The sequence below is a fragment of the Podarcis vaucheri genome (genome assembly GCF_965113315.1).
Source record: "Podarcis vaucheri genome assembly, chromosome: 5".
In the NCBI taxonomy this organism is placed as follows: domain Eukaryota; kingdom Metazoa; phylum Chordata; class Lepidosauria; order Squamata; family Lacertidae; genus Podarcis; species Podarcis vaucheri.
Window position 1 is genome coordinate 95178723 of NC_138763.1, and position 71533 is coordinate 95250255.

General features: G+C 46.3%; 1 protein-coding gene across 3 annotated transcripts; it reads right to left on the minus strand.

The window, feature by feature from the left end:
- Positions 1–17453: 17453 nt before the first annotated feature.
- On the minus strand, positions 17454–37164 carry CXCL12 (C-X-C motif chemokine ligand 12). Of its 3 annotated transcripts, none has more exons than XM_082223363.1 (4): positions 36966–37164; positions 31225–31342; positions 25572–25658; positions 17454–19588 (listed from the first exon to the last, which is right to left on the minus strand). In XM_082223363.1, the coding sequence occupies exons 1-4, from the start codon at positions 37027–37029 to the stop codon at positions 19573–19575; spliced, it is 285 nt and encodes a 94-aa protein (XP_082079489.1). In that variant the 5' UTR covers positions 37030–37164; the 3' UTR covers positions 17454–19572. The 3 variants fall into 3 exon arrangements, 2 of the variants coding, with proteins under 2 accessions (XP_082079489.1, XP_082079490.1); XR_014219960.1 differs by lacking the exon at positions 17454–19588 and adding an exon at positions 23933–24586 and having other exon boundaries at positions 24618–25658; positions 36966–37156; XM_082223364.1 differs by lacking the exon at positions 17454–19588 and having other exon boundaries at positions 23933–25658; positions 36966–37156.
- Positions 37165–71533: the final 34369 nt, after the last annotated feature.

Consider the following 71533-nt stretch of genomic DNA (forward strand, 5'->3'; position numbering starts at 1 on the left):
CTGCAGTCACCATTGCTGAGGCTGCAGTGTGCTTGTGGAGCCTCCGGGGACACTCTTTCGCCATATGCCCTGGATCTTCGCAGATATAACACTTCCTGTTCCCTCTAGGAGGCTTCGCTTTCACTGCTGCCGGTGCTAGGGCTCTGGCTGCTGACTGAGCCCTTGCACTCCCAACCTCCATCGGTTCCACCCCTCCCCCTGTTGGAGGCGTGGATTGCGCATGCGCTGCTTCTCTGGGAAGGAAGGAGGAGCCCCTGGCTGGTTCGCGCCCGCTGCGCCCTTCGTCCCTGCTCCACGGACGTTCTTCCAGCCGCACCCCCACCGCCAGCGCCCTCTGAACGATCTCCTGCGTGGTCCGGGGTCTCTCCCCCCTCGCAATCTCATCTTTAACCGAGTTGTGCAAGCCCTCCCAAAAAAGGTCTCTGACAGGAGCCGAATCTCTGTCCCATTCCAGGGCACTGACCAAAGCGAAAAAGCGGGCATGATACTGCCTTACGCTGGCCCTCCCTTGCCTTAGTCCATGCACCTCCTTTCGGGCAATATCCACGTCAATGCTTGATAAAAAACAGCCATCCATCGCTTTAATAAAGGCGTCCGCATTTTGGAGCGCAGTATCCTTATCTCTCCACAAATTGCGCAGCCATGCTTTAGCGTCTCCATGCAAATGGGACATGACGAACCCCACTTTCTCTTGTTCATCTCTAAAGTCTTTGTGCAGCAGTTGCAGTGCACACATTACGTCTGCTCTAAAGTTGGGGTACTGTTGCAAATTCCCATCGAAGTGAGAGACCAGACCGCCTGTGCGTCTCCCCAACCCAATCCCCTCTGATTTGGGTGTCTGTTGCCCTTGCTTCGTAAGCACGTCCAACCTGACCTGGAGATCCCTGTAGGCGGCAGCTGCTTCCTCCTCTCTCTTCCTGGACGCCAGCGCCTCGGCATTCAGTCGTGAAACTGCTTCTCTGAGTTCCGTTATTTGCTGTTCGGCCGTCATATTGTCTGCCGTTCGTGAGCTCTCTTGTAGGCACCCGCTTTCTCTCCTCTCCGCGAGGCCGTGGATGCCCACAATTTGATGAGATGGAGCTTACTGTCATGGTTACTTCCAGATCCTAGCTCACAGAGGATCACGCTAGCCAGCGATCGTTAAATAAAAGTCTTTATTGAGTTACAGTCTCCATTCTCGAGCTGCTGCGTGCAACCCTACGTCTTATGCTTAGATCGGCGAAGCTCCGTCTGAGTCTCCGCCCCTTGCGCACCAACTTAATATCCTAGCCCTGCTCCACCTTTTCCGCCTGACAGTTCTCCTCTGGGTCCCTCTGCCCCCCTGGGTCTCTTCCTTCCGGGATTCTTCTGACGCTGACCCCCCTGACTCTCCTGTCTCCTTGCGCCGGGCTTTAGGACCTGGCTCCCTTTCCGGGCTGCCTACTGCGCCACCTTCCTGTGCATTTGAACTTGGCGCGCGCGCCCAACCTTCCACTTTCCGTCTAACCGTCACTTCGCTCCCCGATGAAGGTGTGGCCACTCCTGACTCGTGCCCTCCCTCCTGTTGCGAGCTGCCAGCGCTTGATCCCTGGCGCTCTTCCTCTTTCCTACTCTCTGGCGGTGACGCTGGTCCCGATTTCCAACTGCTCCCCTCTGAGTCCCCTCTGGCTCTATTTTCCTGGGGTGTCCCCCTAGTCTCCCCCCTTGCCCTGGCCACTGGTGCTCCTTTTTGTGAATCTTCTGATTCACTGGAAAGACTCGGAGATCTCGGGTCGTCGTCATCACTCATCCTTTCTTCTGCCTCCTCCCCCTCGCTCTCTGTTTCCTCCCTTGCCCTCGCCTCTGCTCCTGAACCCCTGACATCACCCCTCTTTTTTTGTCCATTCCGGGTCGCCCAACCACTGCCACAGTGTCCTTTCTCTTGGCAGATGAGCAGGTGACAGCAAAGGTTGCAAGGTTTTTAGCTGGGGCAATCAGAAAACAATCCACTATTTGACTATTGAGTCAAACCCCTAAAATGTATTTTATATAATTGACTTTTTATTTCTGTTCTTTGCATATCGTATTGTTGTTTTATTGCTATGGCCGATGGCTGATGCAAATAAAGATTCAGTCATTCATTCAACCTGGAGCTGAATGTGGGGCATAAATAACTAGATGTAAGTGCCTTTCTATGCAGAACTTTGTTTGGGTTCCTGGGGCTGTTTGGCAGCTTTCTTTCTTGCTGGCAAACGAAGATACTGGATATTTTCAGGGGGCACAGGGGATTCCTGTAGAGAAGTGCTTCCTTGTTGGGAAAGAGGATCAAAGTTGGGGCTAGAATGAGAGGTCTCTGTCTTTATCTTCCCACATAAGAAGCCTGGTATGTCCCCTCCCCCTTAACATGCAAAGGGGTCTTTGTCCCCTCAGGCCAAATGTAAACTAAGAACTGTAGGCAGGTGCCATCAACAGCTTGTGGAGGCTCAGGTTTCAGTAGATATTTTTCCCTCTGGATTTTGCAAGTTTGTAATTCTAGATTCAATCGGTTCTAAATCAGTACAAATAAATCCTTTCCAGCCCGGCCTGATTTGAAGCCAACACACACAATTTATATGAGACAATCAGATCTGTGAGAGAATCTCAAGAATCATCCACATTCCTCACAAACTCACATCAGGGCCATGGCACATATTTTGGGAGCTTCCAGATGGGATGGGATTGTGGATTTGGCGCTGCCCGTGTACACATTTTCCTCGGCAAACACACAGCATTGTGGTCAACAAAATGCTAATCGATACTTCTTTCTTCCCAGAGGTGCCACCTTCTGAAGAAGAATGGCAGGACTGGAAGAGGTATCGTTTGGGGGAAAATATGATGGCAATATTATAATGATGGGAGATGACAATGGAGTCATCTCACGTGAACAAGAGAAGACAACTTCGGAGCACTGACAGATTACCAGAAGGTATGCTTCCTAAGACCCTTTTACTTATGGTAAGAAACACGGACTTAGGAGATGTGTGGAGGTTTAAATAAAAACTATTTTTTAACAAGACTGGTGTACTGTTGTTTGGGAATCCTTGTGAACTGCGAGACAGGGTTAACTTAAAGGGGAATGTATGTGCTTTAGCAACGCTCTTCGGCACATCACTTTCTTTGAGTACAGTGGTACTTTGGTTTACAAACTTAATCCCTTCCAGAAGTCCGTTCTTAAACCAAGGCATGCTTTCCCATAGCAGCAGGGGACTCAATTTACAAATGGAACACACTCAACAGGAAGCGAAACATGTTCTTCTTCCAAGGCAAACTTCACAAACCAAAACACCTACTTCCGCGTTGCAGTGTTCTTAATCCAGGTTGTTCATAAACTAAGCTGTTCTTAAACCAAGGTACCACTGTACTCAAGTGGAGGCAATGGCCAGAAGATTCTTTTACCAGCTTCTCCCCAGCTCCTTGTAGTCAGCCACAGTTATTCATGTGGGTCTGCCTTCAAAAAACAGGTCAGGAACAATAGTGGGTCCAAAATGTGGCAGCCAGGCTTTTGTCTGCTGCCTGTGAAAATAATTTCAATTCCATATCTATTTCATTGGCCACCTGTTTTCATAGAGCCATAGAACTGATGAGTTGGAAGGGACCCACCAGGGTCATCTAGTCCAACCCCCTGCAGTGCAAGAACATGCATCTGACCCATATGGGAATTGAACCTTGGTGTTATCAGAACCACGCTCTAAACCAGCTGAGCTAACCTGTTTCCTTATGGTCAGCTGTGGAGATCTCCATATCCATTTCATCATCCTAGGCCATTAGGCAAATCCAGGGCCTTCTTGGGGGCAGTTCCATGGCTTGGAAATATTCTCCTAGGGGAGATCAGCCAGCCTCTCTCCCCCCCCCAATAATGTTTATTAATTCTTTCCAAATATCTTAACCACAACACAGCTTAACAATAATATTCTCCTTTCAATCTATATCTTATCTGAATTAACTCCCCTCCACCCCTCTTCTGGCTTCTCTACATTGCTCTTACTTAAGCGTGATTACTATATATACATTCTATAAATGTCTATAATTCCTTAATAAATGTTTGTATTATACTTTAGACATGCATTCCTTATTGTATTACATCATTACATCTTGTGGTCTAACCAAATGTTTACAATAAACGTTATGAGTTTTATTTCAGTCCTGTGAGTGTCTTTATTTATGTACAGTTTTCTCTAAGTATGCCATAGATTTGGACCATTCTTTTTGGAATTTCTCACCATCCTGCTGTCGGATTCTTCCAGTTAGCCTTGCTATTTCCACATACTCCAACACTTTCTGTTGCCATTCTTCAATTGTCGGAATATCCTGTTGTTTCCATCTCTTTGTGAGGAGTAGTCTTCCTACTGTTGCGGCATACAGGAAGAATTTCTGATCTTCCTTTTTAATGTCCTCTCCAACCATTCCTAGCAAAAATGCCTCTGGTTTTTTTATAAAAGGTGTACCTAAATATCTTTTTTAACTCATTATACGCACTATCCCAAAAAGTCTTCACCTTGTCACACAACCACCACATATGGAGAAAATTTCCCTCTTTTACAGTGCATTTCCAACAGTTCTTATTTTTCATTATTTACATCTTCGCTAGCAAAGATCAGCCAGCCTCTCTGGGTTCTTTTTGCTCTAAACTGGGTGGGGGGGTTTTCTTTTCTTCCAACAGGTTTCTATTTAAAGTTTTACGCGTGCTGAATTGGATACTACATTACAAACCGCTTCTCTTCAGTTTGCATTTGGTTGAGTTTTTAATGCGTGGTTTTGCTCCGTGATAGATACCGTATTTTTCGCTCTATAAGAGGCACTTTTTCCCCTCCAAAAATTAAGGGGAAATGTGTGTGCATCTTATGGAGCAAATGCAGGCTCCATGGCTTCAGCAAAAGCAATGCGAAGCCTCCGAAGCGCAGTGGGAGTCCTCCTGCTGCGCTCCAGAGGCTTTGCATTGCTTTCGCTGAAGCCTGGAGAGCGAGACGGGTCGGTGCGCACTGACCCCTCTCGCTCTCCAGGCTTCAGGGATAGCCACCTGAAACCAGGAGAGCAAGAGGGTTTGGTCACTCCGATCCCTCTCGCTCTCCTGGCTTCGCTTCGCTGGAGAGGCGCTGTGCAGCTTTCCCTCTCTGCACAGCACCCCTTCAGCGAAGCAGGAGGAGAAATGGAAGGGGCTCCGTTTCTCCTGCCGCTTCGCTGAAGGGGCGCTGCACAGAGAGGGAGAGATTTTTTCCCCCTTGTTCTCCCCCTCTAAAACTAGGTGCGTCCTATGGTCGGGTGCGTCCTATAGAGCGAAAAATACGGTATTTTCTGCTTTGCTCCGTTTGGCACAGTCATACAGTGGTTCCGCTCCTTCCTCCTGGGCCGTGTTCAGAAAGTGGTGGTGGGGGATGAGTGTTCAGACCCCTGGGCTCTCACTTGTGGGGTGCCTCAGGGTTCTGTCCTCTCCCCCATGCTTTTCAACATCTACATGCGGCCGCTGGGAGAGATCATCAGGAGGTTTGGGCTGGGTGTTCATCAGTATGCGGATGATACCCAGCTCTACCTCTCTTTTAAATCAGAACCAGTGAAGGCGGTGAAGGTCCTGTGTGAGTGTCTGGAGGCAGTTGGAGGATGGATGGCGGCTAACAGATTGAGGTTGAATCCTGACAAGACAGAAGTACTGTTTTTGGGGGACAGGAGGCGGGCAGGTGTGGAGGATTCCCTGGTCCTGAATGGGGTAACTGTGCCCCCTGAAGGACCAGGTGCACAGCCTGGGAGTCATTCTGGACTCACAGCTGTCCATGGAGGCACAGGTCAAATCTGTGTCCAGGGCAGCTGTTTACCAGCTCCATCTGGTACGTAGGCTGAGACCCTATCTGCCTGCGGACTGTCTCGCCAGAGTGGTGCATGCTCTGGTTATCTCCCGCTTGGACTACTGCAATGCACTCTACGTGGGGCTACCTTTGAAGGTGACTCGGAAACTACAACTAATCCAGAATGCGGCAGCTAGACTGGTGACTGGGAGCGGCCGCCGAGACCATATAACACCGGTCTTGAAAGACCTGCATTGGCTCCCAGTACGTTTCCGAGCACAATTCAAAGTGTTGGTGCTGACCTTTAAAGCCCTAAACGGCCTCGGTCCAGTATACCTGAAGGAGCATCTCCACCCCCATCATTCTGCCCGGACGCTGAGGTCCAGCGCCGAGGGCCTTCTGGCGGTTCCCTCATTGTGAGAAGCAAAGCTACAGGGAACCAGGCAGAGGGCCTTCTCGGTAGTGGCGCCCGCCCTGTGGAACACCCTTCCAGCAGATGTCAAGGCGATAAACAACTACCTGACATTCAGGAGACATCTTAAGGCAGGCCTGTTCAGGGAAGTTTTTAACGTGTGATATTTTATTGTATTTTTGGTTTTTATGGAAGCCGCCCAGAGTGGCTGGGGAGGCCCAGCCAGATGGGCGGGGTATAAATAATAAATTATTATTATTATTATTATTATTATTATTATTATTATTATTAGCAGAAGAGCTCACTATACTTTACTTACTCAGCCAACCTGCCATGAAGGCAAAGCAGGACTTGGGAAAAGAGGACCCTTCTTCGAACGATGTGCCTTCGTAATGAATTGCGCTTGGTTGCTGAGAAAGGTCAAGCGTCCCAGCTGTGTGGTGTTTACAGCACTGGCTAAAGACTCTCCCACTGCCATACCAGCACATGTTCGCTGTCACTTAATGATTTACTGAGTTTCCAGTGGGAAGGAATCAAAATTAGAAATTTAGCTTTGGTTGAATTGTCATCCTCCCCGCAGAGGTTCTGCCACTGAGTGCTAGACACAATTGCTCCTGTAGTTTTAATTAATGGAGTAAATTTGCAGTGACTCAGGTTTTTATATCTTTTATTACTTACTCGTTATTTTCATTCCCTTATTTCTAATGACAGCTATAATGGCTATCTTGTACTTCCAGGAACCTTTTAATGAGGGTGAAAGAGGAGATCGCAAAATATGGTTTGAAGCTCAACAGCAAAAAAATGAAGATCGTGGCCACTGGTCCCATCACCTCCTGGCAAATAGAAAGGGAAGAAATGGAGGCAGTGAGAGATTTTACTTTCTTGGGCTCCATGATCACTGCAGATGGTGACAGCAGCCATGAAATTAAAAGACGCCTGCTTCTTGGGACAAAAGCAATGACAGACCTAGACAGCATCTTAAAAAGCAGAGACATCACCTGGCCAACAAAGGTCCATATAGTTAAAGCTATGGTTTTCCCAGTAGTGATGTGTGGAAGTGAGAGCTGGACCATCAAGAAGGCTGATCGCTGAAGAATTGATGCTTTTGAATTATGGTGCTGGAGGAGACTCTTGAGAGTCCCATGGACTGCAAGAAGATCAAACCTCTCCATTCTGAAGGAAATCAGCCCTGAGTGCTCACTGGAAGGACAGATCGTGAAGCTGAGCCTCCAATACTTTGGCCACCTCATGAGAAGAGAAGACTCCCTGGAAAAGACCCTGATGTTGGGAAAGATGGAGGGCACAAGGAGAAGGGGACGACAGAGGACGAGATGGTCGGACAGTGTTCTCGACGCTACCAGTATGAGTTTGACTAAACTGCGGGAGGCAGTGGGAGACAGGAGTGCCTGGCGTGCTCTGGTCCATGGGGTCATGAAGAGTCGGACTCGACTAAATGACTAAACAACAACAACAACTTCCAGGATTGGAGGCAGTATGTTTCTGAATGCCAGTGGATAAGGAACGCGAGTGGGAAAGGGTGCTATTCTGCTCACGTCCTGCCTGCGAGTTGCCCAGGGGCATCTAGTGGATGGCTGAGAGAACAGGATACTGAATTAGATGGCCCTTTGCTCTGATCCAGAAAGGCTCTTCTTACATTTCGATTGGTTTGTTTTTTCCACACATATCATAGAATCGTAGACTTTGAAATTCATAACACTTTAACTTTGTCACTGGCTTCTTCATGGAAACATGGAATTATAGAGTTGGAAGGGACCACAAGGGTCATCTAGTAGTAGTAGAAGAAGAGGAGGAGGGGGAGGAGGTGGTGTGGTGGAGGAGGAGGAGTTTGGACTTGATATCCCACCTTTCAATCCCCTTAAGGAGTCTCAAAGCGAAGATGATGGATTTTTCGGAGTTAGCCTACCGAACCGGAAGAGTCCGTGACCAGAAGGAGGAGGAGTATCAGGAAGATTGGATTAAATTTAATTATTATTTAGAATCATAGAATAGAATCATAGAATCATAGAGTTGGAAGAGACCACAAGGGCCATCGAGTCCAACCCCCTGCCAAGCAGGAAACAAGTTAAATATGTTAAGTTAAATTAATTGGAAACAGCTTGTAGATACTTAATTGGCTTAGGATTTTACTTAAGTTAAGTGATGAATTAATATGTTTAATTTCAAAAGGAAAAGATCTAAGGATGTTAAGGTTCAAGTTAAACTTTATAAGAACTGTGATTTGGAAAACCGTTAAAAGGACATGCAATGAAATTCAACCAAGGGGAAGCGAGGAAGTCACTTAACAATGTTAATAAATGTAATTTTTTAATAAGGTTATGAATTGTGTTTGTTTGTTTTATGTGTTTGTTTGTTTGTTTGTTTGTTTATAATTTTGTGAAAACCAATAAAAAAATGGGGGGGATAAGGAGTCTCAAAGCGGCTAATAATCTCCTTTTCCCTTCCACCCCCACAACAAGCACTCTGTGAGGTGAGTGAGGCTGCAAGACTTCAGGGAAGTGTGACTAGCCCAAGGTCACCCAGCAGCTGCATGTGGAGGAGCAGGGAAGCGAACCCTGTTCACCAGATTATGAGTCCACCGCTCTTAACCACTACACCACACTGGCTCTAATCCAACCAACTGCAAGGCAGGAATCTTTTGCTCAGTGTGGGGCTCGAACCCACAACCCTGAAATTAAGAGTCTCATACTCTACCAACTGAGCTATCAGGGTTCTTGTTTATTATATGAGACTTTTCTGTTATTAAGGGACATGGGTGGCACTGTGGGTTAAACCACAGAGCCTAGGACTTGCCGATCAGAAGGTCAGCGGTTCGAATCCCTGTGACGGGGTGAGCTCCCGTTGCTCAGTCCCTGCTCCTGCCAACATAGCAGTTCAAATGCACGTCACAGTGCAAGTAGATAAATAGGTACCACTCCGGCGGGAAGGTTAATGGCGCTGCTCTGGTTCGCCAGAAGCGGCTTAGTCATGCTGGCCACATGACCCAGTAGCTGTACGCCGGCTCCCTCGGCCAATAAAGAGAGATGAGCGCTGCAACCCCAGAGCCGGCCACGACTGGACCTAATGGTCAGGGGTCCCTTTACCTTTATCTTTTATTATGTGTGCTATTAGTTATATTGATGCCTGATTATTTAACATAATTAAATATAAATATAACACAGGAAAACATCAAATATTAAAAGCTTCCCTATACAGGGCGGCCTTCAGATGTCTTCTAAAAGTCAGGTACTGTAGCTGTTTATTTCCTTGACATCTGACGGGAGGGCATTCCACAAGGTGGGTGCCACTGCCAAGAAGGCCCTCTGCCTAGTTCCCTATAACTTCACGTCTCTCAATGAGGGAACCACCAGAAGGCCCTCAGAGCTGGATCTCAGTGTCTGGGCTGAACGATGGGGGTATACTCCTTCAGATATACAGTCGTACCTTGGAAGTCGAACGGATTCTGTTCCAGAAGTCTGTTCGACTTACAAAGCGCGCCTTCCGATTGGCTGCAGGAACTTTCTGCAGCCAATCGGAAGCTGCAGAAACCCCATTGGACTTTCGGCTTCCAAAACTAGTTTGCAAACTGGAACAGTCACTTCCGGGTTTCAATCGTTTGGGAGCCAAAACGTTCGAGAACAAGGCTGTTCAACTTCCAAGGTACGACTGTACTGGACTGAGGCTGTTTAGAGCTTTAATGATCAGCACCGACACTTTGAATTGTGCTTGGAAACGTACTAGAAGCCAAAGTAGGTCTCTCAGGACTGGTGTTATGTGGTCCCAGCGGCCGCTCCCAGTCACCAATCTGGCAGCCGCATTCTGGAATAGTTGTGGTTTACGAGTCACCTTCAAAGGCAGCCCCGCATAAAGTGCATTGCAGTAGTCCAAGCAGGAGATAACTAGAGCATGCACCACTCTGGAGAGACAGTGAACAAGCAGGTAGGGTCTTGGCTGGTGTACCAGATGGAGCCGGTCAACAGCTGCGCTGGACACAAACTTCTCAAGCAAGGCATTTCATTAGTGGCTTTAAAAGCAGTTGGTCTCTCATCCTTCTGCAAGGAAGTGTCCAGTCTCATGTGACCATTCCACCCATGGCTGCTTTCATCAGAGAGGATGGGCAAGACTCTTGCAATTGAAGAATGACTATTAAAACTAACAGACTTGGCTGAGATGGCGAAACCGACATGTGTAATCAGAGAAAAGTCATTTGTTAAAGATTGGAAACCTCTCATAGACCTTTGGCACGAGAAAGAAAATGAAATAATGACATTTGGATTTGCGGATTGAAGATAATGTTTGTCTATATAAAGTGGTTTTGTGGGGTTTTATATGGGATTGGACGAAGTGAATACTGTGTTGTTTTTATATAGCAGACAGATGAAGAATCAAAAGTTCTTTACTTTCCGAATCTTAATTTTCTATCTTTCTCTTTTAATCTCTTTTCTATTGTTTTCATTACAGTCAAACCTTGGTTCCCGAATGCCTCCGTTTTGGAACGTTTCGGCTCCCGAACGCTGAAAACACCTGGAAGTACCGTATTTTTCGCTCTATAGGATGCACCGGACCATAGGACGCACCTTGTTTTAGAGGGGGAGAACAAGGGGAAAAAAATCTCCCCCTCTCTGCTCAGCGCCCCTTCAGCGAAGCGGCAGGAGAAACGGAGCCCCTTCCATTTCTCTTCCCGCTTGGCTGAAGGGGCGCTGGGCAGCTCTCCCTCTCTGCTGAAGCCAGGAGAGTCTTGTTCTCCTGGCTTCAGCAAAAGGAACCTGAAGCCTACAGAGCGCAGCGGGAACTTGCGCTGCGCTCTGAAGGCTTCAGGCGGCTATCCCTGAAGCCTGGAGAGGGAGAAGGGTCGGTGCACTCCAGGCTTCAACAAAAGCAACGCGAAGCCTCCGGAGCGCGGAGGGAGCAGTCCCTCTGCGCTTCGGAGGCTTCGCGTTGCTATCGCTGAAGCCAAGGAGCCTGCATTCGCTCCATAGGACGCACACACATTTCCCCTTAATTTTTGGAGGGGGAAAAGTGCGTCCTATGGAGCGAAAAATACGGTGTCTTCCGGAATGGATTAAGTTCAAAAACCGAGGTACCACTATATTATTATTTTTTCTTTCTTTCTTTCTTTCTTTCTTTCTTTCTTTCTTTCTTTCTTTCTTTCTTTCCTCTCCCCTTTTTGGGTTACTATAGTATCTATATAAAAGTCTTGGTTTGGTTAAAAAACAGGAAAAGATATCAAGTTTTGTATTTTTCTCTATAATCCTTAATAAAATTTATTTTTTAACAAAGAAAGTATCCGTAACAGAACAAGCAGGCCCCTCAGGCACATAAACTGGCTCCAGAAATCATCCTGAACTAGAATGTATGGGAAGTGATTTTATCTGCATTGTGTTTTGCAAAGCTGTCACACTGGAACTTCAAGAGCTCCTCTGCACCTCCATGAACACTAAGAGGTGACCAGTTATGTCTAGGTGGTCTTAGCTGTTTTGCTATAGGCATCTGCTGTGTTAACTGCAGGTGTTGGCAGGTGAGCTGGGCTTGCCCAGATGCTGATTTGTGGAGCTATGCAAGTTTCACTGCAGCAACACAATTAGGCCCTGGCAGGCTGGCCAAGTCTATTGGATTAGTTCCCAGCAGATTTGTTCCTGAAACAACAAGCCACATGCACGGAAGGCGCTCGCTTATGGAACAGATGTTTGGTTCTGTGGGGAGGCAGAAAAGCAGAGGAGGTTGAGGAAGGGAGACCTTAGCCCAAAAGGCTGAGAAGCAACGGTCTAAGCTTATCTTGGTTTCAATCCCACTACAAATCAACATTATTCTCTGTTTACATTTACACTGGGAAGCTGAGAAAGGCCTCTCTCCACCCCACGGTCAGTTTGCATTTCTTAGTGCAGAAAGTACTGCTCTGATGTGTAGAGATCTTTCCTATTCTAATTAATTCAAGAGGGTTCTGGAACCTTCTCTGTGTGAAAGAAGCAAGCAGAAGGTTTGTGATGTTTGGGTTATTCCTTCAGAGAAGCTGAGTACAGCTGGCTTAACCTGGTTCTGTTATTTCATCTGTCAAGGTCATGCTGACTACAAGAAGAAGCCAGAAGGAGCCTGAGTTTCACACTTTCTCTTTGTATCTCTTCTCCTTCTAGTGTGGTGTTTTGCTTAGTGTTAAGGTTTTAGACCACCTAGCAGTTCAAAGGACACGGGTGGAGCTGTGCGTTAAACCACAGAGCCTAGAACTTGCCAGTCAGAAGGTGTGAGCTCCCGTTGCTCAGTCCCTGCTCTTGCCAACCTAGCAGTTCAAAAGCACGTCAAAGTGCAAGTAGATAAATAGCTACCGCTCCGGTGGAAAGGTAAATGGCATTTCCGTGTGCTGCTCTGGTTCGCCAGAAGTGGCTTAGTCATGCTGGCCACATGACCCGGAAGCTGTACGCCTGCACCCTCGGCCAATAAAGCGAGATGAGCGCCGCAACCCCAGAGTCAGCCACGACTGAAGGAAAGTTGGATAGATCCTCTTATGCAGGGATGCTCTGGCCTTTGGGATCTGGATTTGGGTCAGGGGGAGATTGGCGCTCTGAAATATCTTTTGGACTTTAGTTCTGACTATGGAGAATGGGCTGACCTGTCGAGAAGGAATAAAGACATTGTTAGGTTGGAGTTTCCCCGAGATCTACTCCTCAATGCCAAAGGAAACAAATTAAGAACAAGATCAGCAGAAGATAAAGTAAAGTGCATGAAGAAAATCTGCAGAAGGGACATGGAAGAGAGTTAAGAGCCTCGGACAGAAGGTCACCAGGTTGATGGACTATATGGTATTGATAGAAAGGACTGACAGAATCCGAGACCAGAGAGAAGAGACGGTGGAAGAAGATTGGGGGGAAAAAGTTTTTAAAAAATTATTTAGAGAAATGTTGCAAAATTAATGAGTGTTAGAAAAATGTTGGAATGAAATTATATGGCTTTAGTAGAAATGTTATAAGGAGTTAAGTATAAATAAGATTTAGGGTTTTAATGGTAAGATAAGGTTAAAAAAAATAAGATAATTAAATGACAGAAAACAGTGAAAGATGGAAGGGATTTGCTGAAATAATTAATAACTAGAACACAAAAAGGGAGGTGTGAGGAGGTTGATGAAACAAGTTAATGAAAGATAAAGATATGGAAATATTGGATGTGTTTTTAACTGTTTTTGCTTTTGTTTTTGTTTTGATGTATTGTGTTTTTTGCTTTTTTATATGTATTGTAATGTATTGATTTGTATTGTTTATTTTTTCTCTTTCTTTTTTGCTGCTTTCTTTAATTCTTAAACTTTGAATAGATATTTTTTTAAAAAAAAAACAGAGTCAGCCACGACTGGACCTAATGGTCAGGGGTCCCTTTACCTTTAGCAGTTCGAAAGCATGTCAAGTGCAAGTTCCGGCGGGAAGGTAAACAGCATTTCCGTGCGCTGCTCTGGTTCGCCAGAAGCGGCTTAGTCATGCTGGCCACATGACCCGGAAGCTGTCTGCGGACAAACGCCAGCTCCCTCGGCCTATAGAGTGTGATGAGCACGCAACCCCAGAGTCATCTGCAACTGGACCTAACGGTCAGGGGTACCTTTACCTTTAAGGTTTTAGACTTATTATAAGATATTGTAAATTTAAGTTAAATCTGATGTAACTGGGTTCCTTATGGACAGTGCCAATCCTGAATGTTACCATTATGCTCATTTGCCTTCAGTAGCAGTAAAACTCTGCTGGATGAAATATTGCCTCCGGTCTATTTTTTTGAAATCCTGCCACGTTTTTAAGTTGTTACTCTGCTAACTATACGCTGGATTCTGTTTTGGATCAATACTGAGTAGAATTTCATGATACCCACTTCACACAATCTTGTCTCATGCCCTCCAACATTACTCTGATGGAAATGGGGACATCCTATTCCATACATTTCTCTGATGAAAGCAGAGACGTCCCTTCCAACATTTCTCCGATGAAAATAGAGATATCCTATGGAAAAGCGGGACATTCCAGGATGAAATCAGAAACCGGGAAGACTTCTGTAAATCTGGGACTGTCCCTGGAAAAATCAGAACACTTGGAGGGTTTGCAAGTGTGTGTTGATTATCAATCTTGCCCCTTTTGTCCATGTTCCTTTGTGTTCATATGCACAAGCCCCATTGAAATCCAGTTAAATAATATTTTGAATGTGGCTCTGTCGGAACCCCATACACGCCACAGAACGGTAAGTAAAGGCTCTTCAGGGATAGACACTTTTGGTGAGATTTAGCTTCCTTTCTGTACTTTATAAATGAGACAGGAGATACTTTTATTCCACGCACAAAACAAGAATCTTTATGGAGAGGATGCTTGAATTGATGATGCATAAATAAACATATTACTTGTGCACTGGACAAGTTACGGTAGTTATCTGTTGTTCTTGTATTTACATGAAAACCAATAAAAATTATTTGCGGAGGAGAGACGTGATGGTGTTCACTACATGGCTACACAATAGCTTTTTTTAATCATGAGAGGAAAGTCCTGTATGTCAGATGTGGCAGTGGGTTGTTGGACCTACTGAGTTTCTGCATTTGTTAAAGGTGCAGAGCCTATCTCAAGAGCAGTGCCTTTTTTCTGGGGGGAAGCATACCCGTAAACATTTTGTGAATCTTTGTACTTTGTCCATCTACTGTATTTTTTTTCCCCGATTTGAACTATAAAATGGTGATTTTCTTGAGTCAAAATGAGAGTACCCCTAAACATTTTGTGAATCTTTGTACTTTTGTCCATCTACTGTACTTATTTTTCCCGATTTGAACTATAAAAGAGTGATTTTCTTGAGTCAAAATGAGAGTAATTCACTGTACCATCTTGGAGGCTAACAATGGATGGAAAAGTGCTGCAGCCTAATGTGTTGTGCCCGGTTACATTTCCCACTCTGGAATAGAACATTCCCTCTCAAAACACGGTGCATGTTTTGATACGGAGTGCTGCTCTGCAAGACGTTTCCCGCACCCCAACAGAGTGCTGCTTCTTTCCACTACAATCCAAATTCCGGCACACCTGGTGCATAGTTTTCGCAACTAATTCTAGGTCCAAAGGAGAGGGATGATCTGGTGTTACTTAGAATGGCCTCTGCCTGCAGGACCTTGACAGTAAACAGGTTTGGCAAAGGCTTGTTGTCCTCCAGATATCATTGGATTACAACTCCCATCAGCACCAACCAGCATAACCAAGGGTCAGGGATGATGGGAGCTGTAGTCCAACAACTTCTGAAAGGCACCACATTGACTACCCTTGGCACAGACAGCCCAAGCTCCCTCCTTAATGGACCCAAGTTATCTTCAGCTTGGGTTGTTCGCCTAGATTTTTTTGGTGGAGACAGTAGCCAGGTCTCACATACCGGAGCTTGACTTAGTGTAATATGGCAGCCTTTTGCTGAGGTCTGGAGAGGCAAGGAGCTGGGGTGAGAGAGACCAGGTCCAAGTTTTATATCCTCTGCATGGCTGAGGGAAACCAGGTCCCTTAAAATTGTGCCTAGAAGCAGTAACGAGAAGTAATGAATTGTTTAACGAAAGCTGAATGGTTCGTTCACCTCAGAAAAGGCATCTTTGCTGCATGATGGACCGTTTTGCTCTTACAGGCCTTCTGGAAATAGTCTCTTCCATCCCAACAGCTTCCCATGGAACATACCCAGCCATACAGGCCTGAGAACCACAGTGAGGGGGGAAACGGAAAGGAGACACTCTTCCACACCATATTTGTTTGCGCCAAAGGAAAAAGAGACGTACACTACTTACTGGGAAAAGAGCTGGAATTTGGAATACATTTTTTTATTATGGAAATTACAAGTGCTAACATAATTTGCAAAGACATATAGCAGTTCTCAAAAAAAATATATTATTATTAAAAAAAGCACTGCATGAAATATTGTTATAAAGCTGCCTTTCGGAAGATAAAAGTCTTTTTCACATTATTTGGGAAGGTTTGTGGGCATTTGTGTGCAAATACCACACACAAGTGGGGAAGTCAGTATAAATTGCATCCAAACCACCCTGAAAAACCAAGAAATATCATTAAGCCGCTTCCACAAGCAGCTGCTTCCAGTCCAGCCGCATTGCAGCTGCTCTGGGTGGAAAAGGTAGCTGTAAGTAGTAGACATTTCTCTATATACCACCTTAAGAGGCATAGTGATAATTGGATTCTATGTGATAGAAGTGCCTTCGTAGTGTTTCTTAAGCCACATTGGCAGGCCCTAAATAGATGCTGCTGGTCAAGGGGAACTGTTTTCTTCTGCTACCTTTACATCGCCTGGGGTTTAAGTTCTCCATGGTGGTATTTCTACATGTCACCATTCAAGAGGATGTTGGGAGCTGAGAAGCCATAATGAAGAGAGTAGGTACATTCGCTTCTCTGACCTACAGGTTATCAGCTCCAAATGCCCTCCTGAGGCTTTCCACACACCCCAAGGGGTAAAAAAAGTGGGGTAACTATTTGTTTTGAACCATCTGGAGAGAAGGACATAACCCCCAACTTTTCTCCGGTGAAAATAGAGACTACCCCTCTTACATTTCTCTGATGAAAATAGGGACATTCTAAGGAAAACCAGGACATTCAGGGATTAAATCAGAAACTGGGTCAGCTTCTGTAAAATGAGGACTGTCCCTGGAAAATAGGGACACTTGGAGGGTCCAGAAACACCTTCAGAGGGTGCTACGTGGAGTAAAAAAGATAAATGTTCCGTTTCTCTCAGTCCAACATTTCAGGGTTCTTAATAACAAAACCTACAGGGAGCTGGCCTTTCGCTTTACTCAATGACTACAGAATTTTTCCTGTCATTCAACAGCTTCCCTGAGGAACAGAAAGACTGGTTTTGACAAACGCTAATGGCCAAAGATGGGTTCCTTGAGTCAAAGTACGACTCTCTCTTTCAGTGTTCTGCTTCCAAATATATCAATGAGGGGTACCTAGACCAGGTATGATGAATCTTTGGCCCTCCAAGGTGTTGCTGAAGAGCAACTCCCATCCACCCCAGCTAGCACGACCAACAATCAGGATTATGGGATTTGTAGTCCAGAAATATGTGGAGGGGCAATGGTTCACTATCCCTGGTCGAGACTCTTGGGTCCATTCCTGCAGATTCTGAGGTGTCTTTTGAATTCATTTCTCCCCTGATAAATGCATTATCAGCAACAGCAAGAAAGGCAAATTAGTGCAGATAATAACTGACACAGGCTCCACCTGGACTCGTTATCCATCACTTTCTTATGTTTTAAAGGACTTATTGAACATTCATTCATCTTTAAAAAAACAAGAAACATTTGGACTACAGAGGCACATTTTGCAGAAACATAATTTGTCATTTTGCAGTTCCTTAAATACCATGCATTGCTGCCATCTACTTCTAGCTAAAGCCCAGTGTAAAAAAATTCTCCTGTGATTTCCTCCCCACATTTATGGGAACCTAATCGTTTCAATGCTACTTTCCATTTCCCCGTGTGGTGTTTTTGTTTTCTTTCTCTTCCCTCTGAATTTCATTTTCATCCGTAATTAGCTTCAGTGTGGGAAAGCTTGTCATTTTACTCCTCCTCTCACTTACAGGACAGCCATGTGAGCTAGGGCCTCCATAAGTCACCATAACAGGAGGAGCCCATTTGTGCACTGTTTTGCCACATGGAGGGCATTTCAAGGGCATCCCCGAAGTCTCTGAGCCCTGGCAGCATCAGCTGAAGAACTGCGCTCTGTGTTGACAGATGGGCTTGAGTGTCAAATGAGGGATTTGACACAGTAAAATTCAGCTTTCAACCTCTGTCTAAACTGGGTCGTGCTCAGATCAACGCAACTACATGAATGTGCTAAGCAAGATTCTTTAAACCAATCTGTCAGGAGAAAATTCACAGGCAGATAAAAGAACAGGTTGGAGGATCAGGAACCTTGTACGCATGCAGGGGCTTAGTTGGAAACTTTTGTGCTCATCATTGCTCCCTTTGGCAGTGCATAAATACCAGCCGAACCCCCTCATCCGTACAGATTCCCATGTGCAAGACAGCTTCTAGCATCCATCTATGCCCCAGTTTCACAAGCAACATCGTTCATGTGGCTTCACCTTTGGCACTTTACTCCAAGTAATGGACGAGCAGAATAGCTAACAGACTCCGGGACTAGCCGGAGCTTCTCTTTGGCATCACACATTCAATGAGAAAGGGAGACGCGAGGTCAATCCCAACACTCTTTTGGCATATCAGGTAAGTCTCTGGTGCAAATTCGGCTCACAGTGAATCGTGCTCTGGAGCGATTCACTAAAAGCAGAGTCTGGAGCTGAGCCCATGTTGAACTGGGTTCAGAAACCAATGCACCCAAGAGATTTCAGACTTTCAGGCGCACCAGCAATCTGTGATCCCAACAAATTATCCAGATAATTTTGACACCTGATTGCACATTCATCAGCACATACACACCCCAATCAGTCTCTAATCTATATGCATAAGCACCCTCAAAAAGATATCTCCTCACAGTGCACATAACTCCCCTCTGTATGTTCTCTGATATTTAGTACATTCTTTTTCCTTTTTACCACTTTAATTCACAGGGGGGAGTGGCCTGCTATTCTGAGCACGCGTGAGCCAAAAGCACACAGAAATTTAAACTGTGGCAACTTCTGCAATTGCAGGTTCCCCAAAAGTGACACAAACACATCAGTTGCCACACGTGAAATCAACTTGTGGCTCGCGCATTACGAAGCTCGCGAACGCTGGCCATTTTCCCCTGCGGAAGAAAGATCCAAAAGTCCTATATGTGCTAGTTCAACATTTCTGAAAGAGGAAATTCCTGGGTAAGGTCACGATGCCTGTCACACCATCAAAACCATCCTTTTTAGACCCTCGTTCATTGGGCCCACAGGAATAGAACTTGTTCACCTGCATGTACATGGAATGCATCCATCACTTTTTGTGCAAACTCTGGTGGCCGCAGGATGTCTCAACTTCCACCATAGGTCTGCAGGGGGAAAAGAGTGTTCTCTACAAATGTCAGTGGGACAGACACACACACACACACACCCTCATTCCTTTCCATACAAATGAACCACAGTAGATTGTTAACCTGCATGGAAACTTCTGGTAAGTGCCAGGCTTCTGCGCAGCAGAAAGGAATCGCCATATACGAAGCAACGTTTTTAATCTGCTGCTGGCGTCAGTGCTACTACGTGATAAACCAAACTTCACGGAGAGTTCCTGCTACAATCGGCTAGTATTGGCAAAAGGCAAAGGCATTCTGTGCAAACAAGAGGCTCTGGGAAGTGCATGAAGCGCCGCTTTGTGCTGCGTGATAAAAAGAGATGCCCTCATCGCTCCCTAATAGCGGGACCTCTGCTTTCTGGCTTCCACAGTGAGGCATCCTGTGGACAGCTACAATGCTGGCCTCTTTCTTACATCTTGAATCTCCTGTTGATAAAGAACAGAGTGAGAGTCTGTTAAGGGAAGGGTCTGAGGGAAGATGGTAGGCCTGTAAGGAAGCAACTGCCAGCTGATCTGGACGCACAGGGCAGCGTATGAGGCCTGCAGAGGACATGGGCACGCAGCTGCTATTTACAAAACTTGAAGAAAAAGGCTTTTATGGGGAGACTGCTGTTCTCCAGTTCCAGGGCTTGCTGTGCTCATCTGAAGTCACATAATGAAGGGAACAGTAAAACCAGGACCTTTTTTCAGCCAGCCAGAACTCACTGGAACTCAGTGCCGGCACCCCTCAGGTGGGCGCTGTTGCCATTACAGTGGTACCTCGGGTTACATACGCTTCAGGTTACAGACTCCGCTAAACCAGAAATAGTGCTTCAGGCTAAGAACTTTTCTTCAGGATGAGAAGAGAAATCGTGCTCCGGTGGCGCGGCAGCAGCAGGAGGCCCCATTAGCTAAAGTGGTGCTTCAGGTTAAGAACAGTTTCAGGTTAAGTACGGACCTCCAGAACAAATTAAGTACTTAACTCGAGGTACCACTGTATAAGAGAGTTCTAGCACCTCTTTTTCTGGAAGAACAGCACTGAGTAGAAGGCATACCAAACACACCGCCAAAGGTATTTCTGTGAGGAGGGAAGCATCAATCCATGGTGTTCTGGAGAGTGTGATTCATCTCGGCACTGTAAGTGGGCCTGCGCAGCAGAAAGCAAAGTGGACACTTCAGGATAGAGCTGGATATGTTACTGAATTAGGAGTGAGATGCTCCTTAACCTTTATCCCATAAACTAGCGACGTTCCCGTTGTACTGTTGAGGCAGGAGATATATGGGTGTTTCTGGCCACAGCACCATCTCTTTCTCTTATCTGCATCTCTAGAAGTCTGGTTTTAAGACGCCCCCCACTCTGAGCATCTTCCAAGGCCAGAATTGGATTTGTGGCCCGGTCCACACCTGGAGCAGGTCAACAGTTGTGCGCAAGGTCTGTGAGGGGGTGTGTGGAAGGGAGCAGCTGCCCATGGGCTTGGGTTGAAGCATGAGCTTAGAAAGGGCCCCAAAAGCTGGAGAAAAACACCAAATGAGCAAAAAACGCTACCGCTAAGCAGGTTCTCGAGGAAGGCACATCCCTGCCTCTCGCCTCCATTGGTGCAGTAAGGAATGGCTAGGCAAGTAGGCCTTTGTGACTTACCTGGTTCTTTATGCATGTCTTTCTCTGGAGATAAAAATCATTGTGAGCAGCAAAACAAGCACTCCTTTGAAGCAAGCTGACCACAAACCCTTTCTAGGCAGCCTCTTCTTCATTATATGGGTGCAGAACAAGGCAAACTTTAGGAAGCTGGTGTAATTTGCACCTGGGCAAATTATGCTTGGTGTGCCTTGTCACTGTTCAAAACTCAACTATTGCTGGCTGAGCTGCCCTGAGTCTGGCAGAGGGGAAACTAAGATATCATTTGACGACCCATCTTGCCAGGACAGTGGTACCTTGGTTCTTGAAATTAATCCGTTCCGGGAGTTTGTTCGACTTCCGAAATAGTTCAAAAACCAAGGTGCGGCTTCTGATTGGCTGCAGGAGCTTCCTGCAGCCAATCAGAAGCCGCGTCGAACATTTGGCTTCCGATAAATGTCCGCAAACCGGAACACTAATTTCTGAGTTTGCAGTGTTCAGGAGTCAATTTGTTTGGGAGCTAAGCCATTTTACTACCAAAGTACCACTTTCACAGCCTTCCTCGGCCACATAACTGAGCTGAAAAAAGGGGTTAGTCTCCTCCTGCCTTGTCCAGTCACCACCACACTCCCACAAACTGCCACCTTTTCGGGACTTACTGCCATATTGGCTGAGCCCCATCTGAGCCGAGATGGAAGACTTATGGCAACTATCTCCAGATGAGCTGAGATGAGACCCACCGATTCCAAACTCTGGTCAACCTGGCAGATCTTGGGAGTTAATCACTTTCTAAAAAGACTGACATGGGGTTTTCCCTGGTGCAATCCATGCTGACAACAGTGCTGTTCCTCCGAAGATACTCTGCGCTGTTGCTTCTTATTTAACCAGTTTTGTAAACAGCGATGAACAAGAGAGGTACCTTCTTAGGTGAAATCCTTGCTCATTTTTTCTGCCTTACTTTGAACCCAGGAATATGCATTCTCAGAACCAAGTCAAATTGATGAGGGTAGAAGTATCTTGACAGTTTGGGGGAGTTTTGTTTTTTACTTCAGTGCAGCCACACAGTCTATGAATTTAGGGGCAGGGAGGAAAAAACCACGTAGGGGATATTATTTTGATGGAGATAGCAGCCCATGGGGGAAAGGGTTAAGCATCCCTCTCCCCCGGCTGCCCCTCCCCATCCTCTGGAATAGCTGGAAGGCTGTTCACGTCTCCCCCATGTCACATCAAGTTTGGTGGTGGTCCTCAGAATCTGGTTCACGGATTGACTAAGGCAAAACTGAGGCACTTCAGGACAGCACCTGAAACTAAAGTCCCTCATGACAGATGTCGCTTCAAAGACTCCCTCAAACCCACACCTTTTCTGCGAAACTTCTGGCTTCAACCCAAACAAAGCAATCTCTGGTTACCTGGGGCTCTTTTCCTTACCTTCGCCATCTCTCTAATTCTTGAAATTTAGAAGATAGGCTTAGTAGAGTGAAAGGCCATCGTTGGGTTTGGGGGTTAAAGCAGCATGTACATTAATAGTGTAGTAGTAGTGGTGATGGTATATTATTATTATTATTATTATTATTATTATTATTATTATTATTTCCATAAAAGGTATCCACAGGTTAGTAAGTTTTAAGTGAGGACCTGATACAGCCATACCTTGGAAGTCGAACGGAATCCATTCCGGAAGTCCGTTCCACTTCCAAAACGTTCAAAAACCAAAGCGCAGCTTCTGACTGGCTGCTGGAAGTTCCTGCGGCCAATCGGAAGCAACGGAATCCCCGTCGGATGTTTGGCTTCCAAAAGAACATTCGAAAACTGGAACAGTCACTTCCGGGTTTCAGTTGCTCCTGAGCCAAAACGTTCTGAGAACTAGGCTGTTTGACTTCCAAGGTATAATGAATTGCAGTACTGGCATGGAACATAACAGCATAAAAATTGCGCACAGCAGCCGACCAGAAGCCAACCCCCTGGGTTTTACATGAAATTTGCCAGGATGATTTTTACATGAATGAAATCAGAAAATGTTGTTACCCAACCTGCACCTTAGGGATGGGGTCTTAAATCAGTGGCGTGCGGTGACATTTTTCGTAGGGGGACGGTTAGGGACAGAGGTGCCAGCTTGCGAGGACGATGTGGGGGCTGACATCAAGACATCACGCCCCATGAGTGAGCAACGTGTCTCCCTCCCTAAGCCAGGCAGAAGCTACCCAGGCTTTGGGAGGGGGTGTCAGGCCTCTTGTAGGATACTGGAGCCCTGCTGCCCCCTTCCCAAAGCTGGGTGGAGTTTGGGAAGGTGGCGGGAGGGCAGGAACATTTAGGGAACTAGCCTAGTCCCCCTCATCCACTGACCGCACGCCACTGTCTTAAACGGCAACAACAACAATGAAATAAAACTGCCAAGACAGGCAAATTAAGACAATTTCCATACGGAAAAGAGATCCTGGGCGGACCAATTCCTTGGTTTGCATACTAAGAATGGCTTAATTTTGTCCTACGTTGTAAATATAAGTACAGTGGAACCTTGGTTCTCAAACTGAATCCATTCTGGGAGTCTGTTCAACTTGGTTTGCATACTAAGCATGGCTTAATTTTGTCCTACATTGTAAATTTAAGTACAGTGGAACCTTGGTTCTCAAACTTAATCCATTCCAGAAGTCCATTTGACTCCCAAAACCATTTGAAAACCAAGGTGTGGCTTCCGATTGGCTGCAGGCACTTCCTGAACTCAAGCGGAAGCCACATTGGACGTTCGGCTTCCGAAAAACGTTCCAAAACCGGAACACTTACTTCCAGGTTTTTGGCGTTTGGGAGACAATTTGTTCATCAACTAAGCCCTTCGAGAACCAAGGTTCCACTGTACTAGTGAGGAGAACCATGACACAACCAAGAAATGCTCTCTTTGCACGGCTCTGCATTTATTTTATTTATTTTATGGTTTTGGACATTGTCATTGCTGCCTTTCATCCCTAGTAGTGCATGGGAGAGCAGTAAGGAAAAGGTAAGCAGTTAGTGAGCAACAAAAGTTATTTCCTGGCAAGACGCTTTCACTTCACATTGTAACTACATGTCCTTAGTTCACCACACATTCAACAAGCAATCTCTGCCTAAGAGATCTTCAGATGTTCTCACGCACACATTCAGACACATACGGACGTGAAATTTAAGCAACTTACAACAGCCCGTCTAAAAAAAGTATTTTATTTCAGAAAAATAAACTTCCAAATACAACTGGGCTTTTGTAATATAAAAAATAGCCGCTTTTATTGCTAGAGTGTGTTTATATATAATATATATATATATTTATATATATAGTATGATATGCAATACAATGTTAGTACATGTGAAAAATAGAAACTATTGATAAACCACATTAATATAACTGTAGATATTCATTTAACACTCCTTGACGGGCAAGGCAGCCTTTAAGCTGCCCATAAACTCGTGGCTGCAATTCAGAGATTATAAACTGATTGACAGATAACAAGTGTGCTCTGAAATAAGCTTCTTTGGAATGCAGGGGGAATTCAGTACTGTACAGATGGGCAAAACGGGTGTTCAAAACAGGAGCTCAAAAGGGCACCATCCTCTAGGGACTTCTTTTGTGCAAGCCCTTTTGAAATTGAGCTTCTGCAAGGGCTCCTGGTGGATTGCACTAAACCTTTCCAACAGGCCACATTCACACGAGACAATTTCTCCGGAGCCTGTCTTGCCCACAGGTACAACCTGGGCCCAAACATTACTGGTAAAAATGGAAATCTTTCAGGTGTCCCTTAAATCAGAAATCAACTGGTCACGGGAGCAGTTGAGGGCGGAATCCCAGGAAAGCTCAGTAAAAGCTTCCATCCTTAGTCCAGGGGCAAGCTGGACCAGAGACTATGCAAAGGATTCGAGAAAGCTTGTCTGAGGTTGACAGCACTGCAGCCACGATCTCAAACTCTTAGTTGATTGGCTGAAGGCTGCAGTAACAATTTATCAAGGGCCAAGAATCTAATCCTGATCCATAACTGATAGATCACATTTGCAGTATGCATTCTAATTCGAAGAGAGTATTCTAATTGTTGATAGTGGTTTGCGGGGACTCAGTGGCCCAATCATCCCTGCATTATCCGGACCCAATCCCAGAGAAGAGAGGAGACGAAAAGAGAAGCAATGTAAATAAACCTCAAGCAGAGCACTATGAGCTTGTGAGTATGGTTTAATGAAAAGCTGTGATGTTACAATAAAGCAGGAAAAGATTTGGCTTGCCCTGAACCTAGTGGCTGCCTCAAACATTCCCCCTAGATTTACCTCACTGAGAATATTTGTCAAACGCCAAAGGAGCCCCTTTAATTCCCTTTTGCCTGTAGGGTTTGGTCTGCAGTGGAAACAAGCAGTTCAGATCCGTTGCAAAGGTGACGAATGCCGCAACCTGGGCTGCTGCCCAAGCCCACCATGGCACCCCTCTCTGCAACACATGGCTCATGGATCAGTTTAGGAGTAGTGCTTATCTAATGTGCAATCAATCATCAGCGTTCGGATACCACAGGCTGGGTCAATCAACGTGTTCAAACCGGGTAGCGAAGTGAAGGAATTAATGTTGATTGTCAGAATTGCCTGAGGGACACGGAACAAACGTGGTCTCGTTGGGACCCAATCAGCAAGCATCTCTCTGGCCCCAAATACCGAAATCTCTTAAAACGCCCCAAATGAGAGCAAGGCCTGTTTTCAATGAAAACGCAATCCATCTTGGTTAGACCTAGCCATCAGCACGTGTTTTTGTTTTGCTTTTTTTGTTTTGTTTTACCCAGGGTGCGTTTAGGTTTAAGTCCTTTCTCGGCTTACTTGTGCAGGTATTTCTCCAGGTACTCTTGAATCCACCTTAACTTGGGATCGACACAGATCTGTTTGCTGCTGTTTTTCAGTCTTGCGCTGTTTAAAAAACGGGGGGGGGGCGGAGAGGGAGGAATTTCAGAATAAGTAAGAGAATTAAAACCCTGAGCAAGAGAAGGCACTGTTGAATTTTGTTCGGTTCAACTCCTGGATGAGACCCAATGAAGTACCGGATTTTTTGCTCTATAAGACTCACTTTTTCCCTCCTAAAAAGTAAGGGGAAATGTGTGTGCGTCTTATGGAGTGAATGCCGGCTGCGCAGCTATCACAGAAGCCAGAACAGCAAGAGGGATTGCTGCTTTCACTGCGCAGCGATCCCTCTTGCTGTTCTGGCTTCTGAGATTCAGAATATTTCTTTTCTTGTTTTCCTCATCCAAAAACTAGGTGCGTCTTGTGGTCTGGTGTGTCTTATAGGGCGAAAAATACGGTACATTATCCTTTTTACATTACGCAGTAGGCAGCTAGTGAAAGAAAATTTCAGTGGTGGTGAAATCAGCCAGTACAATGACAAAAAAGCACCACACTGAATATTTCTACAGAAAACCTTTAAGCATTTTCACAGACCACAAGGAAAAGGCCCTCTGCTGTGCTCATACCAGTTAGGCCTAGAAGAGAGCTAGAAATCTAAACCATTCCATCTTTAATTGGGATGGTTTCCTTTCAGAAAGCTGCAGAATCATATTGATTTCCATAGGCTTGATTCCGATAACTGCTTGTTTTGAAGCAATCTCAATTCTTACATTGTCCGATTGGCGGTTTTTCACTTTTTCGGGGGAAATAAGAGCTGACTTTTATTTCCAAGTAAAATGTTTCTTCACAAAGCCATTCAAATAAATGGCAATTTTCTTAAAGAGTTGCTACTAAAGGACCAGAGAATGGCTCTGGGAACAAGAGGAACATGTCCACGATCCAGCTAATATTCTCTCTTGCCAAGCCTTGTAATATTTTAAATAAAGAGTTTTGTGATTTGATTTGCATTTAGAGCATGGATGTTTGTCATCATTGTACATTTTTATGCAAAATTTGAATTTCAGGTTCGCACAGATGGTTAAATACCGATCACCACACCAACTGCTGTACATGATGGAGACATCAACCCTGTTTCAAATATCTGTATGCTTTTAACACATGTTTTGTAATAGTATGAAATTACTCCTTCTTTCAAGAAATGTGTAGCTTTTCTCCTCTTAATAGGAGACTAAAGTCTTTTTTAATATTAAGGATGGAATATCTTATTCATAGATATTTTCATTAAATGTGAAAGGACTGGTTAACAGCTGGTTTGGCAGCAGCATAAATTTTGGAGTTGACAGCACATATATGTTTTGTTTTGTGAGTACCAGGTCCTCATTCCGGGGACAGAACTGCTTTTTGATCAATCCACACGTAACTCTGGGACCCCTCTTTCAATTCACACCTACCCTGACTCTTTGAAGGCCTGAAGTTTCATCGTTACGCCTTTCAAATGAAGGGATCCCAAGGAGTTATGTATGTGTGTGTGTGTGTATATATATATATAGACATCCTTTGAAACACCAGATTGTGTTTACTTGCACAGTGATTTGGGATGGAGTGTTTTAAAAACGGTTATACGTAAAACTTTTAAAAATGAAAATATGCCCCAAATTCCCCATCCAACTGTGCGAAGCACAACGCCATAAAGAAGGTCCTATTGTTTTGATTTTCATGAACAAACGGTGCCAGATAGAAGGAAATCTGTACTTGATAAATAAACAGGTGTCAGAATCCATCGCCAGGCTCCTTGTGCTGCCCAGACCACCAACCCACAATGCAATTAGCTGGCTGAAGTAAAACCAATAAATAGTTTCCTTTCATTGGAGAGGAGAAACTTCTGTTATGACAAGCTTAATTGGGTGTGTCCCCTTAAGCTGCGGGAAACAGTAGATTCACCAAGATAAATAGTGCCGGCAACCTGGTGTGAACCAACCACGACTCTGAAGCAACAACTATCTTTCTCTCCCAATGGAGGTAATCTCTTAGGCCAGGCTTCCTCAACCTCGGTCCTCCAGATGTTTTTGGCCTACAACTCCCATGATTCCTAGATAGCAGGACCAGTGTCAGGGATGATGGGAATTGTAGTCCTAAAACATCTGGAGGGCTGAGGTTGAGGAAGCCTGTCTTAAGCTGTTTTCGGTGTAAAAGTCACGCATGGGTGTAGCTCATATCATCCCTGACCACATTGACCAAGCTGGCTGGAATTGATGGAAGTTGGGAGTCCAACATGATCTTGAGATCACCAGATTGATTACCCCTGGTCTACCTCATCAGTTGTATCCAGCTGCCACTCGCTCGAGCCAGCTGCTGAATTAGGGGAAATTTGTAACTAGATGGGAGTGGAACACTCTGGTTCCAAATAGGTTTACCGAAGGAGATGTCAGTCTACCACGTCCTACAAGGCAGCCAGGACCAACCCTCTCTCAAAGAGACCTTATTATCTCCCGGAGGATGTAACTAGCCATGATGGGCAAGAATCACACACAAGTGGCTGGGCAAATCTCTTCAAGCATCTTGTCTACGCCCTCAGGCTGCCAAAACTGAAACATCCAAGAAACCTGGACCAGTCAGTGCTTTGGGCACACCTGTACTGGCAAGGATGGAGTGGGTGGAAACAAGACTTCATCTCTCCCGATGGGTTTAACGGAAGCAGGTTCCAAAATACCTGGAAGAGCTCTGCCGGACAACTTTGAAGATGCAATGGTAGCAAAAAGTGTTGCTTTCTTGTTACCATCACCACAACAGAGTACACTTGAGCTCATACCTATGTTTGGCTCGTCTCCAGGCACCTAGAAGTGTCTTTAACTGGTGGGGTGGGGCTCAAGGAAGTCCAGTATTTAGAAAAGGCCCTAGCTGTACTGAATATAATTGTAAAACAACCAGAAGCTCTTCTCCCAAGGCCCAGCAAGTCAGGGGTTACAGCCCTGGAGCTACATTTCTTCCTCTCCTCTGTCAAACAACCTTGAGTGCAATGGGAGGTTTGTTTCATTGTTTTACCTGCCCCCCCCCTCCAGCTCTTCCTTCCCGCTGCCCTGGTTAAACTTAAAGGGGGGGACAGGCAGTCTTTCCAGGAGTCATGCAAAACATCTGAGATGTTTCTTCACTCTTTTCACCTGCTTAAGGCATGGCCATCCTTGGCCCTCCAGCTGCTTTGGGACTACAGTTCCCATCATCCCTGACCAGTGGCCCTGTTAGCGAGGGATGATGGGAGTTGTAGTCCCAAAACATCTGGAGGGCCAAGTTTGGCCATGCCTGGCTTAAGGGGACACACCCAAAATCTAAAAAGAACCACCTTCTTCTACAAGGCTGACAGTTTCTGTTTAAAACTAGCAAAATCCAACCCATGTTTGGTGCCTTGGAGTGTAACAGCTTACTAGCCCATCTCCGACACTGGATAAATTCATCGTTATTGTTCGAATAAAATTTAGACGTTCCTGCTTTACAGGTAATAAATAATCTTAGCAGATAATACATTGGATGCAATGTATTACCTTTTCTTTTCTTTTAATTAAATCAAATTTAATACAGATTCCGCCAAAAATCCCCCACATAGCATTAAGATTATAACATCATTTTACATAATCTGATGGCGTTAACGGTCTACATAGGCTTTCCACAGACATGCTTGCACAACTGGTGGGATAAATTTGCTAACTGCTTCCCTTAGGTATGAAAAGAAGGGGGGACCAGGTTCCATCAAAGGTGTTTCTCTTTTTAACAGTTTCCCCTGCCCTTTCTGGCGATTTTAAGTGGGGAGCGCAGCCCTTAAAACCAAAAATAATGAACTTATATAGTTTGGTGCATTGCCTGAAGTGGCCACAGGGAGGCAGGCAAGCAGGCCCCGTATCAGAACTTCTCAGCCCCTTCTCTCCCTGGTTGTGTAGATCTCATTTTAGTTAAAAGAAAAATAGGCAAATGATTGTTCTTTTTTTAAAAAAGGGGAGGGCATAGTCTTCTGTTTCTGCTCACCCTTTCCCAGCTGCCATTCAAGTTTCCTCTTAATTTCCACTTAAGCACAAAGAGCTTCTTAGACCTAAGCCCACTCTCTGCGGCTGGGCTAGACAAAGAAGCCAAGAGTCATGTTTCACTGAGAATGTTTCTCAAATTGGACTCTTTATCATGCAAAACAAGCAATACAATTGGTTTAACATGTTTTCCCTGCTTAAAGTGAGTGGCATGTGCCCAAGGCCAAGATAAATATCTCAGGAGAAGGAATGCAACTACCGGTAAATAAATTTATTTATTTTCAGCATTTGCATCTAGCCACAACTGCAGTGCAATATACCAGCTGTGGGGAACCTTTGACTTTCCCTGTCCATTAGCCATGTTGCCGGGAGTTGTAGATCAGCAATACCTAGCGGGACTAAGGTTTCCCACACCTGAATTATACCAAACAGTTTTTCATCCAGTACAAAATTATCTTTCCCATCTGAAAAATCGCAGGATAGGCATATTCTCCCTGTCACATATTAACCCAATTATGAATTAATTAACTAGGCTAATAACAACAACAAAACCTATTTTTGGTTCTAACCTTTACAAAATATTTTCAGAAGGTACAGCAAATCTATGTTTGCACACAAATTTAACAATACAGTGGTACCTCGGTTTTTTAACGTTAGCCGTTCTGGAAGACCATTCAAGTCCCGAAACGTTTGAAAACCAAGGGGCAGTCGGCAAATTTAATAGAGAAAATTTAGGAAAAATAACATATAAACTCAGCAGAAACCGTTCGACTTCCGAGGTGTGTTCGAAAACGGAAGCATTTACTCCCGGGTTTACGGCGTTCGAAGACCAAAATGTTCGTCAATGGAGACGTTCGAAAACTGAGGTACCACTGTATTTGGAAATTGTTTCTATAAGTACCCTATTAGATTGAGGTCCGGTTAACTACAATAACAATTCCCCCCCCCACCCTCTCTTTTTGTAATGTACACAATATATTTTTATGTTGTCATTGTTGTTCTGTTTTGTTTTCTCAAAAGGTAAAGGGACCCCTGACCATTAGGTCTAGTCATGCCTGACTCTGGGGTTGCAGCACTCATCTCACTTTATTGGCCAAGGGAGCCGATGTACAGCTTCCGGGTCATGTGGCCAGCATGACCAAGCCGCTTCTGGCGAACCAGAGCAGCGCACGGAAATGCCGTTTACCTTCCCACCAGAGCGGTACCTATTTATCTACTTGCACTTTGAGGTGCTTTTGAACTGCTAGGTTGGCAGGAGCAGGAACTGAGCAATGGGAGCTCACCCATCATGGGGATTCGAACCGCCGACCTTCTGATCGGCAAGTCCTAGGCTCTGTGGTTTAACCCACAGCGCCACCCGCGTCCCGTTTTGTTTTCCACATTGGTACTATTTCTTGTTTCCCATTCTTTCCTGTGTTTTGTCTTACTCTGTGCATTTGCGATTTTGTACTTTTTATGTCAATAAAGAATATTTTTTTAAAAAAAAAAGTTTACGAGAGAGAGAGAGAGAGAGAGAGAGAGAGAGAGAGAGAGAGAGAAGAAGAAGAAGGCATTTGTCCTGTGCCAGGAGCACTTGTTCCTGAGGCAACAGCGTACAACAGGGGGAAAAGGGGGTGCAAACTTACATGATCTGCAGAGAACAGCCGGGGACATTCAAGATCTTGAGGTGCTTCACGTGGGATTTCGCTACATTGCTCTCAAAATATCTGCATGGGCAGCGGTAAGTCAGGCTGATGGGCTTCCCTGGAGGGTGGCATAAAGAAAAGGATTTAGATGCCCTGGGCTGACACCAATACCACCACACAGGGCAGATTACAAGATTTTAAGGGGAGGAGAGGAGGGAAGACTTCTTTCGGGCATTTTTAACACTTTTGCCAAGCTGCAGGGGGCCCCAGCCTCTCCAGTCCTCATTTCAGCTTTTAATCCCCGTGTTTGTGGGTTTTAGAAGGCGAAATGGGGCGCGAAACTGGAACCTCAGAAATGGAGAAGCGCTTTTCTTTCTTTAAAAAAAGGAGCCAGCTAATTGTTCCAAGTGGCTGTGGGCAATTAAGCAAGATAAAGGCTGCAAATGAAAAGCCCTTGGCCCCTGCAATGTTATTCCTGCCAGAGGATTTGACCTGAGGCCAAATGCAAAGGCAGACAGGAGAAGAAAGGAGGCTCTCAGCTCTCCAAAGGCAAACAACACCCCCCCAAAAAAATAACCCCAGGGATTGCAAGCAGAGAGAGGGAGAAGGGAGCCGAGCCCTTTGGGCTACCCAAGGACTGGCCCAGATGTGGCTCTTCCAAGTCCAGTTGCTTTTGCAATTGCGGAATAATCCTATGGTAATTATGGGGCGCCAGGTCTCACAGTAAAGCGTAATTCGGGTACTTGATGGCCCCTCTTCTAACCAGATGCAAATCCAAAGGTGTGGGGAGAAAGGAGATGATAATTTCTGCTGATCCCCCCCCACTGAATTTTCTCCAAATGACCCTCCAGAGCTGCGTAGGAGTCAGGAGAAGGAGCCCATGAAAACCACCTCTCCCATTTTTAGCAATACAGTGGTACCTCTGGTTACGTACTTAATTCGTTCCGGAGGTCCGTTCTTAACCTGAAACTGTTCTTAACCTGAAGCACCACTTTAGCTAATGGGGTCTCCCGCTGCCGCTGCACCGCCAAAGCACAATTTCTGTTCTCATCCTGAAGCAAAGTTCTTAACCCGAGGTATTATTTCTGGGTTAGCGGAGTCTGTAACCTGAAGCGTTATGTAACCTGAGGTACCACTGTACATATTCAACACAATTATTCCTGAATGTGTGTGTTTGCGTTCTTTTTATTTATTTCAAAAAAATTATGCACTGCTAGATCATTTAAAAAATAAATTCCTCAAAGTGGTTCTTGTTGATTCAGATGAACACACTCAACAGCACAGGTTTCTTCCAAGTAATTTTCAAAACACAGGAAACTCAACTCTTGGATGCGATAGGACTATCAGACAGCTGACAGAATCTTCAGGTAAAGCAATAGTCAGCATCTGTGGAAATGCTATTTAAATCCCCTAAGAACAAAACAAAATCCCAGCAAATTCACCCTTGTTTGCCACTTCTCAAGGTGTGTGTTACCTTTTTCCTCTATAGCCCTAAGGTTACAGGTGCTCAAAAACCAGGCTAATGCTGTAAAAAAAAGTCTGTATTTTATTACTTCCACTCTCCTGCAATGAGGTATTTCCACCTTCCCAAGTGATCATGCAGCCCCTTTCAAAAGTAACTGCAATTCCAAACTCTCATTTAGGAACTGAATTCTTTACATTTAGAATCCACTGGGCCTCTTTTTCCCACAAATAAGTGGTCATTCTGCCCATTTATTATTATTATTTTCCTAGTTCCCCCACGACAAAAAAACTGTTGATTTATTATTGTGTCTGGGAAAATATTCAACTAGTGGGTCTGCCAGTCAATTATTTATTTATTCTGCATTTCTGTTCGCCCACCTACTTCTTAGAAACTGGTGTTTTTTTAACAATCTGCAGTTCATATATAACAATTTACAAATTCTACGTATCACATGCCAATGGTTGCCTGTTGTAAAGTCCCTAGGGTTAGACCTTTTCTTGCCCCACACAGGATTATAAAACTCCCAACAATTCTTGCAGGGAAATCTCTGCCTTCAGGGGGGCAAGAAGGGTGATTTTTCCAGATTAAGACCTACAACCTATCTGAGTTACAACAGTAAATTTACGACAGTAAATCAGATTGTACTGGCAGATTTCTGAATGATTTGCAGGCCAGCAAAGCTTTCAGGTCCCTATTCCTTAAAGGTTCGAAAGTGACTCCACTCATTGTACTAGTGAAGCGTTGAGATAACCAGAAGCAGTTTTGGTTTTTTTGTATGGAAGGAAGTATTCAGTGTTGTGTACATGACTAGTCCCTGAGCTCAGAAGTCTTAAAATTCAATTTCTTTTGCACCGAGCTATGGTTGGAGAATCTTGGGTTAGAAACAAAGCCTCAGATTAGCCCATCTCCATTTCACAGTATGTATTACTGTGTACAAACGGGTTTTTAATGTTCCCAGTCCTTTAGTAAATAAATAACTGTCTGTCCCTGCAGACTGGTATATCTCTCAATAAACTCCACCGCTGGTTAATCCTCTTCTCCGAAACAGTAGAGAGGAAAACAAGGAAGAAACTCATCCTGTATTTGTCGCTTTATGCAGTGGCGTAGCGTGGGTTCTCAGCACCCGGGGCAAGGCAAGTAATTTGCGCCCCCTAACCCGTGGATTTTAGCACTCGAGTCTCTTCTGCCCCCCCCAGATGTTGCACCAGGTGCAGCAGGCCCCCCTGCACCCCCACGCTATGCCACTGCTCCCACCACAAGTCTTCAGGACAGCCATCCGAAGGCTGGCGCGGGGAGAAGGTCTCTCCGCCCCACCGCCAGGCTTCGGAGCAGCCTTCCGAAGGCTGGCGGCGGGAGGAGGTCTCTCCGCCCCACCGCCAGCCTTCGGAGGAGGTCCGAGGACAGTGGGGTTCCTGCTTCCTCGAGGACGGACGGCCAAACGCGCCCCCCCAAATGTTGCGCCCGGTGCGGCTGGCACCCCTGGCACCCCCCACGCTACGCCACTGGCTTTATGCATGCCCAATAGTTTGGTGTTGGGGGATTTTGACCAGAGACAAAGCTCTGGTCGCAGAAAGCATGAGACCCTCTTCTCCCGGTCCTAGATCCCGAGTCCAAATTAGGATGCCACATACCCCTCCTGCATCTGCTATTAGCAAAAAAACATCAGGGGATCCATTCACAAATGTTCTGCATCAGTGACACGTAACTTAGCGCACAATGTGAGGGTTTGGGGAGGACAAGTATAGAGGGCTACTCCATCATGTGATTCTGAAGTTGCACAGACCAATGAAAGACAGCTAGATGAGATATCTTCCATAAAGAGAAGGTTGAAAGTATACCAAAACCCAGTACAAAGGAAAATGAAATAAAGAGAGATGATGAAGCCGCAAAGAGGTAGGGGGAAGTCAATTAATCGTAGCATGGAAATGCACAAGTTTAGAAGAGTAAATAGATGACGTACGTAAATGAAGAAGAAAAAATGGTGTATATCTGTAATTTTTAAAATGCAATGAAAATCGATTTTAAAAAATGAAGTTGCACAGGCCAAACAAACGTCTGTAGTTGCCTCTCTAGTGAGGCTTTCACCTGAGGATGCAGAAAAAACGGGGAGCTGCTCTGGCTGGCCCTGCCCGCAACACCCCCTCCCTGCAATTGCAGACACAGACTTTGGCACTTGGCTGCAGGTTTGAAGGAGTATATCCTTTGCAATTGCTCAGGTGAATCTTGCCTGTGTTCCAGAACCAGGATGCCAGGGGGATTCTAACCATCTTCAGCTTAAACGCAGGAACCCCACCCTCAAAAGTGTCCTTTAAATTGCATGGCTGCAAATTTCTAAGCTGGTTTTTTTAGTACAGTGGTGCTCCGGGAGGGGACCGCCGTACCTCTGGTTAAATACTTAATTCGTTCCGCAGGTCCGTTCTTAACCTGAAACTGTTCTTAACCTGAAGCACCACTTTAACTAATGGGGCCTCCCGCTGCCGCTGACTGTCCCTTGCAGTAGGGGTTCCCTCTTTCCCCAAGAGCTGGCCAGGTATGCAAGAACAAAGGCGAAGGAAGAAGGCAAAAGCAGCTATTGCCTGTGTTTTTCCAGAGCTGCAAAGCCTTAGCTTGCATGGAGAGGAGGAGGAGTATCTCCAAAAGGAAATCATGGCAAGCTCCTGAGCCTCTGGGTATCTGTCCCCAAGAAGCTGCAAGAAGATACTGAATATAAATTAACCCATAAAATGTGAATATTTCTCAAACCAAAAGAGCAGCTGGAACAGTCAAGAAGAGCAAGAGATTTAACATCAACCCTGCCAGTTGCAGAAGACCTGTAGGTTGGGCTGATACGTCATTCCGAGCAGAAACCAGGATGCTCAAGAGATGCTGATCCAGCCATCACCTGGGTGAATTTCGTTGATTCAAAGGATTTTGAGCACCGTAGTTTACCCTTCACAGAACTACAATTCCCAGCAGCCCTTAACGATGCCCAGAATTATTTAAGGGGGAGAAATGAGCTTGCATTGAGCTCAGAAGCTTGTAGGCAGCCTCAGATTGCAGGCGAGAGCTGTGGAAGGAATTTATAGCATAAGCTGCAAACGGGCTGCAACCCCCGACGTGGGTGCAATCACTGCCTGGACTGGGCTGCGGGTCTCATAGGCGACTGTGCAGCCCGGGAGGGGAGAGCAGCTTCGGGTGGAGAGAAATGCAAGGGTCGTGCGGTCGCCTACCCCGTCGGTTCCCCGGCTTTGCTGGATGAAGGCGCAGGTGCGCAGGGCTGGGCCTTTCCACCTCGCAGAGAAAAAGGGCCTCCTCATTGCGCGGAAGGGAAGGGAAGAGGGCTTCGCGCAGCAGCCCCGCCGTCGAGGTGCCTGATCCCAGGCAACCGGTCCGCTGGCGGTGGCGTCGAAGTCCAGAGAGGGGCTACCAGGGTGCGGGAGAAAGCGGGGGCGCAGAGAAAAGAAAACCCAGCTCTCTCTCCGCTTGAGCCTTCGCGCACAAGAAAGAGAAGCGCCCGAGGGCGAAGATTCAGCCCTTCGACGGCGGGAGGAAGCGGCGCTCGGCGCTCCCTCTACGCCGGAGAGAAGGCGAGCGAGGAACAAGGCTGACCCTAAAAGTCCCTGCATCCTCTTTGGGAACCACTCCGTAGTCTTTTGAGCGGTTTTGCTCGGGAACAAATGGATTGGCTTTTTTTGTGGGTTGCGGAGAGTCGTGCATAGCCACTTTCCCGCGGGACCCCCCTCTCTCCGTTTCCTTCGCATTCCTCATTCTGGACTGACAAGCCGTCTGCAAGCATCATTGGGGAAACTTCGACAGTCCCGCCGCTTTCGAGGGGAAAGGGGCGCAAAAACGGGTTCAGGAGCCCATCGGACTTCGCTCTGGCTTTGGCTCCAAAACGGGAGGGGGGTATAGAAAAAGCCCGCATTTGACGGCAGAGCAACGGACGGGTAAATGGGCAAACCCCAGGCCTTACTAAAAGTTGGGATCCATCGCAAAATGGATCACCCCGCTCGCTGCTCTGGAACAGGAATCCGGCCACCGACACCCTCCCTGCCTCCCGCTTCTCTCCGCTAGCCAAGGGTGCCCCCCGACGGAGCAGCCCCAGAAACACCTGCGAGGAGCCCCGACCGCCCTGGGCTGGGGATCCAGCCGCCTCCGCTCCTCTCTCCTGCTTTTGTCTACCGTACGCCCTCGGCCGGGACTGGCCTCCCCGCGACGGCGCTGGAGTTCAAGCGGAGGGCGCGCGCTCCCGGCGGCCCCCGACGGGGCGGAGGGCAGCGAGCCGTCCAGCACTTACCGTCGGCGGCGCGGAGGGTCCCGAGGAGCAGCAGCAAGGCGAGGAAGGCGGCTTTGCTGTCCATGGCGGCGGCTGGTCTGGAGTCGGAGCCGGGTCGTCAGAGGAGCTGCAGCTGTTTGCCGTCGCTGCGGATTTGCGCGGCCGTCTGCCCGGGCCGTTCCTCCCTCCCGCCCATCTATAGGGGCTGGCGGGGCCGGGGAAGGGGAGGGGGCTCCTGGAGGAGTTGAGGGGGGAGGAGGAGGAGGAAAGGGGGCCGGTCGCTCGGATGGACCGCCTGAAGCACGTTGTGATATCCGCCCGCCCTCCGAACAGGGCTGGAAAGGAGCCCAGAGACTTCCTCGCCCGCCCGCCCGCCCCCCCCCCCGAGTCCGGAGACGCGGCAGAGAGATCCCGAGGGGGCTGCGAGCCCCAGGGGCTCTTCGCCCACGAAGCCTGTCCCCCCACCTCGAGAAACGGACTTCCGATGCTGCTTTTGCTGCTGCTGTCCGGCGCCCTTCTCCCCCCCCTGCATTTTTGTTGTTTAGTCGTTTAGTCGTGTCCGACTCTTCGTGACCCCCTGGACCAGAGCACGCCAGGCACTTCTGTCTTCCACTGCCTCCCGCAGTTTGCTCAAACTCACGTTCGTAGCTTCGAGAACACTGTCCAACCATCTCGTCCTCTGTCGTCCCCTTCTCCTTGTGCAAGAAGATTCAACCTATCCATTTTTAAGGAAATCAGACTCTTGAGAGTCCCATGGACTGCAAGAAGATAAAACCTCTCCATTCTTAAGGAAATCAGCCCTGAGTGCTCACTGGAAGGACAGATCCTGAAGCTGAGGCTCCAATACTTTGGCCACCTCATGAAAAGAGAAGACTCCCTGGAAAAGACCCTGATGTTGGGAAAGATGGAGAGCACAAGGAGAAGGGGACGACAGAAGACGAGATGGTGGGATAGTGTTCTCGAAGCTACCAGCATGAGTTTGACCAAACTGTGGGAGGCAGTGGAAGACAGGAGTGCCTGGCGTGCTCTGGTCCAGGGGGTCATGAAGAGTCGGACATGACTAAACAACTAAACAGCAACATGAGCTGCTAGTGACACAGCTTTTATCCCAAGATGTCATCAGGCTACAACTCCCATCATCGCTGACCACTGCTCCTGCTAGCTAGGGATGATGGGAGTTGTAGTCCAACAACATCTGGGGACCTAAGGGTGACAAAGGACCAGCTAAAGGTCCCTGGAGGACTCTGCTGCTCTTCTTCAACTTCAAGGGTGCAGGGAAGGGTCTGGGGATCTGTGACCCTTCAAATATTGATGGAGTCCAATTCCCATTATCCCTGACCATGAGTCATGCCACCTGGGGCTGACTGGCTTCCTTTTCTCATGCAGGTTTGAGCTGATTCATCTATGGCAGGAAAGGGGTTTCCACCCCAAGTCCGCTGCATCATATCTTTAACTGAACATTTGATGGGCATTTGCCAAAGGAGCTTGGAGCTGCCCATAGTGATAGACATAGGCTTGGGTGTAAAAAGGTAAAGGGACCCCTGACCATTAGGTCCAGTCGTGGCCGACTCTGGGGTTGCGGCACTCATCTCGCTTTACTGGCCGAGGGAGCCAGCGTACAGCTTCCGGGTCATGTGGCCAGCATGACTAAGCCGCTTCTGGCGAACCAGAGCAGCACACAGAAACACCGTTTACCATTCCGCCAGAGCAGTACCTATTTATCTACTTGCACTTTGACGTGCTTTTGAACTGCTAGGTTGGCAGGAGCAGGGACCGAGCAACGGGAGCTCACCCCATCACGGGGATTCGAACCGCCGACCTTCTGATCAGCAAGTCCTAGGCTCTGTGGTTTAGACCACAGCGCCAGGCTCTTTTTACCATATGTGGTGGTCTTGTAGTAAGGTTAAAGCTTACTGGGAAATTATATACTGTATAATGAATTGAAAAGGATGTTTAAAATAACTTTTACAATAAAACCAGAAACTTTTCTTTTAGGAATTACAGCGACAGAACTACCTAAATTGTATAGAGAATTATTTATGCATGCTACTACTGCAGCAGCAAGAATGTTGCTTGCCCCAAAATGGAAAGAAGCAGAAGTCCCAGCAAAGGAAGAATGGATACAAAAACTTATGCAATATGCAGAAATGGCAAAACTTCCTGGAAGAATAATAAATCAAGACAACAAACTTTTTATCAAAGAATGGAAATGGCTTATTGAATGTTTACAAATAAATTGTAAGCAGATAAAAACATTAGCAGGATTAGTGTAATAACCTGCGGTTTCATAAGAGTATATATTTATAGTAACAAGTTAAATGAATTTGGATATGCAGAAGGCACCGCAGAAAGAGGGGGAAGGAAGTCAAATGATAAATGGATTGTAAAACTAATGAAATGTATAAATTTGAAAAGTATAAATTATTTTAAACTATTTTTTAAAACTCCATTTAGCCATGAAGCTCATTAGACACCCACCCACAGAAACACACACACACACACACACACACAAACACACACACACACACACACACACACACACACACACACAGAGTTTGTTGCTGATTTTCACCTCACCTGCCTTGCACCATTCTTGAGAGGGGGTGGGGAGTAAATATCACACACATACCCGCCCTATGAGCCTATGTCTGGCAAAACCTCCTGGCTATTTCTTTACCATGATTTTTTTAGACAAGCCAGTAGCCTCCCAGAGGCTGCAGAAAAGATGATTCTGATTAACTGACTTATACCCCACTTTCTTTCTTTCTCAAGGCACCTATCGAAAATGCCAGGACCGTAAAAGGATATGGTTGGTGGATTCAGGTTTGTTTTAAGTCCTGAAATGTACATTCTTCTGGCAGCTGAAATAACTAGATTTTCCGAAGACTTCCAGTGAAGATTCTATAACTGAAAGTAATTAAATAAGCTACCTAATCGCAGTTGGGAGTCAGGATGTAAACCGCACAGTATTGCTGCATTCTTCCAGACAATTGCACTGATTCTGCCACTCATTGGGAAAGAAAATGGTTGTGAAGTGTTATTCTGCTCCCCCTGATTGTGCCCATGGTATAGTCGAGATGAAATAGTGCGTTCAATGCAAGACCATTTCTATGACAACAGTGTTGTCCTGAAGGTCAGTGTACCTTGGTTCTCAAACATTATCCGTTCCGGAAGTCCGTTCCAAAACCAAAGCATCCCAAAACCAAGGTGCGCTTTCCCACAGAAAGTACAGTGGTACCTCAGGTTAAGTACTTAATTCGTTCTGGAGGTCCGTTCTTAACCTGAAACTGTTCTTAACCTGAAGCACCACTTTAGCTAATGGGGCCTCCTGGTACTGCCGCACCGCCGGAGCATGATTTCTGTTCTCATCCTGAAGCAAAGTTCTTAACCTGAAGCACTATTTCTGGCAGAGTCTGTAACCTGAAGTGTATGTAACCTGAGGTACCACTGTAATGCAAAACGGATTAATCTGTTCCAGACTTTTAAAAACAATGCCTAAAACAGCAATTTACCATGAATTTTACTATCTAACAAGACCATTGATCCATAAAATGAAAGCAATAAACAATGTACTGCTGTCACACAATCAATCAAGCTGCTGAACTTGATTGTACACACAATGTACACACAGTCACAAAAAGAAAGAAAAAGAGCCACAAAAACTCAAAATAAATGGCAAAAGCAGACAGACCTCAGAGTAACACTCAAAACGGAAGTGTGGCACTCAAATTGGAAGCGTAACACTCAAAACGGAGCATGTTTGGCTTCCAAAAAAAGTTCACACACTCGAACACCTACTTCCAGGTTTGCATTGTTTGGGTTCCAAGTTATTTGATTACCAAGGCGTTTGAGAACCAAGGTACCACTGGACATGATAAGGCGGACTTCCTCAACCTCGGCCCTCGAAATGTTTTGAGACTACAATTCCCATCATCCCTGACCACTGGTCCTGCTAGCTAGGGATGATGGGAGTTGTAGGCCAAAAACATCTGGAGGGCCGATGTTGAGGAAGCCTGTGATAAGGCATCACCCCCCCCTCAAAATGGGATCTGTTTGTGTTAAGGGACAGCTTCTTTTTCCTTTTGGCAATGCAAATTGCAGCCGCTGGGGCCCAGTCTAGATGGGGACCACTGTGAGGGCCCGAGAGTTAAAACCCTTCTACCCATGCTAGGATCTCAAATTGAACCCGGGGCACTGCGTCTACAATTTGCTGACTTTCCTACTCTCTCCACAGCCAGCACTGCAGTCGTGGAGGAAGGGGCGGGGCTGAGGAGGAGAGTCCTCGTGGGCCAAGTGGAATGGTCTTGAGGGCCACACCACAAGCTAAGGATTCCCCATCCCCGTCTGAAGTCAATGGGCTTGCATCTAGAGCAGTGTTTTCCAAACTTGGGTCTCCAGCTGTTTTGGGGACTACAGCTCCCATCTTCTCTAGCTAGCAGGATTCCCAGTGGTCAGGGACGATGGGAATTGTCAAAAAAAACAGCCAAGTTTGAGAAACCCTGCTTTTGAGTCTTTGCATTCAGAAAGTCCGAGCCTTGAAAGGTTTACGTACGACTTAGCTAGCAGACATACAGATGCAGAATGACTCTCGTTTGAGCTTATTGGAGCCATTCCTTTGTTTTTTCTGCCCTCCCCCCGTCCGCCCGCCTTAATTGGACCAGATTGCCTTCATAAACTGTAATAAGCTTAGTAGTATGCGTTTCTAAGATGCGAACATGAAATTGCTCTATTAGCCGGCATCACAGACTCCTGAGTTTTCAGATGCCATTCTAAACAGTTTGCTGCTTTTCCATAAAATGCGACCAGTTTCCATGCCTGCCTGAATGGCAAAGCACAGCCCTCCCTCTAGGGGTTCCTTGGGAAACAGAAGAGGAGATCAAGCAGAGGTCACATGAATAGCTGTTTATAGATGGTTAACTAGAGCGATAGGAGATGTTAGTGAGAACCCTTCAAAAAATAAAATAACGTATGGCGATTTCAGAAGTTGAATTTTGCTCGCTGGGAAATTTAATCCGGCCTCAGTTGCATCTCGGGGCTGATCTTTTAAGTACAGAATTGTTGATGTCCATGTCATAATTTAAAATGCTCTGTGGGGTTAATCCACAGAGCCTAGGATCAGAAGGTTGGCGGTTCGAATCCCTGCGACAGGGTGAGCTCCCGTTGCTCGGTCCCTGCTCCTGCCAACCTAGCAGTTTGAAAGCACGTCAAAGTGCAAGTAGATAAATAGGTACCGCTCCGGCGGGAAGGTAAATGGCGTTTCCGTGTGCTGCTCTGGTTCTCCAGAAGCGGCTTAGTCATGCTGGCCACATGACCTGGTAGCTGTACGCTGGCTCCCTCGGCCAATAAAGCGAGATGAGCTCCGCAACCCCAGAGTCAGTCACGACTGGACCTAATGGTCAGGGGTGGTACTCTGCAGGGATCCTCCCCTGGCATATCACAGAATCACAGAATTGTAGACTTGGGACCACGGAGATCATCCAGCCCAGCCCCCTTCAATGCAGGAATCTTTTTGCCCAGTGTGAAACTTGAACCCAGGAGCCTGAGATTAAGAATGTCATGCTCCAGCAAATGAGCTGGATTGTTTTATTTGATGTTTCAATGGGTTTTGTAAACCGCTTTGAGGTTTTTCCTTTAAAATACAGTGGTACCTCGGGTTACATACGCTTCAGGTTACAGACTCCGCTAATCCAGACATAGTACCTCGGGTTAAGAACTTTGCTTCAGGATGAGAACAGAAATTGTGCGGCAGCAGCGGGAGCCCCATTAGCTAAAGTGGTACCTCAGGTTAAGAACAGACCTCCAGAACGAATTAAGTTCTTAACCCGAGGTACCACTGTATAAGAACTGCATAGAAAAGAATAGAGAACGGGAAAACTGTTTAAATTACTCGAAAGAATGCTGTAAACAAGGGAAAACATTGGCAGGATTTTAAAAACCACTTGCAATGAAGCGAGAATTATGATGAAAATTGAGATTTAAGAAAATACAGAGAATATGATGATATGCAGTTTGAAAAGAATATCTGGGGAAACCACAGAGGGGTGGAGGTTCAGGGATTCTGAGAATCCTATTTGTAAAATGATTAAGGTCTGTGTATGATGATAAATGTTAAAAGTAAGGTAAAGGGTGGCGCTGTGGTCTAAACCACTGAGTCTCTTGGGCTTGGTGATCAGAAGGTTGGCGGTTCGAATCCCCACGATGGAGTGAGCTCCCGTTGCTCTGTCCCAGCTCCTGCCAACCTAGCAGTTCGAAAGCACACCAGTGCAAGTAGATAAATAGGCAAGAAGGTAAACAGTGTTTCCGTGCGCTCTGGTTTCCGTCACGGTGTCCCATTGCGCCAGTAGCGGTTTAGTCATGCTGGCCACATGACCCGGAAAGCTGTCTGTGGACAAATGACGGCTCCCTCGGCCTAAAAGCGAGAAGAGCGCCGCACTACATAGTCCTGCCTTTGACTGGACTTAACTGTCCAGGGGTCCTTTACCTTTTTTAAAAAAGTAAAAAAAAATATTTCAAAAAGAACTGTATAGAAATGAAATGAACACTAATACAGTGGTGCCCCGCAAGACGAATGCCTCGCAAGACGGAAAACTTGCTAGACGAAAGAGTTTTCCGTTTTGGAGGTGCTTCGCAAAACGAATTTCCTATGGGCTTGCTTTGCAAGACGACAATGTCTTGCAAGTTCCTGCTGGTTTTTTTTCCTCCCCCCCCCTTTTGCTAAGCCGCTAAGCCGCTTATCAGCTGATCCGATCAGCAGATATGTTGGAGTCGGAACTTAATAGGTTAAGTTTGTCCCATGATGCCTCAACATTCTGACGTCAACTTTAGAAGCTGGGAGGAGTTTTCCGTTCTCTCTTGGATGCTGAGAGGAAAGGACGCGTTTTGCCATGTCTGCAAGGAGTCCTGGAGAGTTTTGAGAAATGTCGCAATAAACAACTGTAAATAGACACAAAAGAAGGCTCTGTGTGTCTGTGGGAAGCAACGTGACAGCTTTGACCGCTGTGTTCACTCTGCTAGCCGTGACCAGAGGAAGCAAGAACGCGCAGCTGAAGGAAGCGTGCCGGGCTGTTGTTAAAAGCTAAGTTGGGTCGTAAACCCATTAGCCGGTCACGGTAAATAAAAACATTCACAGGTTATGGGAGCCATAAATCACCGCTTGTAAAGCTGTCGCTGGGGCTGCTGGAATGCTTTGAAGTTCTGCGTTCGGAGGCAGTGGCGCTGACGGAAGCGGGGCCTGTGTCTGAAGCAAGCAAGCAAGCTGCGAGACGCTGTTGCTGGATGCTGTGTTGCCAGGAATCGTTTCTCTATGGACAGAAAGCCTGTTGGAAAAAGGCTGCTTAGAGCTGAGAGCTGTGCCTAGCGTTTGAAGGCAAGCTGATGCCGATGCCTGAGACAGCTTTGAGTCCTGCCTGAAGTGGTGAGGCAGACGATCTCAGCTGGGAGCTAACCTGCTAGACCGGGAGCTGGAGAGCGGCTGTTTGTTTACGTAAGTACGCTGGGCCCCGGGGGAAGATGGCAGAAGGACATGATTCATACTCTGTACCGTTCGAAAAATTGGACGGCAAGAATTGGGAAGAATACAGCAGGAGGCTGAGGGCATGGCTGGTGGCCAAGGGTCTTTGGGAGGCCGTGCAGGGACCCCCATTGCCCACACCAGGGGCTGGAGCTACAGCAGCTGAAATAGCAGATGCCCGGAATTCCCAGAGGAGAAATCAAAGGGCCCTGGGAGCAATCATCCTTAGCCTGGATGGCTCACAGCTACCTTTGGTTGAGGGGCTGGATAATGCTTGTGACGCTTACCAAGCGTTGGAACGGGTGCACCACAGAACCACGGCTGGGGCAAAGATCCACACCACCAGACGCTTGTTTGAGATGAAGTTACGTCCTGGGGATAGCATCAGGAAGCATGTAACTGATATGCTGGCCGTGTTTAACAAGCTGCAACTGTTAAATGTCGTTTTTCCAGAGGAGCAGAAAGTGTACATTTTGCTCAGCTCTCTGGACAAGAGTTATGACAATCTGTGTCTAACTCTGGAGTCCATGGATCCACAACAGCTGACGCTGAATTACGTGTCTGGGCGCTTGCAGGACGAAGAAGAACGACGCCAGAAAGAGGGCAAAGCTGGCACCGGGAGCTCTGGATGTAAGGGCGGAGCCAGGCCAGTGGAATGCACAGTTCAGGCTTTTTCCACTCGTCGTTGCTACGTGTGTAATTCTCCAGAACATCTGCGAAGAAATTGCCCCCACCGGAGCAAGGAGGCAAGGCAGGATGTTGTCAAGGTCAACTCACATGGGAATCAGTCGGGTTACCATGGAAACCAGTCTGGGAAAGGATCCAGGCGAGCAACTGAGTCTGGTGGACGTGACGACCAGGGGAAGATTTATCAAATAACTGCTAGTATGGCATTGTTTGAGAACAGCTGTGAAAAAAGCTCTGAGTTTTGTTTTGTTATAGACTCTGCAGCTAATCGTAATTTGATTCCAGAGACACCTGCTGTCGAGAAGTGGGACTGCACGGCAATTCCTGCCGGGAGAACTGTACTGTTTGCAAATGAACAGAGAAATAATGTGACTAATGCTGTAAATTTGCATTTTTGTGTTTTACAGGAAACGTTGGAGTGTTGTACTGTTCCTGGGATGCAACGCTGTCTTTTATCTGTGCCTTATTTACTGAAAAAGGGATTTACGGTTTGTTTTCAGGGTGAAACCTGCACAATCTCCAAAGGAGGGAGGATGCTTGCCAAGGTTAAAAAGGGGCAGAATGATCTTTTCATTCTTAAAACGTCTCTGGAGGGTGAGGGGAAGGTTGAGAAAGCACAAGCCCTGTGTGCTGAAATTCCCGCTCATGAGCGATGTGCCCATCTCTGGCATGCTAGAACAGCTCATGGTTCTGTAGAAGAACTACAGATTCTACCCGAGGTCGCTAACGGTTGTCACATTGTCGAATGTGGATGTGTCATAGATTGTGAAGCATGCAGACAGGCAAAGGTGAAAGGGTGCAGTTACCCAGTACACACTGAGAGGGTACACACCAAACCCTTTGAAATGGTTCACATAGATCTGTTGGGTCCTGTAAAGGAACCAAGTCTGGGAGGGTCAAGGTTTCTGCTGACAATGCAGGATAGCTTTACGCAGAACACCTGGACTCACAGTCTAAAATCCAGAGAAGAGGCAGCACAACTGATCAAAAGTTGGGTAGAGGAAGTGGAAATAAGGTTTTCCACCAAAGTGCAAGCTGTCACAAGTGACAGAGGAGCTGAGTTTACAGGATCTGCTTTGCAGAGGTTCTTTCACAAGAAAGGGATACGTCACACAGTGACTTCACCCAATCAGAGGGGGTGGGCTGAGCTAAGATGTGAAGCTCTGGTTAAGACTGCAAAGGTGTTGCTGACAGATTCTGGGTTGCCACCAAAGTTTTGGCTGGAGGCAATCAGGTATGTAAGCTTCACCTGGAATCGTACCTACAATTCAATGGTAGGTGACACACCATTTGGTTTGTTGCATGGCAGAAAACCCCAGATTCATTTTTTGCGCAAGTTTGGTTCGCACGCGTCTGTGCCAGTGCCTGAGGCTTTGCAAGGGCCAGATGGATCCAAGTTCCGGAAAATGATCTTCTGTGGGTATGAGCCAGCAGCACGTGCATGGAGGTTTGCTTTCCCTTCAGGTGATCAGAGTAAGTTGCTGATCAGCAAACACGCTGAGTTCTATGAACAGGATGTAAGGTCAAAGACTCCTGTTGGGCGTGATGTTCTCTCAGAATGTCTTTCAGATTCTGAGGAGGAAGAAGAGGCTGAGTCTGCTGATGACGACCAGGTCACAGACCAAGGTCTGGAGCAGGGTGGGGCATCTCCACAAGTTATTAAAAGGGAGGTCAAGAGTGAGCCTAGTTCTCCGGTGAGTGTAAGGGAGAAGATTCGAAGTCGTTATAAGTCAGAGGGGGAATCCTGGGATGCTGAGGACACACCTGCTGGTGATGTTGTGTCAAGGGAAACATCTGAGTTTGTGCCCAGACGGTCAAGTCGCACAACGAAGGGTATTCCACCTGAAAGATATCAGGCCACTGGTGCGTGGATAAGTTTCGCACAGTGTGAACCTATGTGGTAAATCCGCATGTTTTGTCAGAATGTGACGCAAGAGGGGGTGTTGGAGTCGGAACTTAATAGGTTAAGTTTGTCCCATGATGCCTCAACATTCTGACGTCAACTTTAGAAGCTGGGAGGAGTTTTCCGTTCTCTCTTGGATGCTGAGAGGAAAGGACGCGTTTTGCCATGTCTGCAAGGAGTCCTGGAGAGTTTTGAGAAATGTCGCAATAAACAACTGTAAATAGACACAAAAGAAGGCTCTGTGTGTCTGTGGGAAGCAACGTGACAGCTTTGACCGCTGTGTTCACTCTGCTAGCCGTGACCAGAGGAAGCAAGAACGCGCAGCTGAAGGAAGCGTGCCGGGCTGTTGTTAAAAGCTAAGTTGGGTCGTAAACCCATTAGCCGGTCACGGTAAATAAAAACATTCACAAGATAAGCCGCTAAAAGCCGCTAATAGTGCTAATAGCGCTAATCCTCTAATCTGTCAATGGGTTTGCTTCGCAAGACGAAAAAACGAAAAAACCGCTGGAAGAAGAGAATCACAGAACGGATTCTTTTCGTCTTGCGAGGCACCACTATACTAATACTGTAATAAAAACAACAAATTTTGCCCATTGGCCTCAGGTGTGTGGAAAAGGGCAGTTATCTTCGTTTTTCCAGCTTGGCCCTCAATTTCCACGTGAGAGCAGCGGAGCATAGCTGCTGCCACAACTACTCATGGGATTTGCCCCTCCGGCAAGAGACCTGAGCTCTGCTAGGAGCCATTCCAGGTCTCCCTTCCTCTGGCAGCAAAGGTAGTTCAGAAAGCCACTCTGGACCATCCAGTTTAACCAGTGCCAGGTTTACGTATAAGCTAAACAAGCTATAGCTTAGGGCTCCACTCTCTTGGGGTCCCCCCAAAAAAATTAAAGGAAAAAAACCTGGATGTACATTTCCAAAATATAAGATAAAAAACAAATAAAATGAAACGCTTCAGGTTACAGACTCCGCTAACCCAGAAATAGTGCTTCAGGTTAAGAACTTTGCTTCAGGATGAGAACAGGAATCGTGCTCCGGCAGCACGGCGGAAGCAGGAGGCCCCATTAGCTAAAGTGGTGCTTCAGGTTAAGAACAGTTTCAGGTTAAGAACGGACCTCCAGAACGAATTAAGTACTTAACCCAAGGTACCACTGTAAAATCAAAATGAGGGGAAAGCAACTGTAAGAGGGAGAAATTCTTGTACAATTTTTAAATTTGATTTTAAGAAGTTTAACGTTGGACAAAAAAAACACAATACCGAATCCAAATATCAAGATTACTCTGAATCTCCTGACTTCCCCCCATCCCTTCCATAGGTCCTGATATTACAGTGGTGCCTCGCAAGATGAAAAGAATCCGTTCTGTGATTCTCTTCGTCTAGCAGTTTTTTCGTCTTGCGAAGCAAGCCCATTGATGGATTAGCGGATTAGCGCTATTAGCGGCTTTTAGCGGCTTTTAGCGGCTTATCTGCTGATTGAATCAGCTGATAAGCGCCTTAGCGGCTTAGAAAAAGGGGGGAAAGGAAAAAAACCAGCAGGAACTCGCAAGACATTGTCGTCTTGCGAAGCAAGCCCATAGGAAATTCGTTTTGCGAAGCACCTCCAAAACGGAAAACTCTTTCGTCTAGCGAGTTTTCCGTCTTGCGAGGCATTCATCTTGCGGGGCACCACTGTATTTACAACTGCATATTTATCCCCAAAAAAATTATCCTTCTAAATCATCCATACTTTCCATTTCTTTACAAGTGTAGTTAAAATCCTGCTAATGTTTTAACCCGCTTACAGTGGTCTCGTAAATGAATTGTAAACTTTTCTCCTCCCATATTAAAGTTCTTGTCATCTTGATTTCCGAGCTTCCCAGTTAATTTTGCCATTTTGGCATAGTCCATCAACTTGGTTTGCCATTCTTCTCTGGTCGAGGTAAGTTTTTTCCTTCCATCTCTGGGCTAGGAGCACCCATGCAGCTGTTGTTACATGTTGTTGTTGTTTAGTCGTGTGCGACTCTTCATGACCCCATGGACCAGAGCACGCCAGGCACTCCTGTCTTCCACTACCTCCCGCAGTTTGGTCAAACTCATGTCAGTAGCTTTGAGAACACTGTCCAACCATCTTGTCCTCTGTCGTCCCCTTCTCCTTGTGCCCTCCATCTTTCCCAGCATCAGGGTCTTTTCCAGGGAGTCTTCTCTTCTCATGAGATGGCCAAAGTCTTGGAGCCTCAGCTTCACGATCTGTCCTTCCAGTGAGCACTCAGGGCTGATTTCCTTCAGAATGGAGAGGTTTGATCTTCTTGCAGTCCATGGGACTCTCAAGAGTCTCCTCCAGCGCCAGAATTCAAAAGCATCAATTCTTCGGCGATCAGCCTTCTTTATGGTCCAGCTCTCACTTCCGTACATCCCTACTGGGAAAACCATGGCTTTAACTATACGGACCTTTGTCGGCAAGGTGATGTCTCTGCTTTTTAAGATGCTGTCTAGGTTGCTGTCGCATAAGAGAGAGAAATTCTGGTCGTGGAAGCTGGGGCTGGGAGGACGGGAGGGGAGGGGAGAGGAGAGGTGCTTAACCTTTCCCCCCCCCTGCCCACCACTTTCCCAGGGCAGCCCTGTCTGTGTGTGTCTGCAAGAATAAATACATCACTGGACGTGGGCTCCAGGTGTGTGTGAAAGTAGCTAAGGAGAAGGGGAGTTAGAGGGGAGGGAGAAGGGTTAAGCACCCTGTTTCCTCTCCCCCCAGGGCTTCTCTGGTTCTAATCATGTTCCAAAGATGCTTTTCCCTAATGGAAGCATCTGTCTGGGGTTTCGTTACATGCCTTTGCACATCATGTCTATCCCGACTTTCGGAGTCTGAACAACAAATCCCAAAACTTTTTTGTTTAAACAAGAATACTGGATAAACACGGAGGTTATGGCAAGGAAAATGGACAAGCTCCTAACAGATGGGTTATCTGGCTGCAAGCAACGCATTGCTACGGCAGCTCTCAAATTGCAGCTCACAATTTCGAGCACTTCCTTTGTCGTCCTCCAATGCGGGCTCTTTTTCGTTCATGAACACAAAATGCAAAAATAGCAAGAGTCATCCTTGGAAGACACTCTCTCGCACTCCGAAGGATTCTCTCCTTGTTCCAGCCAGAAACAGGATAAGGCTGTTAATTGCAAATTTACTTAGGAATAAATCCCACTGACTTTAATGGAACTTATTCCTGGGTAAACATACTTAGGAGCAGGCTATAAAGCTGAAATCCTGTCCACAGGAATCAGTGAAATTAAGGGACAAGTATAGATTACACACAGTGTGTGTAACACAGCCCCAGAATTTAATTTTATTTTTTGAGCAACTTTGAGATGTTGTTATTTTGAGCAGAGGCAAGGCAGAGGGGAAGGATACTTTAACCTCCCCCAGCCTGACATTTACCCATCTCCCTACTTCAATGTTCCAAATGTGAATTTATGTTTGCAAACACTCAGGGGACACAGTCCTAAGAGGGCTGAACCATGCCCTTCTTTTTAAGCATCTGAGTAAAATCTAATGTGTTCTTTCTCCAGAGTGATAGATAGCGCCCAAAATGGGAAGAGCAACTCACAAGAGGCATTAAACTGTGTCTTGCCCAGCCTGTATCGGTAAAACAATCCACTGTGCCATCACTCGTTTTCTGTCTTGCTCCTTCCCTTTCCCTATCTCATACCCTCCAACATTTCTCCAATGAAAATAGACACACCCTATTCAATAATAAACCACAGAGCCTAGTGCTTGCTGATCAGAAGGTCAGCGGTTCGAATCCCTGTGATGGGGTGAGCTCCCGTTGTTCGGTCCCTGCTCCTGCCAACCTAGCAGTTTGAAAGTACGTCAAAGTACAAGTAGATAAATAGGTACCACTCCAGCAGGAAGCTAAACGGTGTTTCCGTGCGCTGCTCTAGTTTGCCAGAAGCGGCTTAGTCATGCTGGCCACATGACCTGGAAGCTGTCTGCAGACAAACTTTGGCTCCCTCGGCCTATAGAGCGAGATCAGCACCGCAACCCCAGAGTCGTCCACAACTGGACTTAACGGTCAGGGGTCCCTTTACCTTTACCTATTCAATAATAATGATAATGATAATATTTATACCCTGCCCATCTGACTGGGTTGCCACAGCCAGTCTGGGCAGCTTCTAAAATACAGTGGTACTTCAGTTTTCGAACATCTCCGATGACAAATATTTCGGAACTCGAACGCCATAAACCAGGAAGTAAATGCTTCTGTTTTTGAACGCGCCTCGGAAGTTGAACGGCTTCTGCTGAGTGTATATGTTATTTTTTTCCATTTTCTCTATTAAATTTGCAGACCGCCCTTTGCGCCTCAGTTTTTGAACATTTCGGAACTCAAACGGTCTTTCAGAACGAATTATGTTCGAAAACCGAAGTTCCACTGTATATTAGAAAAACATTTTTTTTTAATTAAACATTTTTTTAAATTCCTAAACAGGGCTGCCTTCAGATACCTTCTAGAGGTAGTATAGTTCCTTGTCCCCTTGGCTCGGGGGGGTCACATACCTCCATACCCTCCAACATTTCTCTGATGAAAATAAGGACGTCTAAGGACACGGGTGGCGCTGTGGGTTAAACCACAGAGACTAGGACTTGCTGATCAGAAGGTCGGCGGTTCGAATCCCCGTGATGGGGTGAGCTCCCGTTGCTCGGTCCCTGCTCCTGCCAACCTAGCAGTTCGAAAGCATGTCAAAGTGCAAGTAGATAAATAGGTACCGCTCCAGTGGGAAGGTCAACGGCGTTTCCGTGCACTGCTCTGGTTCGCCAGAAGTGGCTTAGTCCTGCTGGCCACATGACCTGGAAGCTGTATGCCGGCTCCCTCGGCCCATAGAGTGAGATGAGCGCCGCAACCCCAGAGTCGGTCACGACTGGACCTAATGGTCAGGGGTCCCTTTACCTTTACCTAAGGAAAAGCAGGGCATTCTGGGATCAAATTAGAAACCAGGTCGGCTTCTGTAAATCCAGGGTCTGCTATTTGGCAAATGACTCCTCCCACCACCCGATTTTGAACCTTTAGGTGTGTGTGGAGAAGGTATGTATTCTCTCTGCAGGCCCTCATTCAAGAAAGCCAAGCAACTGTTTTGTTCTACGCAGAGTCAACTCCGGGTTTCTGGGAGTCCTGCAGATTTCATTTAGACATGCCTCACTTCTGAAGAAGATTGCACCATTCTCTCATTTTCTCACCAGTTAAATAACAGAGCCAAAAGCTGCTTGATAAATGTATCGAGGACACATACTGAGCATCTCCTGCCTAGTTCTGTTTTACCCTCTTAATTTTAGGACGGGTCTGTAGACTGATCAATAGGCGTAAATAGGAGACATGCCTGCCCTCTGCTGGAAATTTATTGCCACTTGCACTATGAACACCTCTCTCGTTACCAGAGAGAGAACATGGTGTTAAAACAGTTCATGACCATTTAAATCTGCCCCAGGCTTCAAACATCTCAAAAGTTTACAAAGAGTTCTCCGTAGGTTTATTTATTTAGTTTACAGAGCCACCCCATCTTGAGGGATCAGGGCAGGTAACAAAAGCAAAACGGCAAGGAATCCGCGGAAAGGAATAAGAATACAAAGAATGCAAAGAATGCAAAGGGACCCCTGACCATTAGGTCCAGTCGTGGCCGACTCTGAGGTTGCGGCGCTCATCTCACTTTATTGGCCGAGGGAGCCGGCGTACAGCTTCCGGGTCATGGGGCCAGCATGACTAAGCCGCTTCTGGCGAACCAGAGCAGCGCACAGAAATGCCGTTTACCTTCCCGCCGGAGCGGTACCTATTTATCTACTTGCACTTTGACGTGCTTTTGAACTGCTAGGTTGGCAGGAGCAGGGACTAAGCAAGAGGAGCTCACCCTGTCGTGGGGATTCAAACCGCCGACCTTCTGATCGGCAAGTCCTAGGCTCTGTGGTTTAACCCACAGCGCCACCCGCGTCCCATGACATCTACCCTACTTAATCTGGAGACAAGCTCCTAAACAGCTTTTACAGTGCTACCAAGTGGGGTTTAGACTTTGGAGAGTTAGCCACTGGAGGTTGTGCCATAACTGGGGGAAAGTCACTGGAAATGGTTATCTGTTCGTCCATGCCGACTGAGAGCACACCTGCACTTCATGTATTCCAGATGAGGGTCTATATGCATAGCCCTCTAGTCTGAAGGCCTGTTTTGGTCCAGCAGGCCATTTTGCCTCAAACACACCCACCAGTATGACAGCAGCTGTAAAGGAACAGCTCTGTGCAAAGAAGAAGAAGAAGAGGAGTAGTTTGGATTTGATATCCCGCTTTATCACTACCCTAAGGAGTCTCAAAGCGGCTAACATTCTCCTTTCCCTTCCTCCCCCACAACAAACACTCTGAGGCGAGTGGGGCTGAGAGATTTCAGAGAAGTGTGACTAGCCCAAGGTCACCCAGCAGCTGCATGTGGAGGAGTGGGGAATCAAACCCAGTTCACCAGATTACGAGACTACCACTCTTAACCACTACACCACACTGGCTCTCAAAGCAGCATTTGCGGGCAGCACTGAGCTACTGATAACTCACTTGCAAAGCACCATATCCCTGGAAGCACCACCGTGACCCAGTGGCATAGCGTGGGTTGCCAGTGCCCGGCGCCATATGGAAAAAATAAGTAGAAGGGAAGGGAACGGGCAGACTATGCATACATATTCAACTGCCTAACAGCGTCCGCATCACCCAGGAAATCGCAGCCGTAGAGATGAGAAAAGAAGAGTTGTTCCATTGTCTGGAGAGGTCACTTCCTGGTTTGCAGGGAGAAGCCGCTTTTAACGGAGCCCAGCTGCTATGTGGCAGGACCGGGTGTTGAAATTTTCTCCTTTCCTGTGTCATCTATGGCTGACACACAATTCCACCCTCTTTGCTCATTTTGCTGGTTTGTCCAGGTAGTTCTACTGATTCATCTCTCTCCCCCCCCCTTTCTTTCCTTTTTTAAGAGTAAAGCAAAATAGATACACAGCTGGATATTATCCTGCAATTTATCACCCCAGGTCATCGCACATAAAGCCCATCTTTAAAAAAGAAATTTATTTGACTTTTGTTCTTTACTCGTTATTCTATAATATGTTAATTTAGATAGCATAGCTATGTTCCGTTTTCTGTTCCAATCTGATAAAAAATTGAGCTAAAAATGGAGCTGTACTCTTTTTCCTGTTAGCCACTATATAAATCCTAGCAATAGTAAGAGGATTAATAACCATTTCCAAGTCAGCAGCAAGAATCAAGTCCTTTAGGTAGTCCAGCAATAGTATCTTTGGATTTTGCAGTAGTAAATAACCAGTCATTTTCCTAATTAAATTTTGATTTTTTTCATCCAGAAGGTTTGAATTATACGGCATTTCCAAAATATGTGCAAAAACCTGCCTGTTCTTCTTTACACTTCCAGCAATTGCTCTGTAAAGGTAGAAGTAAAGGGACCCCTGACCATTAGGTCCAGTTGTGACCGACTCCGGGGTTGCAGCGCTCATCTCGCTTTATTGATGGAGGGAGCTGGTGTACAGCTTCCAGGTCATGTGGCCAGCTCACCCCATCACGGGGATTCAAACCGCCAACCTTCTGATCGGCAAGTCCTAGGCTCTGTGGTTTAACCCACAGCGCCACCTGCGTCCCAGACATGGGTGTACTTGCTCTGTACTGGCAAGTAAATCTTACTTGAATTATTATATGGTGTTAAATATAATTGTTACTGGCTTTTAAAGCTTTCGTGGTTATTTCTATCTCTGCTAGATCAGCTGTTAACCAGCTTCCAAGGTTACTTTAATGATTTTCATGTCCATCTCTTAGCCTAACCCACCTCACAGGGTGGTTGTGTGAGGGCGAAATGGGGAGAAGGAAAACCATGAGATCCTTGGAAGATAATGGTGGTATGTGAATGTAAAAAATGAATAAAAATAAATTTGTTATCTCTGCAAGCTTTTCCTTAGTTTCTGTCTGAAGATTAGTGTTAATCCCTTCTGGATTGTTTTACAAGTAATCTTGTAATGCAATAGGGTCCCATATTTAGACAATAGTTGAACAGTCCCTTCCAAAAATGCTAAAGATGAATCAATACTAACAGAACGTCATCTGCATATAGTCATATTTTTTAATTTAATGAATCGAATTGCACCCAATGAATTTTAAATGTTTCCCTTGCTGCTAAGATTGGGGGTTCCACTGCCAATGCCAAAAAGAAGAAGAAGTGGAGGTAAAATATTTGCCAGGTTGTTAGCAAAAGAACAAAAGGGGGGGTAGGAAAGGAAAAAAAGATTCCTCCTATTATGTATAATAACGAATTGGCAATGACTACTAAGGAGATTTCTGAACAATTAAAATCTTATTATGAACAGCTGCATGGATCAGAAAACCTAGTTAAACAGGATATTACAAGATTCTTACAAAAACCAAATATGCCTAAATTTGCACAGACTGATCTGGAAGCGCTAGAGGCTCAAGTCACAGCGCCTGAACTCAGGGCAACAATTACAAATCTCCAAAAGGCAGTAAGTCGCCAGGACCAGACAAACTCCCAGCAGAACCTCTACATTTCCCCCCTTGGATTTAAACCATCTTTGGTGCAAACGGCAGTGAAACCACATGATCAAAAGCACCTCTTAATTCTTGGAATGAAGTCAAAGCAATAATTTTACCAAAGGGTCCTAGCAAGGATTTGTCATAACCAAGCATGGCCAATTTCTCTTCTCCTTCTGCTTCCACTTCTAATTTCTCTTTTAAATCAGGATGTTAAAACATTGACCTGATATTTTCCAACATTACCCGAAGGCTCACTGACTGTTTCTCCCTACACCCAGGTCTTTCCATAGCCATTTGCCAATCCAAACAGGGCAGGAGAGAAACACTCACTGTACTCACATACCCTCCAATATGAAAATTAAAAGGTAAAGGGACCCCTGACCATTAGGTCCAGTCGCGGACGACTCTGAGGTTGCGGCGCTCATCTCGCTTTATTGGCCGAGGGAGCCGGCGTACAGCTTTCGGGTCATGTGGCCAGCACGACTAAGCCGCTTCTGGCGAACCAGAGCAGCACACGGAAACGCCGTTTACCTTCCCGCTGGAGTGGTAACTATTTATCTACTTGCACTTTGTGCTTCCAAACTGCTAGGTTGGGAGGAACAGGGACCGAGCAACAGGAGCTCACCCCGTCATGAGGATTCAAACCACTGACCATCTGATCAGCAAGCCCTAGGCTCTATGGTTTAACCCACAGCGCCATCCTATTCTATTATTCTGTAAATCCGGGACTGTCCCTGGGAAACAGGGACACTTGGAGGGTCTGCATTCACAGCCAGAGGAGGCTACCACTACTAGGTGCCAAAATAGTTGGGAAGACAATATGGGAAAGGATGGGGTGAAATGGTTGGGCAGCACTTCAGTCTAGGTCCCCTGTAACAACCAGTGCCAATTCTCAAGGAAACAGCTGCTTCCGAGGCAGCCAGAGTTGGTAAGTCTTGCGGCTTCACCCAGAATTGCAGGTTCTAGTCTCCTTCTCATTGTCTCTGGGCAAGGAACCAGAAGGCCAAGTCCTTTTCCACGGTGCTTATCACTAGCCTTTTCTCACATTCTGTTTCCATGTATTCTTCAGGCAGCAACGCAGGGACCCTAAATTTTCTTCTAAAACATATGGGAAATAGGGCAAGTGTGGAAATCAGTTATGAGAAGTTCAACCTATCATTTGTTTGTTTCTTTAAAAAAATAGCAACAGCCCCCTGCTCTGATAGCACCATTCTCAAGCTCCCGGAGTCCACCCCTTGGTTTTCAGAGTCTGGGGCTGTGTTCCTCACACTCCCATTTACTGTGTATTCATTGTGTTTCCAGTGCTGTGTTTCTAATCTTTGCTTAGGCAACATTCCCCAAAATTGACATGTACCATGTACCTTTAAAAAACCCCACAAATATACTGTTTGATGTGTTATTTCTTTTTTCAAAAAAAGTATGTTTTTATTAAAGATTTCTTATTTCAAAAAATATGTGCGTTGTCTCTTTTTTCAAATTGTGTTTTCTACAGATCAGTTTCATTTGTTGTGAGACATTAGTGTTACATACAGTGTTAGGTTAGGAAGAAAAGAGGGGAAGGGGGAGTGGGGTGGGGTCGGGTGGTTATACTTCTATTCTTCTACTTAGTGCAGTGTTTCCCAACCGGTGTTCCGCGGCACACTAGTGTGCCGCGAGACGTTGCCTGGTGTGCCGTGGGAGGGAGGCGGGCGAGTCGGGCGGCGAGAGGCGGGGCGGCGGCGGCGAGGATCCACGTCGAGCCGGGGGCGGCTCCGCGGTGGTGGTGCCGAGGTTTCTCTCTCCATTCTCCCCTCACACACACACAGGAAATAACACAGGATCAGCTGACAGGACCCGGCCAATGGGGCGGCGGCGGGGCGGCGCGCGCAAAAGGGAGGAGCGCGAGACGACGGCGGCGGGAGGGCGGCGCATTGCGCATGCTCAAACCCGCCCTCCGAGGCGCAGAGGGGAGCTGGGCAAGCGCCTTCTTCAACCACGCGCTCATTTAAAGAGGCAGCGCCCGGGCGGAACAGAACTCTGTGCCTCTCGCCTAGGGATGAAGGCGGGCACCGGCTTAAGCCAGTAGTAGCCTAATAATGCATTAACTTCCGTGGGACTTCCAAGTAAACACAGTAGCCCAGCGCCTCCCTCCCCAAAAGGAGGGGGAATTACAGCAGCGCAGGCGACTCCTGCATCTCCCCGATATTTAAGGCTGCCATCCCTCGTGCACACTTGCGCGGGAGCAAAACCCCGTGAACAAACTAGGGCTTACTCCAGAGTAAATACGGGTAGGATCTGGCTGCAGTTGTACAAGAAGAAGCAATTGATAACATTTTCTATCTCGCGCTTCAGCCGGAAATGCTGCTACCACAGTTTCCAGCCCCTATTGCTTCCCTTTCACTATATTATCTCCCCTTCCCACCCCCCACCCCGCTGGCCCGCCAAGGGATGGGGGGTTGTGAGCAGAATCATAACGGGTTCAGTCAGAGGCAACGGCTTGAGTTGTCCAGATCACGGCTGGCACCAAAGGGTGGCGAGGTCTGGCCCGCCATCCTAACCCACTCATGGTTCTCCTATAGGTGGCACTCAAGAAAATTAGAATTTGGAGGCAGCCCAAAAGAGTTCTTCCTGCCTTTTCCAGGTGAAGGGGGGCACTGCCTAGAACCCACTCTGTTTAAATTTCTCGTCTCCTGTCTCACCAGCTGCTGCTGAAACACGAATGTTTACTCATTTTTAAAAAAAGCATTAAAATGCCTAAGCAAACAGAGGCCCTTACCAATAATATCAGGTTCCTAGCTGTATAGCAGTGGCAAGATCCCAGGGCAATGTGTCTCCTATTAAAACAACACTGTGATAAGCAACACCCTGCTATGAAGCCATAAAAAAGGTAAGACAAATCCTCAATGCAGGCTCATTATTAATCCAGCTTTTCAACCTCCCCACTGGATACCACATACTTGATCTACTTAACCTAGGATATTTGGAAGAGGGATGCTAGCCTAACCATTACCTTCTATGCTGTTACAATTTTTTTTTTTTTTTTACATAAGTAAAAAGTGACCTTTCCCCATCTGGCATGGTGGTGTGCCTCGAGATTTTTTTCATGAAACAAGTGTGCCTTTGCCCAAAAAAGGTTGGGAAACACTGACTTAGTGTATATGTGGGGTTTTCTGTCAGTGTTAATTGTATGGGTTCTCTTCCTATTCGCTCGTTGTATTTCCTCGGTGGTGAGAGAGGTTGGGGTGGCCCAGGATGTGATTGGTTGTCTTTGGTTGGCTGTAGTGAGATTTGTTTTTGTGTGTGAATGGAATGTGTGTGTGTGTGTTTGAATCAGGTTAGCCAGATTGATTCGTATGCTGTCGGCAGATTCTAGTTGTTGTCTTGTTGGGCTGTGAATGTGATAAAGAGGAACCATACTGGGGTGAAGGCATCTTCTTCTATTTGTCCCTGTGTCAGTTTCAGTTTATTGGTTAGTTTTTCTAATAAAGGCTGTTTCCCATACTATTTGATACCATTGGTCCATGCTTACTCCTGACAGGTCTCTCCAGTGTTTGGCTATGATGTTTCTGGCTGCTGAGAATAGGTGGGTTATGAGCTCCTTATGATATGAGTGGGCATTATTATCTTGGAAGATGTTTCGTAGGGCCAGTTCTGTGGTGACTTCTAATACAGTGGTGCCCCGCAAGACGAATGCCTCGCAAGACGGAAAACCCGCAAGACCAAAGGGTTTTCCGTTTGCGAGTTGCTTCGCAAGACGAATTTCCCTATGGGCTTGCTTCGCAAGAAGAAAGCCCATAGGGAAATCTCCGGGGACCTCTTTTAAATGCTGGCGGTGGGGAGCAAAGCCTCCCCTCCCCTCCAGCCTTCAGAAGAGGTCCAGGAAGGCCGGCGGGGGCCGAAAGGCTTTGCTCCCCACCGCCAGCATTTTAAAAGCAGTCCGGGATAGCAGGAAAGCGCTTCCCGCTATCCCGGATGGCTTTTGAAGGCAGGCGGGGGGGAGCAAAGACTTTTGCCCCCCGCCGGCCTTCAGAAGAGGTCCTGGACCTCTTCTGAAGGCTGGTGGGGGGTGAAAGTCTTTGTCCCCCCTGCCTGCCTTCCCAGAGGCTTTTAAATCGCCCCGGACAGCGGAGAAGTCCTCCGCTGTCCCGGGGCGATTTTAAAATGCCGCCCGCCAGCATTTTAAGATCGCCCCGGACAGCGGAGAAGTCCTCTGCTGTCCCGGGTTTTTTTAAAATGCTGGGGGTGGGAAGAAAAGCCCTGCCCTTGCCCCCCCCCCAGCCTTCAGAAGAGGTCGGGGGACAGACTGTCCCCGGACCTGGTCTGAAGGCGGTTTCCCTAGGAAGGCATTGATTGATTTTCAATGCATTCCTATGGGAAACCATGCTTTGCAAGACAAAAAACTCGCAAGAAGAAAAAACTTGCGGAACGAATTAATTTCGTCTTGCAAGGCACCACTGTACTATTTCTCAAACCAGTTTCACACCAGTTGTGTGTCGAGGTCCCCAAGACACCCCCCAATAAAACACAAGTGACACTTTATTTTTGTTTAAGGTTTTTGGCATAATTTTGGCCACAACTTTATTAAATTACAAGCAATGTGAGTGGTTGCTTAGGCATTGGTTATCTGACCCCGTACGGGGACAGTCTGACATTCGCACACCTGCATAGTCAGAAAAGGGTAAGACACCCGGGGAGAGAGACGGGACTGGGAACCATGCCTCACCTCTCCCCAAATGCTCCCAGGGGCTCTTGCATGGCCCCTGCCCCTTGACAGGGTTCAGACAAAAGCATGGCGAGCCCCTGGGTTCCTTTAACAGAAAACCCTTGCAGCAGCAGCACTTTTGGAGGGGCAGGCACAGCCAATCCATACCCCTCCACCAACCAATTCCCAAACCAATGCCTAACCGCAACCTTACAAGTTGTGACAATTTGCTATGCAGTAGGCAAAAACCAAATGGCACCAGCCAATCAGCCAAATGGACAAAATTCCTACCGGGCCCCTGCCCCGAAAGCAGACGACCCCATGACAGGCATAGCAAGGTCAAGCAAACAGCCTAACATTAGGGAAGGGAGGGCGGGTGATCCGATGCACCCAGCGAAAAGAGGAAGCTCAACGCTGTGCGCAGGGCATTTAAAGGCTATGGCTGTCAATCAAAAAATGGCAACATATAATACTCCCCAACAACAGCCAGCCCTCTGCTAATGGTGGCCAAACTCTTTCCCACCCAACAACAGCGGGGTGTCTTGCTAGCCCCCACCGCAACATGTGCTCTCCATAAAGGAGAACACGCTTTGGAGCATTGTGGTATGCACGAGGGAAGGAAGGGGTGGGCTGGACAAAAACTATTGCTCCAAGGTGGAAAAGTGAGCACACGCTGGGTCTCAGGAGACTTGGCAAACTGACCAGATTGATGAGCTCTCCAGAGGAGGGGCGTGTCAGTATCTCCAGAGCCATCAAGGGCATTTTTCGGTCCTGCTTACCCTCTTCTCCTTCCCAACACATGCCTGCAAAATGGCCGTATTTTTAGCTTCCCCAAGAGATCTGGATCTGCAGGACGTGTTTGTACTGGCATATTCCACACATACAAAAGATGCCACCAGTACAGCCATAAATGCCACCGGAAGCTCTTTATTTAAATGATTTACAACCTGGCTGGTCGCAAAGGGAATACTGTCTTCCCACTTTAATGTCTCTTGGATGTGCCATGTGCACGTTGTCAAAACGATCTTAACGGGAGGCAATTAAATTTGATCCCCTTTGATTCTTCCTCTTGAAGGAGATGTTCCCCTCTGACTGCGGACGCCACAACCAGGTGGGCTTAGCCTGCAGCTGAGATGCGAGAAGAGGGCAGTGCAATTGTTGTTGTTGTTTTAAGCTATAAAAGGCCAGGCGCTTTGTCTTCACTTGCCGAGTCTAGCAGGTGCAGGATGCTCTTCTGCCACAGGGCTATTCCCACAGGGACTTCCTTGCACTATCCAGACCCCCACATGGTGCGACGGAGCCGCCTGAGATCAGAGGGATTAGCCACAGTAAAGTGGATAATCTTGGCTTTTCAATGGCAGAGAAGGACTGATTACATTGCCATTGAATCTACTGCTCTCACATCACCGTTGCTCATTTGGGAATCCATGTTCAACAGGAAACCGTGGATTAAGGCAAGAGCTCATTGGTTCTGACTCACAGTTTTCTGATTCTTAAACTGCTACCCAGCCAGCCAGCTGCAGAGTTAAATCAAGTCCTGAATCCTTTTTCCCTGCTCCAGCAATGCTACTAACAGTGGGACCTTATGCATGTTTACTCCAAAATAAGCTTGCTCACTAGTGTATTTAGGAATGCAGCCTGACTAAAGCATCGCAGGCTCATGTCTAAGCAAACTGTTGCCTGCCAGTGTCTGACAAAAAGAGACTAGTAAAGGTAAAGGGACCCCTGACCATTAGGTCCAGTCGTGACCGACTCTGGGGTTTCGGCGCTCATCTCGCTTTATTGGCCATGGGAGCCGGTGTACAGCTTCCGGGTCATGTGGCCAGCATGACTAAGCCGCTTCTGGCAAACCAGAGCAGCGCACGGAAATGCCGTTTACCTTCCCGCCGGAGCGGTACCTATTGATCTACTTGCACTTTGAGGTGCTTTCGAACTGCAAGGTTGGCAGGAGCAGGGACTGAGCAATGGGAACTCACCCCGTCGCGGGGATTCAAACTGCCGACCTTCTGATCGGCAAGTCCTAGGCTCTGTGGTTTAACCCACAACACCACCCACGTCCCTATCTGTGTCCCTATCTTGGATCAAAACACTTATTTTGCTTAAGATGATACTATGCATGTCTGGCCTTTAAGCATAGCCATCTCTCTAATCTACCTTCCACATGGTGGTGGAAGAGAGCTGGAAAGCTGAGCCCCGGTTACATCCCGTTATGCTCAGTCCACAGATGTGGACAGAACATAACAGGATGTGTGCAGAGATAGTGTGGAAAGTCAACAGCAATAACTAGATAATCTCCCATTTACGAATCTGGCAATCTGATTTAGGAAGGCATTGCCCAAATGTGGTGGTCTGTAGCAGATGCCCACACTGCTGCTAGTCTGTGTAGGTAATAATAATAATAATAATAATAATAATAATAATAATAATAATAATAATAATTTGTTTGTTTGTTTGTTTGTTTGTTTGTTTATACCCCACGCATCTGACTGAGTTTTCCCAGCCACTCTGGGCAACTCCCAACAGAATATTAAAAACACAATAAAACATCAAACATTAAAAACTTCCCCGGTGTCTTTTAAAAGTCAGATAGTTGTTTATTTCCTTGACATCTGATGGGAGGGTGTTACTCAGCGCAAAGCAGTTTCCTTCATCCGTAACCCCCGCAACAGAGTCCACTTTGCTCACATTAATGGCCATCTCAGGAAGGTCAAAGTCCTCAATCAAGAAACCGTGAAGCTTCCTAAAGCAGGGCATTTTGCACCCGGCACAGGGGGCGTTTTCATCGGTCTTGGCCTGGTATAGAGAAACATCAGTGAGGCAGATATCTTGTTCCAAAGCTGTTTATACACACTCAAAGAAGCCAGTTCATACTTTGTGACCTCAGCTTGACACTTCTGTAGCAAAGAGACAGAAAACACAAAGCCTCTTCTTCTTCTCCTGAAAGCTTTTGTGCGCCAGGGCAAACCGAGCACTGCGGACGTGGTGGAAGGGCCTATGATTACAACTCACCAGTGAAGAAGGATTAACAAGAATGTGGCTGAATGGCCTCAGAATCAATGTTAGAACATCTGCAGCTTCCTTGGCCAATATATGCTGCTTCCTTGACAGGATCTTTGGAGAATATGAAGCTCCTTTGAGCAGCCGGACTACATTCTGCAGATACAGACTCATCTATAAAAAAACCCACAAAAGTTGGTGGTGGTTTTTATGGTCCTGCAGACTCTTGCTGACACTTCAAAGTGGGAAACAAATTTATTTAACCCAAATGACTTTTTAGATTTCGATCAGCCCAGCCTTTAAACACACCAACTGTCCTTTTCTCAAAAGCAGCGGGGGAGCTAATGTTTTCTAGCTTCGGGGCCACATTGTGAGTTGGCCACCCCCTCCGAGGGCATCACAGCATAGATTTTAGCAAGGTGTTCAGGGAAGGAGGAGGAGGATGAAAGACTGGGAGCCATCTTGGGCAGGCTGGCTGAAGGCTGGCTGGCTGGGAAAGATGCCTTGGACTCCAGGGCTGCGCTGGTGTGGGTGACAAGCCCTTCTTGAAATGGCCATGCTGTAAGATCTGGACTCCCTGCATGCAGCCTGAAGATGTAAATAGGTGAAGAAGAAGAAGAAGAAGAAGAAGGAGGAGGAGGAGGAGGAGGAGGAGGAGGAGGAGGAGGAGAAGGGGAGAAGGAGGAGTCTGGATTTGATATCCCACTTTATCACTTCCTTAAGGAGTCTCAAAGCGGCTAACATTCTCCTTTCCCTTCCTCCCCCACAACAAACACTCTGTGAGGTGAGTGGGGCTGAGAGGCTTCAGAGAAGTGTGACTGGCCCAAGGTCACCCAGCAGCTGCATGTGGAGGAGCGGGGAAGCGAACCCGGTTCCCCAGATTATGAGACTGCCGCTCTTAACCACTACACCAATAGGTGTCTCAATTATCCAAAGGAACATCATGGGCTTTTGCGACTGCTCAGCAGAGACAGGGGAGGCACCCAACTTTTGTAACACTATATTAGGCACAGACTCAGCAGTTGCAATGGGGAGGGACACTGTTTCAAAACTGGGCAAAACTGTTTCAAAACTCTCCTTACCTTCAAAAAGCATCACTTCTTCCTGTGATGTAATACCGTTCTTAGAAGGAGTTAGAGATCGGGTGCAGACAGGAAGGAGTGCTCCTTCGTGTTCCAGAGCCTCCCTTTCTGACAATGGGCACATCCCCACTCCGCTTGCCCCGCTGCTTTCCCCCTGGGAAATCTGCTGAATCGGAACAAACGTCGATCGGGTTTTCTCCGGATTGATGCTTGCTCCGATTTAGTGCTCAAGAGCTAAATGAGGACAAAGCAGAGGGGCAGAGACTAAACCACTCAGACCCATGCTTTCTAGGGAGACGTGGAAGAAGTTGGTGGGCTGGCCTGTGAGTTTGCCACCCCTACTCCAAAGTAAGGGAAGCAGGTGGCGCTGTGGTCTAAACAACGTTTTTTTAAAAGATATTTATTAAAGTTTCAACATATTACAAAAATAACCAAAAAAAGAAAGAAAAAAAAGAAAAAAAGGAAAAATGAAAATACAAGATAAAAACAATTAAAGAACAGATTAGTCTTTCCATGTCTTATCTTTCATTTGCTTGTTTCCCCGACCTCCTCACACCTCCCTTTTTGTATTCCAGTTCAAATTCGTTAGTTCAGCAAATCCTTTCCCTCTTTAATTTTATCTTAATCTCTTATCTTAAAATATAATAACTTTAGATTATCACCTGTTAACAATCCATTTTTACATATTCCTTTTAACATTGCTGCTAAAAACCACTTAACTTCAATCCAACATCATTCTAACATTCATTAATTTTGCAGTATTTCTGTAAATAGTCTTTAAATTTCTTCCAATCTTCTTCCACCGACTCTTCTCCCTGGTCTCAGATTCTGCCAGTCATTTACACCAGTTCCATATAGTCCATCACCTTCATCTGCCATTCTTCCAGAGTGGGTAAATCTTGTGTCTTCCAATACTTTGCGATGAGTATTCTTGCTGCTGTTGTAGCATACATAAAGAAAGTTCTATCCTTCTTTAGCACCAATTGGCCAACCATGCCCAGGAGAAAGGCCTCTGGTTTCTTCAGAAAGGTATATTTAAATACCCTTTTCATTTCATTATAAATCATCTCCCAGAAAGCCTTAATCCTTGGGCACATCCACCAAAGGTGAAAGAATGTACCTTCAGTTTCTTTACATTTCCAACATTTATTATCGGGCAAGTGATAATTTTTTGCAAGCTTGACTGGTGTCATGTACCACCTGTAAATCATTTTCATAATATTCTCTCTTAAGGCATTACATGCCGTAAACTTCATACCTGTGGTCCATAACTGTTCCCAGTCAGCTATCATTATGTTATGTCCAACATCTTGTGCCCATTTAATCATAGCAGATTTCACCGTTTCGTCCTGAGTATTCCATTTCAACAGCAAGTTATACATCTTTGACAAAATCTTGGTTTTGGGTTCTAACAGTTCTTTTTTTAATTTCGATTTTTCCACCTGGAAGCCAATTTTCTTGTCCAAATTATATGCCTCCATTATCTGATAATAATGAAGCCAATATCACACTTTATTTTTTAGTTTTTCAAAACTCTGCAATTTCAATCTGTCTCCCTCTTGTTCCAAAATTTCCCAATATTTCGGCCATTTGGCCTCCATATTGAGCTTTTTCTGAGCCTTCGCTTCCATCGGTGACAACCACCTTGGCGTTTTATTTTCAAGTAGGTCCTTATATCTTATCCAGACATTAAACAATGCTTTCCTGACAATATGGTTTTTAAATGCTTTATGTGCTTTGACCTTATCATACCACAAATATGCATGCCATCCAAATACATTGTTAAAACCTTCTAAATCCAAAATGTCTGTGTTTTCAAGAAGCAGCCAATCTTTCAGCAAGCAAAAAACTGCTGATTCATAATAAAGTTTAAGGTCTGGCAGGGCAAATCCACCTCTTTCCTTTGCATCTGTTAGTGTCAGGGTTACTTCCAGATCCTAGCTCACAGAGGATCACGCTAGCCAGCGGTTGTTGATTAAAAGTCTTTATTGAGTTACAGTCTCCATTCTTGAGCTGCTGCGTGCAACCCTACGCCTTATGCTTAGGTCGGCGAAGCTCCTTCTGAGTCTCCGCCCCTTGCGCACCAACTTAATATCCTAGCCCTGCTCCACCTTTTCCGCCTGACAGTTCTCCTCTGGGTCCCTCTGCCCCCCTGGGTCTCTCCCGGGATTCTTCTGACGCTGACCCCCCTGACTCCCCTGTCTCCTTGCGCCGGGCTTTAGGACCTGGCTCTCTTTCCGGGCTGCCTACTGCGCCACCTTCCTGTGCATTTGAACTTGGCGCGCGCGCCCAACCTTCCACTTTCCGTCTAACCGTCACTTCGCTCCCCGATGAAGGTGTGGCCACTCCTGACTCGTGCCCTCCCTCCTGTTGTGAGTTGCCAGCGCTAGTTCCCAGGCGCTCTTCCTCTTCCCTACTCTCTGGCGGTGACGTAGGTCCCGATCTCCAACTGCTCCCCTCTGAGTCCCCTCTGGCTCTTTCTTCCTGAGGTGTCCCCCTAGTCTCCCCCCTTGCCCTTGCCACTGGTGCTCCTCTTTGTGAATCTTCTGATTCACTGGACAGACTCGGAGATCTCGGGTCGTCGTCGTCACTCATCCTTTCTTCTGCCTCCTCCCCCTCGCTCTCTGTTTCCTCCCTTGCCCTCGCCTCTGCTCCTGAACCCCTGACAGTTAGTATTTTAAATTTTATTCTAGGCTTCTTGCCCTGCCAGACAAACCTAGAAATATCTCTCTGCCACTTCTTGAAACAATCCATATTATCCAAAATTTGCAATGTTTGAAACAAAAACAACATTCTAGCAATACATTCATTTTTATCGCAGCAATACGGCCTAGTAGTGAAAGCTTCAAATTTGAACAGATTTCTAAATCTTTTTTCACTTCAGTCCAGCATTTTTCATAATTGTCTTTAAATAGATTCCCATTTTTAGCTGTCATGTTAATCCCCGGGTATTTCACTTTCTTAACCAGTGCTAATCCTGTCTCATTCTGAAACCTCTCTCTCTCAATCGCTGTTAAATTTTTCTCTAAGACCTTTGTTTTTAGCTTATTCAGTTTAAATCCAGCAACCTGACCAAATTCTTGAATCAGTTCCAAAACTCTTTTGGTACTAGATTCTGGCTCCTGTAATGTCAATACTAAGTCATCTACAAATGCTCTCAATTTGTACTGTTTAGCTCCAACTTGTATACCTTTAACCAATTGGTCCCTTCTAATCATATTCAGCAAAACTTCCAGGACCGATAAACTACTGAGCCTATTGGGCTTGCCGATCAGAAGGTCAGCGGTTCGAATCCCCACAACTGAGTGAGCTCCCGTTGCTCTGTCCCAGCTCCTGTCAGGAGCCGTCTGACTCTGCCAACCTAGCAGTTTAAAAGCACACCAGTGCAAGTAGATAAATAGGTACTGCTGTGGTAGGAAGGTAAACAGTGTTTCGCAGGTTAAGAATCACCATCTGTTATGTGGGCAGGACGGTCCCTCCCCTTACCTGGCCAATCCCCTGGCAACGCCTCCCCAGGTGGGATTGGGCAATTGATTGAGGTAGGCGGAGACCTCCAGGTATCAAGCCTGGGGAGGAGGAAGTCAGTCCGAACTACCAAGAGTCGCACTGGGATCCTGGGGGCTGTGCACGACCATGCAAAAGGTCCCTCGTTTGATGTAGGGAGCGGTCATTCTGTGCACTCTGGTTTCTGGCACAGTGTTCCATTGCGCCAGAAGTGGTTTAGTCCTGCTGGCCACATGACCCAGAAAGCTGTCTGTGGAGAAATGCCGGCTCCCTTGGACTAAAAGCGAGAAGAGTGGTACAGTGGTACCTCGGGTTAGGTACTTAATTCGTTCCGGAGATCCGTTCTTAACCTGAAACTGTTCTTAACCTGAAGCACCACTTTAGCTAATGGGGATTCCTGCTACCGCCGCCATGCAATTTCTGTTCTTATCCTGAAGCAAAGTTCTTAACCCGAGGTACTATTTCTGGGTTAGTGGAGTCTGTAACCTGAAGCATATGTAACCTGAGGTACTACTGTAGTCGCCTTTGACTGGACTTAACAGTCCAGGGGTCCGTTACCTTTTTACCTACTCCAAAGTAAAGACAGCATGGAATTTGAGAATCCGGAACTTTCAACTCAAAAATTCGAAGAACTTGACCATTCTCCAGATATTTAAAATGTCTATAATGAGTCAGACGTCTATTCCGTTTAAACCAGAATTGTCTATTTTTGTCACCAACAACTACCACAAAGCTAACAACAGCCATCTGTTTCGCTTAACGTTAGCACACGTTTAAGAAATGGATAAACTTCCCTATATTTCGCACTTTGCCATCTATATTTACCCTTAGCTAGGGCTCTTGAAGTGGGCAGCCATCTACAGAAGCCAATGTCCTAATAAACGTGTAAGATTTTAAAGTACTGCAAGACTCTTTTGTTGGTTTTGCAACAACAGGATAGCTTTATGTGGCTCCCCAGGGCAGGAGCCAAACTAGTGGGTTCAAGTTACAAGAAAGTGAATTCTACCTAAACATTTGGAAACACTTCCTGATGGCACAAACTGTTTGACGGTGGAGCAGACTTCCTCAGAAGGTGGTAGGCTTCCATCATTAGATGTTTTTAAACAGATTCCGGGTGGCCAGTGATCAGGAGTGCCTAGCAAGGCGTTAGAAGCGGTGACCTTGAAGGCCCTTTCTAACTACAATTCTCTTACTGCCCCTTTGGTGGATGTAAAACACCTCTCTCTTTTTTCAGTCCTCCCAGCGCAGCCCAATGATTAATAGGCATGGCTGTGTAGTGTCCCCTGGGGCAGCTGCAACAATGTTTATTGTGCAGTTTCTTGCTGTTGTTTCTGCGCAGAATTTACGACTGGGTATGTCTCTTTTACCACGCTTTAAAAAAACACACACACACACACAAACAAAAACTCAAAATTCCTCCGTCTGGTCAGTCACTGAGAGGAATTGCGAGAGGCCAAGGATCATGCGAGAGGAACCCAGAAGACTCCAAACTGGAACCTGTTTTCTTAACACGAATGTAAATCATGGAAAGGCAGTTTGAGAAACAAAGCTGCTAAACAGAGTAGCTCTTTATAGGGGAGCAGGGCAGACCGATGCTATCATGTTTTGAGGTATTCGGTCTGTAGCAGGCACAGGGAAACTATAGCCTTCCATATATTGATGAACTATAAATCTCCTGAGCCCCAGCCAACATGGCCCATGGTTAGGGATTGTGGGAGTTGTAACAACAACGGCAGGGCCACAGGTCTCCCACCCCAATTTATATTTATGACTGAGAGTTTCCTCCCTTCGCTATCTCTCCCCCTCCCCACATCCTCGATGTTTACAAGAAGAGATCTCGATGCTAAGATACCAAGACCTCAGATAGAACTTCAACCGTGATTTGTCTGCCGGCTGATCTCTATAAAGGATTTGCCAGACTGTGAAACCGCACAACAAATATTTCCGAGTCGTTTTGTGGTTTCGGAATCGTTTTGTGGTTTCGGCAACAATGCTTTGCAGCACACTATGCCTCTTTATGGTCATGGCATCCTGAAACTGACTGTAACACCGAACACCTTTCTTGAACAAATTGGCCGTACCAATTTAGATTACATTACGCTCCAACATTAACTTGGAATGAAGGTTGTGTGGGTTTCTTGGCAGGGTTGTTTTCATTTGAAAAAACCTGACAACGAAATCTGTTACAGAAGTAAAAATAAAATAAAAAAACAAAGTAGCATTTTATTTGGATGTTTAATCAGAAAAAGCCAGGGCTTTTTTCCAACCAGAACTCACCGGGACTCTGTTCCAGCACCTCTCAGGTGGGCGCCATTGCCATTATAAGAGAACAAGGTGATTTTTGGAAAACACTGGAAAAATCGTTGGATCGATGTGAACGATTTTGTTAACTAGGGAATGGTTAAAGTATTGTATGCTAATTAGTGAGTCGGAGTATTGCTTTGTTTATTACTGGAGTATTGTTAATATTGTCCTGTACTATTTATATAGCAGGTACTGTATTGTATATTTTTCTTTGCTGTAAGTCGCTTGGACAACGCCTTCCAGTTACAAGTTTTATTAACAACATCAACAACAACACTGGAAGAGGGGTTCTGTGTTATGTTTAGAGATGGCCAGAGGTGTACCTAGGTTCCCTTGCACCCTTGGGTGCTCTGCCACTCCAAGCCAGAGTGGAGAGGCACCATGTGGGGGCTGGTTTATGCCTTTATTGGGGCCCAACTTGGCCAACCCCTAGGTATTCCCCTGGAGATGGCCAATGGCACAGTACTTCCTACATTTGTATGCAGGAAGTGATGGGAGAACAACCTTGCTGCTAGGAATGGGGCAGGATTTCTTTGGTTTGCGTTTTAACTTACCAATTTTGCACATCTCCAGAGTATGCAAACCTGAAGTCACAGCTTCGCTTCAAAACTTGCACTGCTCTCAGTTTTGCAATGCAGATGTCTGTCAGCAAAATTGCCGGCAAAATGTGCACATTAGTGATAATAAAGTACAAAAATGCATTCCGTTAAGGGAAAAATAGGAACAAGAGAAATTGCCTCAGACTAATGGTCCGTCTAGCTATTGTCTCCACTGTCTGGCAGTAGCCTTCCAGGGTTTCCATACACACACACACACACACACACACACACACACACACACACACACTGTATATATACTGTATGTATACTATCTATCTCTATCTATTTTCATTTAAACAACCTTAAATCAACGACTTCCCTTCTTCTCTTTCTGTGGTTCATTTTGCATACCATACATCCCTGCATATTTTAAATGAACCAAACCATTCAGTAATCCATTGTTTGCAGGGTTTCAGGCAGGAAGTCTTCCCCAGACACACCTGGGGATGCCTAACCACTGAGCTATGGCCTTTTCCCATGGCTTGGAAAATAGCACACACTAGGTAATCTCACATTGAAAAATGTGTATGTCATGAGAAACATGCATGAAAGGGCATGCAAATTTCCAGGGGATCTTTTTTTTTAATTAAAAAAACAAATCAAAGAATTGGATTAATGGGGGGGGATACCTGAAAAAAACTGAAATTTATCCCTCTCCACCTGCTGCAAAGGGGAAACTGCAAAAAAAGAAAAAAAAATGTCCCTTTTAATTTTATTATTTTTTAACCTGACTAGAAATGCGCACTCACAGAGGGAGTCATGCAGCAAAGAAGGGCAATGACTTCCAA

Bases quoted from the DNA above. Each gene is read 5' to 3' on its own strand.
- CXCL12 (XM_082223363.1), bottom strand. From the start codon at position 37,029: ATGGACAGCAAAGCCGCCTTCCTCGCCTTGCTGCTGCTCCTCGGGACC. The intron at 31,343-36,965 runs GTAAGTGCTGGA...GCCACCCTCCAG, and splicing joins GACCCTCCGCGCCGCCGACG to GGAAGCCCATCAGCCTGACT. The intron at 25,659-31,224 runs GTAAGTTTGCAC...TTTTTTAAACAG, and splicing joins GGCTGTTCTCTGCAGATCAT to CGCAAGACTGAAAAACAGCA.